Source organism: Mixophyes fleayi, chromosome 1 (assembly GCF_038048845.1).
Source record: "Mixophyes fleayi isolate aMixFle1 chromosome 1, aMixFle1.hap1, whole genome shotgun sequence".
In the NCBI taxonomy this organism is placed as follows: Eukaryota; Metazoa; Chordata; class Amphibia; order Anura; family Limnodynastidae; genus Mixophyes; species Mixophyes fleayi.
The window spans coordinates 323,053,675-323,125,763 of NC_134402.1; the positions used below are offsets into that span (position 1 = coordinate 323,053,675).

The 72,089-nt window shown below is 38.4% G+C and overlaps 1 protein-coding gene across 1 annotated transcript; it reads left to right on the forward strand.

The window, feature by feature from the left end:
- The first annotated feature begins 31,620 nt into the window (after positions 1–31,620).
- On the forward strand, positions 31,621–58,252 carry LHX5 (LIM homeobox 5). The gene is made up of 5 exons (XM_075213910.1): positions 31,621–32,118; positions 34,826–35,049; positions 39,285–39,562; positions 49,641–49,806; positions 56,539–58,252. Exons 1-5 carry the CDS (start codon positions 31,943–31,945, stop codon positions 56,904–56,906), a joined length of 1,212 nt encoding a protein of 403 aa, XP_075070011.1. The 5' UTR covers positions 31,621–31,942; the 3' UTR covers positions 56,907–58,252.
- The last annotated feature ends 13,837 nt before the right edge of the window (positions 58,253–72,089 follow it).

The window sequence follows — 72,089 nt, forward strand, 5'->3', positions numbered from 1 at the left end:
GTCTGGAAATGCTTTTGCAACAGTTCTAGATGGATTAGCAGCAACAACTAACTCACAGAAATTATTGCAGATTTTTTTTTCCTTCTTGGCATAGAGGCACCACAAACTTGAATGCTTAAGACCGACCTGTCAAAGATAATGCTTTTATAGAGGTAACCGCACTTCCCGATGATCAAATTACCTTCTTTTTTATTTACAAGCAGTAAGAGTATACTGTACTTAGTGTTTCATACATACCTTTATTTTTTGTTGAATAAATAAGGACTACGTAAAGTCTGATGTGTTGTCGCATGAGATCAGATTTATCAAATGTTAAGACTCGAGAACTAGGGGCCTGATTCATTAAGGATCTTAACTTAAGAAACTTATTATTTAAGTCTCCTGGGCAAAACCATGTTACAATGCAAGGGGTGCAAATGAGTATTCTGTTTTGCACATAAGTTAAATACTGACTGTTTTTTCATGTAGCACACAAATACTTGATAGCTTATTTGTACACTGAAATTTAAAGTTGATATTTGTGTGCTACATGAAAAAACAGTCAGTATTTAACTTATGTGCAAAACAGAATACTAATTTGCACCCCTTGCATTGTAACATGGTTTTGTCCAGGAGGCTTAAATAAGAAGTTTCTTAAGTTAACGATCTAGGGCCTGATTCATTAAGGATCTTATATTCACATATGTGAAAAAACAAAAACAAAACACAGATTTTAAAGAAAACACATTATCCTTGTATTGTGTACATAGACAGCTTAATCTGATGATTTTTTCAGTTGGATACATTCTGTGAGGATCTAACTCATGGTGAAAATTAGAATATATATGTCAATATTTTTGCACATTATTTTTACGGAACTTCAGAAGTTTTGGTTTGTGTGCATTGCCATCGCTACCTAAAATAACAAAGATTCCTGATGGGTTTTCAACACTTATGTTTCATTTACAGACCATTCGTTTTGGTAGTCACAACCACTTATATTAATAGCTGTTTTAAATGGCTGTGACCTCTGAATATGATACCACTATTGCTATTTAACCTTCCAAGTGGTTAGCTATGTGGTACATTATATTTCTTTTCTTGCCTTTTTTTTCCCCTCTTACCTTACAGTTTATCTGCTAATATTATTGCATTTATCCTAGAGTTATGGGAAGGAAGGGTTCAAATCTTACACACATCCAGACTATGAGCAGTGGGAGGCTCATCTCTGATTATGACTCTATAATGGTCTGACTATTTATTAGAGATTAAATTCCCATTCCTGACTGCGGGAGCAAACCAATGAAAAGACAAATCTGCAAAAACTAGTGAGACAGAAGCACCGATGGAAGGAAAAAGCGAAACAAAGAATAACAATATGTCTTTAAGAAAATTATAAAAAGATAAATAAAAACAAAAAAAATAAAAAACACAAACACTATGGAAGGTTAAATTAAACTCGAAAGAAAAAAAAAAGAAAGAAAAGACAGCCAGCAAGAGCGGAACAAGGGAAATAGAATGAAGAAACATATGAAATAAAGGAGAGGAGAAACTGGATATAAAGCAGATGGATGGCAGAGAGGTACACACTGTTAGTTTTTCTTCTACAAATATTTATCTTTGATTTTCACATTAGGAATATGTCACCATAGGGGGTTCTCTGTTACTCCCTCTCTCCCTTCCTCTATCACTCCTGCCCCCACCTTCTTTTTCTACCATGTCAGCTGTCAGCTTTCTCAACCACACAAGTCAGCAATCCAAAGAATCATCAATAGCTCTGTCTGTCAGTCAGTAACCACTTGTCAATAGCTATCGCACATCTTGTCCAGTTCTACACATATAATTTTATTAACCCCTTACCAACAGAAGCACTTGCATAAAGAAGTTTTGCAAAAGCAATGTTACACCTACTCACTTAGGGACAGTATTAAAGCAGTCAATATTTTGCTGAAATGAAAAAAAAAATATACTACTCATTTTGTCATTTTCAATAAATAATTTGATATTTAATAAAAAAAAGGTTGTAGAATAGGCAAGCACACCTATTGTAAATTTTTACTAACAGGGTTTTCGCCCTAGCTGAAGCCCCAGGGGCTGCTATATGTAGCCATTTTTCCTGGGACTTCTCTGTTCTCACAGGCAAGGCCGAAATCACAGGCTGTAATTCCCTATCTGTGTCGAAAATTTTAGATAGCAAAAATAATTACATTTGCAGGTTCCGTATTACCAGGAACCACAGAATTCTTATTATTATTGGCATCATCATCGATTTGCAAGAGGCCACAGTGTTCTGCAAACCAGACAGTATCAGAAACATACATAAAACAGGGACATACAAGCTAGAAAGAAAAAAAAATGCATACATGAAAATAATTGTTAGGGAGGGTACTGCTATTGAGCTTACATACTGATTGGAAGAGGGAAAAGCTGAAACAAGAGGAACAAGTGTGGCTGAGAGTGGAGGTTGGGACAGTTTTGAGGGTGCTTTAGTATGAATAGTGTAGGTGGGAGTAAGGGAAGGTCTAATAAAGAGATGGGTTTGATTTGATGGATTTGAAGGCTGTGGGAGAGCGATTGGATGTGGTAGGAAATGTCATAAATGGGAAGCAGCACGTGAGAAGTCTTGTAGGTGGGAGTGAAAGTTGGTTACCAGAGAGGCAAACCTAAGAGGGCAAAAGGGAGAGTATTTTGAGAATAAATTTGAGATGCATAAAGGGGTGGAGCTGTTGAAAGCTTTGTTGGTAAGGGTGAGTAATTTGAATTGGATTCTGGAGGACATGGTAAGCCAGTGTAGGGATTTGCAAAGTGCTGTGACAGATGGTGGAGCTATGAGAGAGGTATATCAGTCTTGCTGCAGCATTTAAGTTGGATTTAAGTGGGGATAGATGGGTGAGAGGAATGCCAGATAGGAGAAGATAACAGTAGTCAAGGAGAAAGAAGAGGACAGTGGATAAGAGTTTTGGTAGCATCTAAGGTAATAAAAGGGTTTATTCCAGCAATATTTCTAAGGTGGAGGTGACAGGACTGGGAGAGAAATTGGAGGTGAGGAATAAATCAGAGGAAGGAATCAAGTGTGACACCAAGGTAGCAGGGTTGGGAAACTTATTAACGGTGAGGTAAATTGGATGAGAGGTGGGGAGAGATGAGCACTGTTTTTGGCATGCTGAGCATAAGGAGATTTTTGGTTACATGGATAGTACAGAATGGGAATGATTAGAGGAGGAGTGGTAGATTTGGGTATCTTCAGTGTAGAGGTTGTACTGAAGCTCAAATGAGCGAATGTAAGAATGAAAATAAAGGGAGGGGCTGATCATGAGAGAGTTTACAGTTTAAATGGAAGAGGACACAGCTGAATCAAAAAGAGCGAATATGGCCAACAGTGAATGTTGGGACAGTTGTGAGGTTGTACCAGTGGGAATAGAATAGGTGGGAGCTGGGTAAGCTCTAATAAAGGGATAGGTTTTCAGAGAGCATTTACAATATTTTAAGGCTCTATGGAGTATATTTGGAGTAATAGGGAATTCTATTAGTGGGCAAGAGCATGGGAGAAATCTTGTAGGCGGGGTAAGATATAGTTTCCGGAGATGAGCAAGGGTCCAGGTCAAGGGCAAGAGGGAGTGTATTTTGAAATGCGATTTGACACAGGGAGCCAGTGTAGAGATTTGCAGAGTGGGGTGGTGTTAGGAACCCCTCCAGCCGGCACAACACAACCCGGAGTCTACTCTGCCAATCAGGTGTTCACTGGAGCCCCTGATGGTGGGGACAGACTGGGCTGCAGACTGACAGAGGGTTGTGAGGTGTGTACCGGCTGGGGAGAACCCAGGCAAGTGGAGTGAGGTCCACGCAGAGGTCAAGGGCCGGCAGCAGGTAGCAAGTCCAGTTTAACAGGCCGGGGTCAAGGGTCACAGGCAAACACGAAAAACAGTAGACAGGCCAAAGGTCAGGGTCACGGGATACACAAGCGAAGTCCAAATCCAAAGCCAAGGATCATACACGAGAGGTCAGCAGAATACAATAGACAGGAACAGGAACAAGAACAAGCAGGTCAGCAGACTGTGGGACAGAAGCTATAACCGGCAATGAGGCAGCAGACCTCATTGCCCTAAATACTGGAGCAGACCAATGAGAGCCCAGCTCTCTAATTACATTAACTGGCCAAATTAGCCCGCAGGCTTGCCCCGCTGTTGCGCACACGCCCGGCTGCCCTGCAACGCCGGGACGCGGCGCTGGAGAGAGGAGCGTCTATCCGTTGCCAAGGCAACGGCAGGCAAGCCCCCGGAAGTGACGTCCCGGTCGCCATAGCGACGGCCAGGATGGAGGCAGGAGAGTCGCGGCGGCTGGGCACCGCCGCAGCTCGTAACAGGTGGCAGATGTGAAGTAACAAGAGAGGAAGATCTGTCTGTGTGTGTATGTTAAAGATTTTAAACTGTAAGCTCCTATGGGGCAGGGAATGATGTGAGTGAGTTCTATGTACAGCGCTGCGGAATTAGTGGCGCTATAAAAATAATGATTATGATGATGATGATCAGTATTGCTGCAATTAAAATGGATTGAAGTGGAGAAAGTACTGCCAGGTAGGATGAGATTGCAGTAGTCAAGGAGGAAAACGAGGAGAGATTGGATAAGAATTTTGGTAGCATTTTGGGTAAGAAAAAGGCATATTCTGTCTTTTTATCTTTTTAAGGTGGAGACAACAGAATCAGGAGAGAGACTGGACGTGAGGAATAAAGAAGAGGGCAGATTCAGACAGCAGGCTTTGGAGACTGAGGAAATTGTGGCGTTATTAATGGCAGGTAGTGACAGGCAACAAAGTTGTCAAGGAAATGGAAAACTGGACCTAAGCACTGATAAATGACAGCAACACAAACGTGGAGAGGAGAAGGAAAAAAAAGACAGTGTGGACTTCATAAGGAAGAGGAAGAGAGAGGGCTCTGGGGCATGACTTGGAGACAGTAGAATACCTACTCCACCACCTTGTCTGTTTCTGGGTCTGGGAGTGTGTCTGACGGAAAGTCTCCCATAGGCAAGAACTGCAGGGGATATAGTATCAGAAGATGTAAACCAGGTTTCTGTAATGGCAAGGAAGTTGAGGGATTTTGAAATTAATAGATCATGGAGAGATGCAAGCTTGTTACAGACAGATCTCATGTTTCAAAGTGCACAGGAAAAGGAAGGATGGTAATGGAGATATGTGGATAAGGGTGAGGGTACGTGGTTGATGGAAACCTTTGGTGTCGAATTATAAGCGTGAGCAGACATGAATTGCACAGAGTCAGGGTTGGGTGAGATGTTGCCTACAGCCTTGAGGAGGAGCAGGGCAAGAAAGTGGAAATACAAGGATGATTTGTGGGTGGGAGGTTTGTTTCTACTTCTGAATGCCAGTGATTGTGGTGGATGCAGGAAAGAAAACAATTCATAGGTGCAGAGTAACTAGGAGAGAAGTAGTGAATGGAAAATAGTAAAATGGGAAGGAGAAATAGGATGTTGTAGAGAGAGAAGGCATTTGGAGAGAAGCATGGTGAAAGTGAGTAGGAGAAAAAGAGAAGATAAATTTAGTAGGTGCATAGTGGAGTGATGTGAAGGCTGTGGATTAATGTGAATGAACTAGGGTAGGTAATGAGAGTGTGTCGAGCAACCATTTATTCAAGTTGTGTAGGGCAATGGAGAAGATGAAGGCCCCTAGCTGGGGTTAATAGAGTAGGTTTGCCTCTGTAGCTTTGAGATGTGATCCAGGATGCTAAGTTGATCCAGCAGTCAAACACAGTTGAGCTCAGTGTGACCAACAGCCATGTGGAGATGGCAACAGCAGTGACAATTAAAGTCTGTGGGACCAGCAGCCAAAAACATATGACAACAGCTATGACGTAAATCCAGCAGCTGAATAGTCCAGGAAAAACAAACAACCTTGTTTTTGGTGTGATGACCATCCTCAGCACCATCGTGTTTACCTAATAGTGGGAGGTACCTGACATGTGCATTTCTTTGATGCACATGATGGAGAGTTGCAACACAGGAATGCCCGCCCAACAGGATTTTGTTCAATCGATTACAAAAGTAGAGTATGTACAATGAATATTAGATCATTTTTTATAGCAATTTTTTTGCTGAAGCTATTTGCCAATTACTTGCTATTGCTGACCCGCTATAGCATTTACTGTGACACAGCAATGTAGTTGCAAGTTGCAGACAAACTCAACTCACACCTTCTCACTGCCATTCAATCCTGCCTCTTATTTGCTTTCCATCCATTGAAGCTGCACATTGCTCATTCTCTTATTTTTCATCTCTGTTTCTCTTTCTGCTCTGGCAGTTCCAACTGCCCAAACACAAACATTGGATTCTCATTCCTCCATTGTTCACGCTTCTTATTGGCTTTGTCCTGCACAGGATTTTCTTGCTTGAGTATTTTCATAAAGCTGAAGGCATCAAGTCATTAGTAAACATATGTACATGTACAAATATAGCAGACCTACAATAATAAATCCCTATTATGTATTGAATTGGTCCATGCTTTTAATATTTTTCTTTGTGTGCATTAAAATCTACTGGCTCCTGGAAGGCATTCCATTGCATAAAGCCTGACTTGGGTTTATTGCCTCTATTACATAGTGAATGAGGAGTAAAATTCAGATATTAAAATACACGCTTAACTGTTTTATTCTAATGGTCCATGATAAGTCTTGAATGTTTGTTTATTTAACAAACAACTGTAAGGCCTTTACCTTAATTACAGTGGTGCACGCAGGGGGGGTTTCTCCCCTCCGCTAACAAAGTGCTCCTACATACGGCACTGTACTATACAGCAGCCGCGGCGTTGTCAAAGAAGCGTCCGGGGCGGTGCTGTATTGAATACGCTTCTTTGACAGCGCCGCGGCATAGTACAGTACTGCTGAAACGGAGCTGCTGTGCATGTGTGGGCGCATGCGCAGCAGCTCTCTCGCTTTTTTTTTTTTTCCGGTGGGGGGGAACTTTTATCAAATGGGTGTAAATGTTTTATTTACCCCTCAAATCAAGTTCCAAACAAACTCCCATTTATCTCTACTCCAGTGGCTTCTTAACTTTCTCAGTTCAGGGCACCTGTCACAGAACTAGGAGTGCGTAGCTTACTGGGTTCAGCACAACTCACCAAAGAGGCGCATAGTCTAACGTGTCCCAGGTCTTCGCCAAGGACCCCCGCAAGGGAGTTTGGACTTCGGGAGTTTGGACTTCGCTGCGAGAGACACGCAGGTCGCGGTCCTCAGAGGGAGCACCCAGTGAAGCGTGCAAGATGGAAGAGGAGTCAGGCAGTCCGGAACAAGCTGTGCGTATCTAAGGAACTGTAGGGTAATCTGAATCATGGTCAAACAAGCCGGGTCAGGTACCAGGAACACGGAGGATGGAGAGTGGTCAAACGTAGCCGGGTCAATACACAGGAATCCACAACAGGGGTAGTCAGGAACGTAGCCGGGTCAATACACAGGAAGGCACAGGAAATATACAAGTAACGCTCGAGCACAGGAGACCTAATACTCTGGCACTCATTAGGTGCCAGAGTCTGGAATTTATAGGAGAAGGGGGCAGGGCTACCTACGGCGGTGGTGACGCTGAACACCACCGCCGGAGACTGTGGATCGTGTCCCATTGCTGTGGATCGTGTCCCGTTGCTGTGGATCGTGACCCGGAAGTCTATGGGCAGGCGTCCGTCCCTGTGTGGAGGACGCGGCACAGGGACGGCGCCTGACAGCACCCTTAGCATCTCCATAATTGCTTTTCCAAAACGCCCCTAGGCCAAAATAATTAGCAAGTAGTCCCCCACCTCGCTTAACTAGTTTACCATCGGCACTGGATGTCGCACCCCTGTGTGAGTGCCACAGCTCACAGTTTGGGAACTGCTGCTTTACTCTATTTCCCATCCAGGGGCACTTGCCAAGACTGTCCAAGTTCTTCCTTAGTATTTCGCTACTGCTTTTGAACCTTTTATATTAGGTGAAGTCATAGTAAAAATGGTAGTGTCATTCCAGTCTAGTAATCATAAAGAGCATATCTCCATACTCATTCAGATTTACTTAACTCTTCATTTATAGACAATAGTTTTATTCTTGAGAGGAGGTCTGATTTTTACATATCTCCTTAGTGGAATTACTTCCTTCAAGAATTTGAGTACCCAGATTTATCCATGTGCGAAACAATTTTGCCGCCTTTTGAATTCAGTTTGATTAATCCATCCCCTTATTCTGCTCGGACATATTCATATTTTTAATATTTACTTTCAGAAATATATTTCCCTGTATTTTATAACATTCCCTTTTAGCTTTTCTCTAATGGTCAACCTTCTCTTAACAGTTTCTTAACCTCCTTGTCACAAAGCTGTGTCCTGTTGGAGATGCCTGGACCGCAAATTTACTGTTCTCAGGAGAAAACACATTGGGCCTGATTCATTAAGGAAAGTAAAGAAAAAAAAAAAATGGAGTAACTTTGCACCTTGGCAAAACCATGTTTCATTGGAGGGGGAGGTAAACTTAAAATGTGGGGACAGATTTGTATTTGTGGTAGGGCATGTCCTAGATCAACTTTAGATTTCAGTGTAAGCTATCAAGTATTTGTGTGCTACATGAAAAAACAGCCAGTAGTTAACTTGTGCAAAATAATAAACTAATTTGCAACTCTTGCATTGAAACATGGTTTTGTCTAGGATAAAATTTACTCCTTTTTGTGCTTTGCTCTTCTTAATGAACCAGGCCCATTGGCGGGGGCAGCAGGCAGAAACACTTCTCTTGACCAAGGAGCTTTTCCCAGGAGTATGAATATAGATGGACATTTGGTATCAGGATTGAAGACTGTAGAATAGTTTGAGGAAAAGAAGAGCTAAAAAAAACAACTAAAAACAATATATATATATATATATATATATATATATATATATATATATATACATACATACATATATATATATACATATATCTATAGCTATATACACACAATACTAATCTCTGAGAATGGCTGTACTATAATGCAAACTTTGCTCCTGCAAAGCTAGGTTGAAGTGAAATATATATAATCAGCGGTAAGCAGGTGTTGCTGTTGCCCAGCAGAGGTGCTGAGTTTTGCTTTGCAATAAGGTGTTCACCCTCAGTCCGGATTGCTGGGATGTGCCTTGAAATCAGGCGTTGCTCTTCTGCTCGTATTGCTGTTACCACTAGAAGCGCCAAGATGTCCTTTGCAATGTGTTAGGACATCCCAGTATGCCAGAAGTGGTTGATGCTTGCATTTTTCTTTTGTGCAGCACGCTACTTGTTGAGATAGCAGTACGGTGTCGATCCTTTACACTCTTCCATTGTTATGTACTAGTGTATTAAAAACTCTCTCTCCAATCTGACATAAGGACAGTTATTCTGGACTCTAGACTTCAATCATTTCTTTGTAAGACTGACCTCTGGTTGCTATGAAAAGTTTCTGAACCAATTTTGTCTGCCACAATCTTGATGAAACATGGACCAGAATTCCTGCCTTATTCCTCAATATAGCAAGTTGCTGCCTATTAAGGATATTTCTTGGGGCTGTGACTTCCCCACAGCAAACCCCATCACTCCCTTAAAGAAGACCCTGATAAAAACCAGGTTTCCCTTGGACCTTTCATCTCAGATACTACTACATCTCAGACAGGTACCATTATACAATACAAATCCAGACCAAGAATTGGGCTTGAAAAATTACACTTTTTTATTAATCTCTTTGTGGCAAGTCTTTTAGAATTGATGAAGTATTCCTGACAATGGCCTTATCTGTATGAAGTTTATATGTTTTCCATGTATTTGCTTGGGTTTATATAAATGATGATGATGATATAGGATGAGTTGGAATCTCCAGCTCTTCCAGCCCCTCGTCATGATTTTATAACCTTATGTAACAAGGTGGATCTCTGCTTCAGAGAACATAAACAAGATAACAACTGCATCTGGACATTTTTTTATGGGTACCTGATTCCAAAATATCTTTAAAAGTTAAGCAGGACTGCAGCAAAAGTTTGCAGTGGAACAGGCCATTTCACAGAGTATTTCTGGCAATACAATCTTTGGGGGGTATTCAATTGTTGCTCCGGACCGCAAAAAAACGAGCGTGTTAAAACTATTACCGGTTATACGGTAAACTTGCGCGTAAAAACCATTATTACGGTAGTTTACTCGCTGAATTTCATCTCTCAGCTCAGGGAGCTGCGAGATGAAATTCAGCGACTAATTACCGTATAAACGGTAATAGTTTTAACGCGCTCGTTCTTCCGGCGGCCGGAGCAACAATTGAATACCCCCCTTTGAGTGCAATGTTTGCTTTACCATTCCATGGAATGCTGCTCTGAACTCTATTTTATTTTTTATTTATTTTTTATTTTTTTTACACAAATTGCAAATTGCTTCAAGTCAATAAATAGAGCTGGGATGATAATTAATTCTGCTGTATAGTATAGTATAGTAGGGCAACACTTAAAGCAGATTACTGTTGGCTAAATGTGAGAAATTTCACAGCCAACTGCAGGACAACCTGAATATTTTGTGAAACAGTTTTCAAAACTGAGCTCATCTTTGCCTTTCCTCATTCCAAAAAGCTTATGGAAATTGGTCGTTCCTGTCTATCTGATGAGGTGCATGTCAATAGAAGAAATTTGTGCCTATCTTTATATTGAGGAACGAAGGGTCTTTATCAATCAATGCACTAGAGTCGCCAGGAGTGTACTAGAGTGTACTTCTCGACAAAGAATTAAAAAAAAAAATTGATCATTATAGTGAATCTCTTTACGTTATCTACTCCCTCTGCCTTCCTGGAAACCGTATTGAATAGACACTACTTAAAAATGTTAGAATCCCAACAGTACCACTGAAAAAAATGCTTTTAGTGCTATTAATGTGTTTTGCATAAAGAAAATATATATATTTATTTTATGATTCCACATCATTTCTGGTTTCAGATGTACACTCCTGCCCTGGAAAATTTTTTTTATAGAGGTCCTCTTGCCTGAAGAAAGATGTTGACCAATACTCTCTGCCTGGGCCATCTATGTAAATCCTCTTAGCATTGAGCTTATAAAATATATCAAGGTACAGAGAATGAGCTGGAGAGCAGAGACATTATTACGCCATTGTTTGTACATGTGTGCCAATAGTCTCATACCAAATATATAGAAACCTCTTATTCTAAATCATTTTTCTGATTTGCAACAAGCATTCCAAAGCTCTATCTATGGAGAAACAAAAATTTGAGATCAGTTACATCCTTGATTTTAAAATCTTCAGCACAAATCCCACCACTCCTTTGCAGAGGCCTCATTAAACAACTCCGTCCTAGCCAGTGTCAATCATTAGCAGAGTAATTTGGCTCATACTCAGGACAATTTGTTACAACAACTTGTTCTATTTTAGGTCTGTCCAGGACAGTGAGTATACACACACACACAGCTTTATTTGCCTAAAAGATAAAAAGGTGTCCTTTGCGGGGGAAAAAAGAAAATTGTTCTAGTCATGAAGGGGCAAATCACATCAAGTTTTAAATTGGGTAGAGTATAGCAAACTGCTTCAATATCAAGGAATAGCAAATATATGCACCAGCAGTCTCAATAACTGAAGAATTTAAAGGTCTTTTCAGTTTTGTAATGCTCCTTTTATATAGCCTTCACTCACCCATACAGCAAATATGAGGAGGCCCCCACACAGAATTAAATATGGTTGAGATAAACTTAGGTCTTTCCTGAAACTTAAGCATTAGTAAGTAAAACATGCAGACTAGGGGCCTGATTCATTAAGGTTCTTAAATGTAGAGGATTCTCATTTCAGTCTCCTGGACAAACCCATGTTACAATGGAAGGGGTGCAAATAAGTGTTCTGTTTTACACATAAGTTAAATACTGACTGTTTTTTCATGTAACACACAAATATCAACTTTAAATTTCAGTGTACAAATAAGCTATCAAATATTTGTGTGTTACATGAAAAAACAGGCAGTATTTAACTTATGTGTAAAACAGAACACTTATTTGCACCCCTTCCATTGTAACATGGTTTTGTCCAGGAGACTGAAATGAGAATCCTCTTCATTTGAGATCCTTAATGAATCAGGCCCTAGATCATTACTCTATCAGCTATCAATATTGAATGTTTCTAAGTCAGATTTAATCTCCATTACAAGTAATCACAGAGCTAGAGATTTACATGGTTGGTCTTGAAGGAATAAACCCCAAAGTGTAGTCAGTCTCCAATGTTGAGAGCTCAACTTCAATGCTCTGGCTCCAGGGGGTCCTTCATTACTGTGACATAATTGCTGCAGCAAATTATTTATAATGCAGTAGCCACAGCTTAGTTATTAGTAGACAGCAATGAAGATAAACCTGATGCAAGTCTCACGGTGACCAAGCATGCAATACTTTTCTCATGACATAAGAGATGGTTACATGTTCCTTATCCCTTCGTTCAAGAGTGTAACTACCATAGGTGTATGGGGGCACCTCTCCTGTGACAGCCCATATGTATAGGAGTTTTTCATTATTTTAGGGCCCTTACAAATATTGCTATGGAGCTCATATATGTCTATCCCCACCTCTGCCTTGGGACATTTGTGTTGCTTAACCATTACTACATTTTTTCACAATTGATTTTGTAGACAAAAGTGTAAAAGTAATAAAGTAAGACATATTTTTGGACCTCACATAGATACTTTTGTTATGCCTTCAATTTGTACATGAAAGAAAAATGTAAAGTCTATACAGAACTAAAAAGTGTTATACTAAGGAAAAGCCACAGTAGATGCTCCTATTAGAAGTCATTTTTGTGACTGTATTCATTTAATTTTAGTATTACAACTTGCTAAAAATGATTGCCCAGTGTTTATAAAAGTGCAAATTATCTTGTAGAATTGGTGTTCAGTCCTTCAGGCTTTTCTGTAGACAGGCTTCATTCTGTTAATTAATTTTTTAGAGATCTGATTGGCCTGGACATTTTCCCCATATGAATACTGATCCATCAGTAAATAGTAGGTTATACAACAATATGTTATGTTTGTATCCTTCCATAATTGTGTTGTGAACAAAAATCCTTGTCTTTATGCTCCAATATTGGTGTATGCTGCTCAGTTTAGTTTGCAAAAGGTATTTTGTCCACCCACTGTAAAGCTCAGGATTCAGCAAAACATTCAGATCAACCTATGAAATACTGACCCATAGCCAGCATTCTTGTTCTATGTTGATATGCAATTCCCCTGAATCACGCTGATTCACAGAAAGTAAACATGGTCTTGGGGTATCACAGTGGTGTTAATAAGGCCTGATTTTACTTTGTGCACAACAGAATGTAAATGGAGTACAAGGGGTTTTCAATCACACAGTACATTTGAATTGCAGAGCATAGTTCTAGGGTTTAATGGAGCGGATTTGTGGCACTCATTGGATTTTCAATATGTAAATGGTGAAAAAGTAACTAAAAGACAGATCATTAACCCTTACCCTGCTTTTTATTTAATATACACAGTTGTGATGAGGTAACACAAACTGAGAATATATTTAAATAAATCTTCAGGCCAGTAGTATTACAGTATCTGATGTTGTTAGGAAAGACCTGCTTCAGGGGATGCATGAACACTTGGGGTTTATGCATAGCGGGACTCCAGTTTGTGTAGCGTATCTTGCAAGAAATCACTCTGCACATGATCAGAAGTGGAAGCACACCATTTGTGCCTATGCAGACTTGCACGATTCTGGCCCTTATGCCTGCCTGCGTCTATAAAAGCTGGACATGAGTATTTAAGAAAATACGGCTCATGCATACCTGCCAAAACACGCATAGACACCTCTCAGGAAGCATAACTTTGGTAGATACAAATACTCGCTGATGACTTTTCGTAAACCAGGACCATACGCTGCTAATGCAGAGGCGGATGCATCTCCAGAAAAAGAGTGTCAGTTACTCCTATTTTGCCACAAACTTTGCATTAGCCCCATAGTGTGTACTCAAGATAGTCAAATGGCACAACCACTAGTTTCTAGTTTTGATTGGCTGTTTTATACAGTTTACAACAACAGTGGATTGGTGCTTGTGTCACTCTCTCTATAGTACAAACAGAAAGATGGTATGCAGGAGGAAGGGAAAAATGTTTACTTAAATAATTAGTTATGACAATAATAAAACAATGACAACAGAATTGGATTCACTGTTCTTAACCTCAAGTGCGGTCCATACCAGACCCTTTCCTTCTTACCATTCTATGGCACTGTAAAGTTGGGTACACACACTACAGAATATTACTGTTGTTGCAATTTCTGTAATGACTACCAACTTAAAGTCCCAATGAGCATGTAGAGTTACATGTACACACCTACACGATTTACCTTCAGATCTGTGCTTTTCATCTCTCATAATCTTTTGCTGCAAAGATCATGCACACTCTTTAGAGATCTGCCCACACTGCTGGCCGTGAATGCGTATTGAATTCCACATTTGCCCGACATGGTTCCATCATTGACCGTGATTTTTAGGAAGTTTATAAAATCAAATTATACCATGTGCTTTGGTACAGTAAAACATGATCATGGGAGCTTACACACTAATGCAATATCTTACCAATGGGTTGTTTATCGTGTGATCAGCACAATAATTGGACATCTGTAGTGTGTGTAAAGCTTAACAGTAGAACTTTATTCAATATCCATCTGACTAGACCCAATTAGACTTTATTCACTCTAGTTTGCTTTTCTAGACTAAACCTACTCCACTTGCTGATTTAATTTAGCAATGATGAACTTGTACAGGGTACTGTTCCTATAAATGTTGCACATTCCTTCACACAGGCTACTGACAGTAGGAAAAATATGTAATCTCTGCTTCACTATGTGATATTTTTACTACATACTTTATTGTTGTTTTTTTCTAAAGCCAAAACTTTTGAGAAACTGGGCAATTAGTCCAAGGACCCAGAACCAGTTGAACTACCATAAATTGCAAACCATGCTGAATCTATTCCTGCATTTTTTTTGTGTTTTAACCGTTGCCTCATGGTGAGATTCCTGACTCTTTGTGGAAAATATTTCAGAGCTTTTAATGTATTGTGTTATTTGCATTCTTACTACTTAGGATAAGGGTAGGAGGTGGACCGGCCATCAGTTTCGGCAATGATGACATTGAAATCATGTAGAATGAGAGAAGTTGGAATGTGAACAGCAAGTATAAATATATATTCTAATGCAAATTATGCAGATTCAAAGCACCTATAAATCTAAAAAAAAAAAATCTTTACAGTGTATTCTTGTATTTCCATGAAATAACAATGGATGTCTGTTGAGGGGTTCTGTTCTTGACTAAAAGTTATTCATGAATAGGTATATGATTCTAGGTTTGATTACAAATTTTAGGGGGCCATTTTTAAAGGAACAAAAAAATATTTTTTACTTCTGATTATATTTGCTTTTTACTGCACACAAAAAAACTACCTGCTTCATTTTGCGCATTTATTAGTCATTAGGGGCTGATTCATTAAGGAGAGTAAGGCAAAAAAAGGAATACATTTTCTCCTGGACAAACCATGTTACAATGCAAGGGTTGCGCATTAGTTTATTATATTGCACATAAGTTAAATACTGGCTGTTTTTTCATCTAGAACACAAATACTTGATGGCTTTATTTTTACACTGACATTTTCAAGGGGATCTAGGACATACCCTATCCCAAATATAAATCTGTGACCACATTTTAAATTTACCTCCCCCTCCAATACAACATGGTTTTGCCCAGGTGCAAACTTACTCCTTTTTTATGCTTTACTTCCCTTAATGAATCAGGCCCTAAAAGTGTATACAGCCAAGTAGAATGAAATTGCAAAGAAATAATCAACAGAAACCTGCATAGAGAGACTGCATCTTCCCCCATGGTGTAAAGTCAGTTTGCAACAATAGACTTTATATATTGACTGCAGTTACATCTTTCTCCAATGTCCATTACATTATCTGGGGAAACTGTTAACACTGAGCAACTTAATTTTTTCCAGGAAATAAAGTGGTAAGAATGACTTTAAAGACAAGTTGATGGTTTATAAGTAGATCGAAATGGACAAATTATATGTAAAAAAAAAAAGGTCAGCCAAGTGTCTGGCTACCATAGTCTTTATTAGATTAAAAATTATATAGAGTATCAAGATTGGGGCTTAGAGTATTTTCTTATTTTATGCTTTCCTTTCTTTAGGATCCATCACTTTGAAAACATGATACAGATGAATGAAGTAGTATAAACTTTATACTCCAAATCTCTCCCCCCCAACCCAGGTCTGTATTGCTTTTCGAAATAAAGCAAGGAGCAGTACTGGAAACTATAGATTACCTCTGTGGAAAGGTTGCTAGGAAACAGTTACCACCCCTACCCCACCCCCAGAATCACAAGCTCCACGCCACTTCCAAAACCCAACACCAGATTAGCATATTAATGAGGCTCTAATTGTCTGCGGGCAGCACAGGGACCCAGGAGCTCGCTATACAAACACACAGCGTTTCCAGTCTGCGGGTTCATTAGCTCATCAAGATCATCACTTAACGCAAAAGGCAGAGAAAATGCACAGTAATGAACCTGTGTGCTCTCTCTCCCTGTGCCTGCGTCTGTCACTTCCACTGGTTCCGCTGCCATCTCTTGCCTTACAGCAAGCTATACTATTTTATTTTCCCGGTCCTATCCTCCTGTATTTTGAGGTGTATATATTTCATGCCTATCGCCTTCAATCGGCTACTGGTTTTTTTTTATCTCGACGTTTTGCTTCTTCAGAGTGTTCATGCACACATGTGTCTTTCTTCCTCCACTGTGTTTATTATTCACTAATTCGTCCCCGAGCACTTTATCATATAGTCCATTTTTCATATCAGTGTTTTCCCTTTATCTCATCGTCTTGTCTCATTCATTCATCTTCTCTACTTGTGCACTAGCTTGGAAGTTGATATTAAAATTGTAAAGAAGTTTTCTCAATCCGAGCATGTGATTGTGGACATACAAGAATGTGAATGGAATCTAAAATAAGAATGGTCATTAGTTTGTGTTTAACCTGGGAGAGTCTCTCTCTCTTGTGCGCTAGAGTTTAAGAAGCAAGTCACAATCATCTTACCAGATACTATATATTAATAGTGTACAAATAAATACATGTGTATTTTGTATATGGCATAACTGCAGCTTTATACTGAATCATAACATGCTGTTGTCTTTGCACTTGATAAATATATTATTAGGTTTCATTAAAAAAAAAAAAAGAAACTATCCATTCGGCTGGCTGATTGTTGCACCTTGTCTCTCATTTCCATCTTCCTTCTATGCCTCTCTCTACTTTTCCTACTTATAGCTCCTCTTTTTCTCACTATCACATCACTCCACTCCGTCATCCTCCTTTATCGCTGTCACACTTCTGTGTATTCTTTTCCCTTTCAATTTTGCCTCAATTTTCTCATACTAAGCTCATCTCAGTCCTTCCACTTTTTGGGCTAGCGGTTTCTCATTATAAATCCCTAACTTCCCCTCATTCAGTGCAGATAGAAATCTCCAGCATTACCTGAATGTCCTTAATACTCAGGCAATTTAATAGCATCTGCACCGACCTCTATTTGCAAGTAGTGTCCTGCTAACTCAGTTTAACAATACACATCTTGACAATAGGTAGGAGAGATAAACTATACCAGATTCTAAGCCGGAAGCCATCTCTCTGAAGACGTGATTTCGGTAGGGAATATATATATATATATATATATATATATATATATATATTTATATTTATATATACATAGTGATGGGCTTACATTTTTCGGAAATATAAATTAAAAAGTCCATTAGATAGGTACATAGACACAACATCAGAAGAAACACAGTATAGGGCAATTAAATTTTTTCTAAAAATGGAGCAAGCAGAGGAGGGGGTGAGAAGAGAGAAAAATAGGACAGCACAGTAATAAGTAGGTATCTTGTCCTGTAGTGAAGAGACTTGTCATAATACGGACAGGATGGAAAACAATGCCTTCTTGCCGCAGCGCCAAGATCAGCAGAGACACGAGGTTTCAGCACCAAGGACAGCTCATAGTGCTGAAGGTTCCTCTCCATGACCTTGTGTCACAATGACTCCTGCTCCAGTGCCCCACTGCTTACATTACCGGCTGGAACACAATCTCCTAACTATTTATTTCTATATCAGGCCTCCAAACCCACGGTATTTGCAGTAAATCTTAAGGGGTAGACATTTTCTAGAGGAAATCCCACTAAAAGGTGCCGTATCCACCTTGCTAACATTCAACTCAGAGTGGTCACCTAGACATAATGATCCAGATTGCTGGAACCAGTAGCGAAAAGAAAGATCATTGAGAGTTAAAAAATGTCACCTATCATCTCGGAAATCGTGGGGGATGTCAGTGGATTTCGAATGGGAATTTAGACGTACTTGCTAAGAAAAAAAAAATTATTACAAAAATATAACCCCTGCGGGGAGATACAAATGATTTTACAAAACACGCCTTCAGACAGACAGAAAATAAATACCTACTATTTGAACATTTAAATATTACACAGTAATTGTTTGTCATGTTCTAGCAAACAATTCAAATCTCTGAAGCTTTTGGCAATGTAGGCAATGAGAGAGTTAACAGACGCATCAGTAAGTCATTGATTAGATAGGCTTGAAGTAATGATATATAAGGGTGTGGGATAAATAATGAGCAAGCAGGATGCTGCTGCTGCCTCTGTCCTGTGTTATTATAAAGACAGTATGTGTCGCTAGTTACTTCATTCTGCTTCTGGATGTAGGGCTCCCTTTAACACCTTCTAAACAAAGGCAAATGGGGGCACTGCATTGCCATATCAACAATATTCACCCAGAGGGGAAAAGAGGGACTCGGAGAGAATTGTAATATGCAAATTAAACAGCGTCTAAATCACGCCAAGATGAGCGATGCTTATACCCAAACCATTTTAGCAGGAAAAAAACATGTATGTGTATATGTATAATATATTATATATGCATACATACACGTACATATACACACATATACCTGCACCTTAAATATTGAGAAAACGTTCTCTGTTCAGCACATTTCTTTTACCTGGGACCCAGTGATACATCGTGTTACATGCCTTAGTCTTAAGAAATACTTTCTTTTTATTTTATAGATTATAAACTCCAGACTGAAAAATAATTTTACAACTATTAAATTATCGTCGGTAATCGTTTTATGTGCAAAAATATATAGTTCGCTATGTATTATAAAAATTGACCCATTGCGGCTATTCCGCTTTCCGCATTTCCTATATTGTTATTTTGGACTGTGCGTTTACTGTATGCGATACGCAATAATATACCGTAGTTCTATTTATCCACCGTCTAGTGCAGATGCTAAAACGCGGCAGCTTATGGAGCACAAACTGCAGTATCTACCCATCATTGCACATATCGGTTGTGATTGGATTACAGAACTGTGCTACGTCTGGCTCCAGGTGCGAACGTTTTGTTAAAGTTAATATTAAATGTTCCTGATCTTTTAGTCCTCAGGATAAAAAATGCCCCATTAATGAGATAATTAATTCACTAGTTTAATGGACTGGCAGCTACCTTCTCCCCTCCCTCTCACTCTGAATATATTTCTTCCAATACAGGACACTCCTTAGAAGACAGGGGAACTCACACCTTCCACAGGGTTACACAGGGGAGGAAGCACATACGTACTTCACAGATCCGCTAGACAGATATCTTTATTGTACAACATGACGTTTAAGACAAGGTGATTCGTATACTATTGTAGAACTCCGTTTACCAGAGGTTACAATCTACATATCCAAGTCGAATATACATTGTACATATACACTGCACGAATAAATTAAATACCAATGTGATATGGTATTTTCATTGTAAAGGCAAAGGGAATTGTTTTTTTTAGGGTTAATATGTGCAAAGATTGTAAATATAATCCCATCCCAGTGTTAACCAATTTCTATATACACTCTCTAATAGAGTGTATATAACACTTACCTGCCTTGATATTCTTGTCATCTTCAAGGGACCGAACACACAATATTGGTGGTGTTATCGGATTAAAACAAAAAATATACTTGGGCTATTCAGTGCAAACCTGATGACACCGAGTTTGTGACATGGGGACAGTTTGCTAGAGTGCATATAGAAAATGGTTCTATATATATATATATATATATATATATATATATATATATATATATATATATATATATATATACATATATACACACATACACACTATCTCCACAAAAATGACATTATCCTTTAATAACAGCTGTTTGTAAAATCAAACTCTCTAAATAATCCTGAATGTAATCCCTTTAATCCATATGGAATGTAATACAATAGAGGGAGATTTGTTAATTTGTAGTTATATTTCTTTAGCAAGAGGTATGGAATAAATAAGTAAATGGATCTGGCTATATAACTTACAACAAAAAGAAATCATATTGAAAAATGAAATTAGAAAGTATAGAGATAGAATATGTGTATAGACAAATGTACTATTTAACTTGCACACCACACACACACACACACACACACACACACACGTTTATCAATCCTCTCGTTCTCTCTTTCTCCCTCCTCACTCTCACTGTTTTCATCTCTCTGTGCTTCACCAGTGCAATATTTTCCGCATGGCTGGAATCAGAGAGGAGAAGGTAATGAATCCTGCCAGCAATTTAAATGTACAATTTGTAACGCAAGCCATGAGGAAGAGGAGGGGGTTGAGAGAAGGATCTTGCTGTGTTTGTTTAATGTTAAAATACAACTATCAGAGTATCTTTGGGCTGAGGAGGAGGAATGTTAACCAATATATTACTAGATATGTATGTAAATTTAATTCCATGGACATATAGAGTTTATAGGCCCAGTTGTAGTGGCCTATGTAGCTAAACCAGACAACTATACAAAAAAAAGTAAATATTTTAATTTTAAAAAAAAACCACCACCACAAAACAATATCATGTACCTCCAGCACTCACTCTGGTATGAGTGATTTTGTACACCAGAGCAGGAATGAGCCATATGCTTCATCTATTTTTGCAGAATTTGGTCAGAACATGTACCGTATATTTCTAAACATTGGCTCCATTGTGACAGATACAATTTGATCTGATTGGATTGGATTTGAGTCAGCATCAGCAGTGAACAGAAGCAAAGTGTCTTGTGCTATCAACCCCTGACACTAAAGCTCGGTAGAAGTAGTTGCAAGCAGGTAGTATTGGGTATGGCATGAAACCTGTACAAACAATGGCATGAATTACCATGTGTTTTAGGACATTGTTCCACCAGAAATGCTTACAGTTGGTGACACTGCAATCTGGATATTCAGTCCGGCACCTGAACAATTCGATCACTGAAACTGTATCCAATCACACGTGATCAAATTGCTCCCATGTCCCATCATTTGGCTACAGTGCTGAATGGCCAGATCACAATATAATTACTACCTACAGGTCCCTGTCATTTTCTGAAGCCCAATGAGGATACAGTGGTGGCACAAGCCCCCCCCCCCCCCCGCACCCCCCACCTACCAGTTGTCTTGCATCAGCCATGTGACAGCAGCCTTGAGATGGGAGCAAACTTATTCTCTGGAAGGATTGGGAAAGATGACTATTTGTACAGATTACAATTTATTCACAAGTTTATGACCATCTAATGTCTAAATATATTGTCTGAAAATATACGTAGAGCACGCTACGGCGTGGAAGGGCGTACCCAGCCACAACACGTGGCAATAACAGTTTTTACACTTTTATATACATTCGCACGAACACTCACATTTGTAAATAGTACACATTAATTGTAGTTGCAACACATAGTTATTTATGTCGAAATATAGTAGTGTTTATGTGTAATATTATAAGTTATATGCATATTAGTAAAACATATGGTTCAGGTTAAAGGAAATGTGTCTTGTCTGGTATCATAATAATCCCCTATTCATCAGCAGCTGTCCGGTTCATTCGGCGAAGAGATCTCACATTGCATACTCTAGTTATTGATGTTTGGGAATAAACCTTTAATGTGATACTGACTATAAAATGCTAATGGACTAGTTGAAACTGGAGTCTTGGCGGGAAAATCGGAGCACATCCCCTAGAGAGAACACCCCAACCTTTGGATATTTTGGTTTGAACTAGCCTATGATCTGCAACACCCTGGACCCTCCTGAAACCTGGACCAATAGAAGCAAGCCACACCATCTGCATTGTTTTACTGTATTTGTGTCTGCATATAAGCAGGAGCTTTGTATCTAGTGAACAGTCATCTTGACTACAGACCTGAATGACTGTTCACTGAATCCAGAGCGCCTGCAATAAGTAACGGCTGTACTTATTATTATTTCGCTTGAATTATTCTGCAACTTTTTGAGAATAAATATTTGTGCGTTGGAAACACAAATCGAGATTTGATCATCGTTATTGGATAGCGACAAAACGTGCATAACAATTGGTTACCTCTACTTTAAAGTATTCCGTTCCCAACATTTACCTCTTGAATTTGCTCTAAACTTATTTCATGTATCTTTAAACTAACAAAATCAGCAGTTATGTTCTTGATTTGTATTATAAACCTTTGTGTTTTGTGATATTTATGATTCTCTGTTGCAATCTGTGTTTTAGCATCTGATATGGTATCAATTGTGTATGTGTTTATGTATAAATTTTGCACCCAATCAAAATGTGTCTATTTGTGAAGTGGGAGTAGTGACTGACATTTTTGAAGAAACTTTTGTTTCTGGAACCTGGGCAAATCAATAGGATCTTCTGAAGCTGGCAGGGGTGAACAAAACCACATTGAAGGGAAATACAGTTGAGTTTTGTCATTTATTTTTTAATTTTATTTATTATTCTGAGGTAAGAAGTACCGAATCTACTTAGACTGCTGATATATTTTGTATATTTTGTGGAAATAGTGTTTATTGTATATCATAGTATGGAAGCCCAAACAATTGGACAAAAGAAGTTTGCCTTTCCTTTCAGTGTCCACACCCAACAAACACTGATTGCCATGTACAGTCATGGCCTAAAGTTTTGAGAATGACACAAATATTGGTTTTCACAAAGTTTGCGGCTTTAGTGTTTTTAGACCTTTTTGTCAAATGTTGCTATGGTATACTGAAGTACAACCATTTCATAAGTGTCAAAGGCTTTTATTGACAATTACATTAAGTTTATTCAAAGAGTCAATATTTGCAGTGTTGACCCTTCTTTTTGAAGACCTCTGCAATTCGCCCAGGCATACTGTCAATCAACTTCTGGGCCACATACTGACTGATGTCCACCCATTCTTGCCTAGTCAATGCTTGCAGTTTCTCAGAATTTATGGGTTTGTTTGTCCACCAACCTCTTGAGGCTTGACCACAAGTTCTCAATGGGATTAAGGTCTGGGGAGTTTCCTGGCCATGGACCCAAAATTTCAATGTTTTGATCCTGAGCCACTTAGTTATCACTTTTGCTTTATGGCAAGGTGCTCCATCATGCTGGAAAAGGCATTGTTCATCACCAAACTGTTCTTGGATGATTGAGATAAATTGCTCTTGGAGGATGTTTTGGTACCATTCTTTATTCATAGCTGTGTTCTTAAGCAAAATTGTGAGTGAGCCCACTCCCTTTTCTGAGAAGCAACCCCACACATGAATGGTCTCAGAGAAGTTGAATTTTAAGCAAAACAAAACTGTCAATTTCACCAACTCTTGAGTACTTACTAATTTTTAGTTATTTTAAAAGATATTTAAAGTGTATAAAAGTCTATTGCCTTAGCAAAATTTAACCTAACATAAAAAGGGGCAGACAAAAAGTCGCGGTAGACCTAGCTAAGTGGTATATTTATTAAGACCCTTCTAATGACAAGATTTCCTGTCGCTGCATATCACAGAAATAGAAAATCTTTTATTAGGCAGTTTATTAAGAAAACGTCACCGGGGCAGGTGAGCAATGTCAGCTCCCTGGTTATTGGTAAGAAGAGGCTTACCACTTGCCATGCCAGTCATAAGACCAGGTGCCCTGCCAGGCTGGCCCATGTTCCTTCTCCGTTAATCTCTGAGTCTGATGCTCAGTGCTGGGAAGCGGAACATGTGCAGCGAAGGCCTAAATAGGGCTTTGTTGCACACTGGACATACCAGCGCCAGCCCTGCCTATGACCCTCTGCGAATGAGCCGACATGCTGACCTGGGCAGATTCTAATATAATATATATATTAGTGATGTTTATTTTAAGAAATGTTTTTCTTTATGTGGGCACCCTTGGCTAATGTCATCCTGAGATGATGCTAGCAACCAGAGGACAGCAGTGGTGACTGCACTCTCTTGGAAAATGGATTACACCATGCTTGCATAGAGAAGTATCGCAGGAGGTTCCATAGGATTGGTAAATAGGGAGAAGCGCTAGTGTATAGTAGGGTGATGCAAAGTCCAAACAAGGTTTAAAATACAAGTTAAAGTACATTTTCTTGCCATTTCCAGATTACACAAATCGGTAATGCAATAGGTTAGAACTAACCTAATGTTAAATCCTCTGTATAAATACATAATTTTGTAAACCATTACAACTTTATTATTTAGGGATCAAATGTAAATAACATTGTAATGCTGGCATTAGCTTGTATGTTGTCTGTACACATCCCTAAATTGGATAGAAAAAAAAGAACATTTTACCAAATGTGCGCTAAATAAATTAAATATAGCATTTAAATATTAGCTTTTAGGATACATCTATTCGCAATAATTTTGGTAATTTGTCTATACAATACTTCAATATTTCATGTAACAAAAATACATGGTACAGGACAGACTTTCCTCTCCATGATATGATATACAAAACTTTACCTAATGCAGTTGCCTTTAAAAGAGCAAGTGTATTTACACATATACTGCATTTCCCACCAGCCAAATAACACATTTTATATCATGCATGATTCGCAAAACAAACATCCTCTGCTGGTCCTAGAGGAATGCATTAATCCGTTCTCACTGTAGCTATTTTTCATCAGCAACTATACCAGATAGTGACAGATTGGGAATTAATTAGAAAGCTAATGGCATGATAGAGTTCTATGACATAGAGATGAGTTTCAATAAATATTTTTAGATCAAATCCTACCCAGGCCATCTCTGTTCTTTTCATGGTCATCATTAACACTTTATAAACCATAGATCGCTCCTGGTTTTGAGAAGAAAGATCATTATAAGTGGTAGAAGAGATTTAATTCCAAATATATTACAATACAAAACAACAGAAACTATTCTAACAAAAATAAATTGTGTGCGTCATAATTTATTGCATCACATTGGATACGATTTGGAAACTTGCTGTTAAGAGCATTATTATAACTCATGTATTATCATCATCATCATCTATTTATAAGGCGCCACAAAAATCTGCAGCATCTTACAGTGGGGAAGTAGAGCATATAACAAGACATAGAGGACCAACAGGCAAAATACTTGACATACAGGATACAGTGGATAAGACAGAATAGGCCGGGCATATAACAGGTTGTATTGAACATGTAGGAGACCAGAGACAGGTGGACAAGGTGGGAACAGACATGACGATGTGAGGAGAATAACCACCTTAGGATGTAGATTACTTGGATGTTTATCACTCTGAGTTTCATTAAAACAAAGTTGTCAGCCTGAGATGTGCCATTACACTGATCATGGAACCCCTCAGTGGCTTCATCCATATTAACTAAATTAGAAGATGCTATACAGAGGTGGAACGGTGCAATCCCAGGCCCCACAGCAAAACTTGGGTAGATACCACTGTAGCCTCCCAGGAGCCCTGTTCTGCTCTAAAAAGAGACAAGATTGGGCCTCTTGAGCCTGCGCAATCCTGCATATGAAGCAGCTCTGATGGGGACCCTGCTCTTTTCAGACCAGAGAGGGGGCATTTGGGATTGCTGTGGGAGCCTCAGAGAGCCCAATAGCTGCCTTACCCCGTCTACTGGTACTATACATACTCACCCACAGAGTAATTTAATGGAAGTTAAAGTCACCTATTGCAGGCTGTCAATATAAAATGAGTCTGAAAAAAGCACACAATGATGGCCTTGATGTAAGGAGCCAACCATTAAAATTAATATATGTACACAAATACAAATATATACTTTGATAGATGTGGCTTTTTTGAACAAGCAGAAACCCTTAAATATGTTGGTAAATGGTCTAAAATCTTCCTAATTCCTATGGAATCCAACCAGGGAAGGGCAACCTGGGGGGCAAGACTCAACCCAGCTGCCTATTAGGAACATTTAAAAGGTAAAAATGCAGGTGGCCCAGCCCAAGGTAGCCTAAAATAGGACTGGCCCAGGGGGCAGATGCCCCCCTGCCCCTCAGCCCAGCTTGCCTCTTAATCCAACTTATTACCAATACAATCTAAATGGGAAATAGACTGGCAGCTTTCCATGTCTGATGGACAATGGGTAAAAAAAAAATTGTACAATCTAAAATTTCTAAATGCACCAATCATGCCGAGATGTTAGTAAAGATTATTTATAGATTATACCTCATGTCGGTCACTCTCCATAAGATCTGGCATACGATCTCTAAGTTCTGCAGGAAACGGACATGAGACACCAACCACTTCCTGAAATTGCTCTTCATCAGCACCACACCCCAACCCCCCCAGTCCTACACCACAAAAGTTACAGTATGTAACAGGTTGTATACTTATTGCAACAAGAGCCAAAATAGCTTAATATTGGAAAAATCCCGCTCCCCCCACTTTTTTCTAAAATAACCAAAATTCAAAGAACTTATGACATTGAAACTATTGGGTTCAAATATTCAACATCCACATCTTCCCCACGTGATTAGGTGGATCTCATGGTATGTCTTCTATACAGACCATCTGGCTTTACCATGCTCCCTCACACCAGCTTAATGAAACCTAATGCATTGTTACTTGTCGGTCTCTTTTGCTAATTTTTGTCACCTCCACAAGGTTCCCATTACATTTAATATGCTTCCCCCCACCCCTCAACATTGCCTTGTTTAGTCAATCCCTTTCCCTTTGCAGTCTTGATAACTTGGATTCACCCAATAGCTTCAATAAATGCAACCCTAAGAGTGCTCTTTTATGTTGCAACAAGAGAATAAAGCAGGACAAGTTCTACTGTATAGTCTTTTAGTGATTTATACTCTCTAAACTTGTCCTTTTATACCAGAACATTATCTCAACAAGGGTTATCCAATCATTAGGTCCGCTTCTGCAAGTTACTAGTATATATATATATATATATATATATATATATATATATATATATATATATATATATATATATACACATACACACACATACATACACACACTTACAGTTACTGACATACATTAATATTTAGCCATCCTGAGGTTGTTGTTCGAGTCAATTGCTATTATCCTTTATAAAATGTCAGCATATTACACAGGGCCATACATTGATCAAACTGTGTACAAAGTAAAGATGGCCGTGTCCAAATAAGCTTACAGTCTAAGAGGTGTTGGGAAGAGGCAGCTTTCCCTCCTGCACATTAACACTGCAGGGAAATCAGGATGTGGAATTGGCTGTCATATATAGATAGCTAGATCACGAGTTAGTACTTGGACTGACACTTGTGATATAGTCTGGAAGCCTGTGTGTGATAGTAGTTGCCAGAGTATGATAGTGAACGTACTGTGTAGGACATAGTGACTTTTGGATGGACATCCACTGTAAATTGAAATTCCAAATGATGTGTCTGGTTCTGCAGTGTTTAAAATCTTATTTGGTTTATTTATATTTTTTAAAACTGAGGCCCCAAGAATTAGGTTGCCATTGTAGCATTATATATGGTTTACAGTATAAAATAATTACTGACAATTACAGGACTCTAAAAAGTATTTCTGGAACCCAATTTGGGGACCCTGCTTGAGCCTAAGTGGTCTCATTAAGGGTGTTGAACATAGAAAAGTACATTTCTGCCCTCACACCCCAAATCAGTTATCCCAACATGTTGAGAGATAATGTAAATTCATGTAAGCTCAGTACCATGACCACTGACCATGTGCTGCTCATAGCAGTCTCTTTCTGGGTTTTGTACGTTTTATTGCCATTCCAGTGTACATAGCAGAAGGGTAATGAACTACTGTGCACCCTAATTATAGGCAAAGGAGTGGGTTCTACTTTGAAAATTAAGTGTTGCTTTTCAATGATAAACAATTGTGTGTGGACTGATCCAGAGCAGTGGCAGAACTACCAACGGTGCAGTGTACCAGAGTTCATGGAGATAATGGGGCCCGCTTCATGGCAGATGCAGAGGGTTGGGGGTACCCGGTTCCCTCCTCCCTGCAGAAGGACCCTACAGCTCGCTAGTTCTGCCTCTGATCCAGAGAAATGGCTACTGAACACTTACCATATACCATCACCCATCCTAAATAAAAGCACTTTATTTACAAAGCTCCCCTTAACTTAAAACCAATTGAACTCATGACCACTTAGCCACTGTGCTACCCACATGTACAATGATGGGATTTCAAATCACATCCTGCCCTCTAGAAACTATTAGGAAGTAGAGACATCATCCACCAATGGTCAGTTGTATGCTCATATAACAAGACATGGCATCCACTGATCTTAGTGCATACAATTCTCATAGTCACCTGCAGTATAACACATGTGAACATGTATAGCTACTTCATAACAGGACTCCACATCTTGGATGACAATCCCTGTCCAATTCAGTGTTACTCCCCCCATGCCATATTTTAAGGACATCATAGACTGAGCAATTGCACAAATGATTGAAGCACTTGTGCATCAATATAAACTTGTTGATGGATGGATGTATTTTGCTAGAGAGGGTCACTTACTTCAAGTCCTCCTCAAAGTACAGTCTATATAAGCTTATATGGAACCAAATATCCCAAAATCGTGTCTCTCAGTGGTTGTTAAGTCTACCAGGATACAACTGCCCTCACTCACTCAGAATGACAGATCCAGTTACTGAAACTCCATAACTAGACAACCTCCGTGCTACACGAGTAATGAGAGGAGAAGCAACATCTGAAATGTAAATACAGCCCCGTCCCCCCTAACACGCTGCGTTTTCACTCTCACCACTGAATGGCAGTCTACCCCGCTAAAACCAGACTGTCACTTTACAAATGCTCGGATCCCCATCCTAAAACCATCTACTCTCAAGGATGAAGAGTAGGTCACTGGCTGGACAGTCTCACTCACTAGAACCAAGTCAGTGCCCAGCAATCTCGCAGTCACTTTTGGGTAGTGTCATATAAAAGGCATTATCTGTCGGGTATGATCACAGTCACCCACCTTGTCCGTGACTGTGAGCGCACAGCTCCCAGTATCGGCAGTGAACGGGTTAGCAGAAGGCAGAGCTGCCGGTGTTATCAGCAGCCTGCAGATCCCCATTACCCACTCAAGGGTGACTACAGATGTATTTCCCACATTACCAGTCAAAATAAATAATGTGTGACATAAAGCCAATCCAACCAGGGCAGGCCTGTGATAAAATGATTGGATGCAGAGAGGAGCTGCATCTTAGAGCGGGGTAAACTGGGGAATTATAGGTGAAAATTACACGCTATATATACACACACACGGCCTTGGTTTATTTAAATGTATACGATCTACTCATATATGCCCTTATAGACAAATATGTATGCTGCCATGGCCTTAAAATTGGCATCAAAGCCATGACAGTGTGTGTGTGATATATATATATATATATATATATATATATATATATATATATATATATATATATAATCACACATATATAACATTTTATAGTATACAGGTTTTATTCGCGTAGAAACATTGAATAGTACGAATTATCCTGATATAGGTTTCTGACACACAAACAGCACTGCTGTGTATGGATACTTTGGATGATTATCCGTAATGCTACCAAATTAAAGCAAAGTGCATTGTATTTTATAAATAATCGTATATATATATATATATATATATATATATATATATATATATATATATATATATATATATATATATATATATATATATATATACATACACACATACATACACAAAACCATTGAAGAGATTTAATATTTTCTACAGACATTAGATTATTTGGGAAGTGATGTGTCCAATATAATACGGTATATAACAACACAACATTGTCGATGGAATATCATTTACAAATTGGAAAGTTAGACCAGTTATTCCAAACGCTGTTTCCATGTAACAACACGTGCATTCATAATGATTGCTCTGACTTACATTTATATATTATAAAAGTCATATATGGGAATCTCCAGCACCATTTGAAGGTCTACTTAATGCCGGGCATATTACAGTTTAAACAAGCTCCACCAAGAGCCTATTAAACGCATCATCCATTGCTCATTTTAATAGCATATCGTTTTAACTACTTAAATACCATCAATCTAGAAATGAAAGGGTTACTGACAAGGTCTAGCAGTGTCCAAAGAATACAGGGGGCCTGGAATTTTTCTAATCCAGATTTTGCAAGTCAAAAGGACAGTAGGAGGGGATTCACTGCAGGAACCATTCACCATCCAAAACACCAATGTAAATAAACTCCGTATTAGCCGAACAATTAATAGACTCTTCCCATGTATAACTCAATTAAAAAGCGTTTTCTCCACCCAATGAGCCCTCCCAGTTTCATCCTTTCAAATTTAATTACCAGGCGGTTTAAAGTTTGTTCAAACGAATAAACAATAGCAAAATACCCCACAAATCTGTCGCATTAGGAAAATAACAGAGGTTTAGTTCCCGAGATTGCCAAATATACTCAAAACAAGCGATTATCTTAATCATTGTATACCCTGAACACCTATTTAATGCACCTGAAAATCCGTCCAACCTTTGAAAGACTAGAAATTCACCTGGATATCATTGCTAATCATACAACGAATTGAAGCTGGGAGAAGATTTTTAAACGCAATATTTGCACATATTATAGATATAAACACATATTACAGGAATGTTATCTCTGCAACAACAGGGCTAAAGTTTTTTTTCTGAACTTGAGGAGGCTGAAGGTGAAATAAAACTGGTAATTCTTCTAGTCTGCATGACAAAGCGGAGGCTTTACCGAGAGGCGACTCCCTGCAGCAGAAAAGCACAGTGATCCCTGTACATAGAGGCATTATAACAAGTATATCGCTTAAGGCTACGCCTTTCTCTTCTTGCGACGTAAGAAGAATGTTCCCAGTTGCTGACTTAAATTCCATATACTCCTTTAATTCAGGTTGTATTATCAAACAAATGAGTTTAAAACTTAGCTTAAAAATGCAAAACAGTGTTTTGTCTTTTTAATGGAAGCTTGGCTGACACTGAATCAGCTCGTGTTGCAGATGTAGCCCTGCCTCTGCCTCTCATTTACTTTATACCGTGTATGTCCATTTGTAACAATCATCATAATGTATGTAAAGATCATTAATAAATAGCCAAAACGCAGAATCCTACTTGATAGCAGTGTGAACTCCTAGCAGTGCCTCTGCTATCCCACCCTTCCCAGTGCCAAGGACCATTTTCCAGCCAATGTAGTCAGGATATAAATTAAATGGTAACCATGGCTACTGCTTTCTGATTGGCTGTTGGGCTCCAAACGTGCAAGTACACGTCACCAAATCTGAATAAGGATGCGCGAATTGTCAAGCTTGGCACACAAAGCTGATTATGGGGCATAGAGGTGGAGTTGGAAAAAGTGTCATCTAGGATATTTCTATACATCCAGGGAGGAAGTTGCTGTTTTGCATTGATGGTCCTGTGTGAATCTGAGATTTGGAAGAATATTGTCTACAACAAATGAGGAAATAAAGCGACCACTTTTACTTTGGTCACTGATTCATTCTGGGAGAGTTCTCTCAGATTGTCTACTACACACCGGACAGCAGAGCTGAGAGTGAGGGAGCACGGCTGGTGTTGCTGAGTCGGGTATATGTGGATTTCTTTGGAGAGATCCAGGTGTAGGTGCTCTGGTTAAATGATGATGGTCCATTGCGCTGGCTGCGAGAGGCCCATCTTGGATCGCTTTCTTCTCAATGTCCTGGACCGGGCTTGGCATGTGAAATGTGTCCAATGTTGTGACTGCAAATGTAACCTCACAGAGAAGTGTTTCTCCAGAGAAGGCAAGCTATACTGCAAGACTGACTTCTTCAGGTACGCACATATTATTGGAGCTTGGTAAGGTTACTCTTAAAACTTGCCAGGTAAATCGATTCGTTGGTATTTTACACCATATTCACATTGGAATTTATGACTCAGTTGCCTAATCTATGCTTCACGTTGTCCTGCGTATACACTTTCAAAAACAAAATAGACTTTTTTTTAAGTATAGGTTATTTTTACAAATTGTAGGTGACACACACCTATTTGGACTGAAACGGTTACGAGATGTGTTATTTGTAATGAAATAATTTGTATATATTACTAAATAATAATAATACTATTAATTATAATAATAATAATAATAATAATAATACCTGCGCACTAACTTTGTTGGAATCGAGAGATCTGCATGTGAGGTGACATATTGTCCATTCATATTAACATATCCAACGTGTCTTGTTTCCCAGAAAAAATTGGGAATAATGCTTTATTTATTTGTTGTGACTTAAACACACGCATATAATGCCCTTGTGTCATTTAAATGTACTTAAAATATTTGGCTTACTGATTCATAAAAAATCAATTGAGTACAGTTTATATACATCTCGTTTTCAAAACAAAGCGCAAACATTGTATTAAGTTCCTATGCTATAAGTTTAACAATAGAAGGTCCTATCTTTTATAATGCAGAATTCACCAACCCTGCCGAAGGGGCTAGGCCAGTGCTTTGAGACTGTAAACCTCACTTTGGAGTAGATTAGGAAAAAAACATTCTGCTTTTTACAAATGGAATGTTTCTTTGTCATGTTAAACACTGAAGTCTATTTCTTTGCGTGATATGCAATGTAATGTAATTGAGCTAAATCTGTTAATTTAAATAGGGATTTCACTACGACCACCTCTATTCACCTGTGAGGGCTTACTTGCTTTTCAACATTTGATTGACGGATAGTTTTGCAAGCCAGGTGAGGAAAAGGTTAATTAGGTCATTTTTCCGCTATGAAACAAATGAGTACTTAGTTTTAACTCGCTGGTCACTGAAAGTCCCCTCCCAACTAATGTGAAAACTATTTAGGGGTATTTAATGATTTTTGATAAGGTGCAGGTGAGCTAATTATTTTTCTGGATAAGGCAACCATGACTTATGACCTGTATTACAGTCACTATATCAAAGTCAGAGCTCGCCTGAGGTGAACTGTACTAGCTGGTGTTTGACAGCTGAGATTATATATATATATATATATATATATATATATATATATATATATATATATATATATATATATATATATATATATATGATAAATTAATACAATGCGGACTTGTGTTTGGAAATAATTTCAAAAAGCGTGCATACTTGGTGCGTTTTGTTTAAATGTGTGCGCTGGAAACTGTATACAATCAGAATACATTTCTGAGAGGCGCTTTCTTCATTCCTCCAGAACCCGCGAATGGGTTTCACATACGACATTTATGTCCTGAAAATGACATACATATATGTCCTATAGGACTGTCCTGGCTTAAATGTACTGATCAATATGTACAGCGCAGCGTAATATGATTGAAGCTATATATAAATATATCGAGATATTCTAATAATTTCCCAACAACAGTTTGTTTCTTTATTCGTTTTGTCTAATTCCTTCATCACAGTTTTAGAAAGTGAAGAACCAATGCATGCAAAATATTAATGTACATCTAAAACATATCCAAGGTACACATAGACATGCAGAATTTGAAGTGACATTTTTTATTGACGCTCTTCTCTGACCTAAGAAAGATGCGCAAGAATAGTTAAATCTGCAAACGAAATTGCAGGGGCATTTAAATATCATGATCTTTTCCTAGAATTGTGCTCCTTTTACAGTTCCAAAGAAGGATGCGTAATTGTGCGTGTGTAATAAATATAAATATGTATGTGTGTGTGTGTACATAATATATATATATATATATATATATATATATATATATATATATATATATATATATATATATATATATATATATATATAATGTGTGCGTGTGATTTGTACATTTTAACGAAGTTTTATACTTTTTGGGCTATAATTCTTTTTTTGTTTTGTATTTATATAGGACGGACTAAAAATATTGGCTTAATATCAATAACTACAAGCGCACGCTTGTGAATATTTTAGGCTGGCGTCGTAGTCGTAAAATGGAAAAAAAAAATTAAAGCTGGAGGTTTTTGTTTTTTTGTCGCTTTCTGTTTTTAATTTTTTTACATGCTGTTCAAAGTGTAGTATTGATATTCTATTTGAGCGAATAATAATGACCTATTTGATTCAATGCTCATTAATATCACAGGCATGTATTCAGTTTATATAGGTCCATGTGTATAAATATCAAGCAAAATGTCCAAATAGGGGGATTTAATGTTACACGGACAGGCTCTACCAACTGGCCCTTTGGTCGGGGGTCTCACTGGGCATTTGCTCTCTCCCACCTAGGCCATCACCTCCAGGATTTAGCAAATATTTCCGTGTACTGTTCTATAAATCCTTGTACAGTACTATAAATGCGTGAAAATTAGCCGAGGAATGTTCCGAAGATGCACGAATTTCAGCGAAAATATCTGTACTGAAAATCGCATCGGTTGTTTGTGTTTGTTTGTTATTTTGTTGCAGTGTTTTTTTTTGTTTTGTTTTGCAATTTGTCATAACTAATCAATTTTTTCACAATTTTGATAATACAGTAGACCTTTCATTTCCCATTCTGAACTTCTCATTTGTCTTTGCAGGAAATTTGGTACAAAATGTGCTGGGTGCTCCCTGGGCATCTCGCCCAGTGATCTAGTGAGGAAAGCCAGAAACAAAGTGTTCCACTTGAATTGTTTTACCTGTATGGTCTGCAACAAGCAGCTTTCAACTGGCGAGGAACTGTACATCATAGATGAGAACAAATTTGTCTGCAAAGAGGATTATGTGAGCACAAGCAGCCTGAAGGAGGGAAGCCTCAACTCAGGTGGGTTTTTATTATTCAGCGGCAATTTTTCTGTAGGTGTGAGGTTGACGTTATTGCCTTTTCCTTTTGTCATACAGTACAAGTGAGGAGGGTACCGTCCTGTGTATATTTTTTAAAATTAACTGAGAAATCAATATTGCCTTTTGTGTATCTTGTATGTGTCATGACGAATATGGTTTCATTATATAGTCAATTATATTTACATACATAAATTTATCTTTTAGGTTGAATGTATGTAACATATAAAACTCATTCTCTCTTGCACATATAATTTTACTCACTCTTCTCTGTGCATCTCTATGCGCCCCCTCCTCCTTTTCCTCTCCCCCCTATCTATCCGCACCTCGGTTCTAACGCTTCTACATGAGCCCTTAATAGAGGTCATGATTTGCTAATCTCAGACAGAGCTTAGAGATACACAAACACCCCCTCCCATCTCCTGCATGCCAGCCTGTGGGTTGAACTGAAAGCAGGAGCAGCCTTATAGTCTGAACATTACCACAAGTGCCAGACACACCTGCTTTTGTTAACCAGCCAGCATCACAGTACACGCTTTCCACATATTACTACCACTCGGAAGAGATTGTCATCCAGTTTTTTAATGTACAGTGCATTAGGCAGTACACCCCAGATATTCAACAATTAATCACCTGCCTGAAGCTAGTGCATATCAGGTCAGCATTCAAAATAATAGATGTATTTCTTTCTCAATGTATCTCAGTAGTGGATCTACTAACATTGAGCTAAGCCCCCCTGTACATGGTACATTCGTGAAAAACGAAGTGAGCCAAAGTGAGAGGACAACCTGCCATTGTCCTGCATCCTCAACACATTCATCTATAGATCAGATGCAATACCTTTGCATTGTGTCAGTATTTTGGTTACATTTGACATTTCTGATATGTCCCTGCTCTTATACTTTCCATCTAAATTCTGATCTTGTACATTCTAATTGCATTCCTTAAGAAAGTCATTATGTTTTCTGTAATATGAAAACCCTTCCTACAGATTATCATCCTCATCTATTTTTTTTTATAGCGCCACTAATTCCGCAGCGCTGTACAGAGAGTATATTGGAGCTTACAGTCTAAATTCCCTAACATACACACAGACAGACAGACAGAGGGAGAGACTAAGGTCAATTTTTGATAGCAGGAAATTAACCTACTAGTATGTTTTTGGATTGTGGGTGGAAACCGAAGCACCCAGAGGAAACCCACGCAAACACAAGGGTTTCCTGTAATATTGGGCCACCTTCATTTTTCTTCCTTTTAAAATGTTCCTAATAGGCTGTTGAGTGGAGTCTTGCCCCCCTGGGCTGAAATGGGCCAACCCTCCTCTGGCCACCGCCGTGGTAATGGAAGCAGTACCTGCAGGGTAGCATTGCTTTGGCAATGTAGAACATGTGAAGAGAAGGGCGTCTGAGAATGTTAGTCCCTGGCTTGAGTTCTCCAGTTTAGGGTCAGATGGTGGCGGCTCAGCGACCCTTCTGCTCCTTGTTTCACTGTAGTTCATTTATTAAGGTAAAGGTTAAAGCAGTAATTAGAAAATTAAACTGGCATTAAACCCACAGAAAGTAAATTGTAAGAGGGTGAAAATATGTGAAGCAAAGCATTCCATTGGAAACCGTTAACTATGTCTGGTCAGACCTGAGCAAAGTTTCTGGAAATAGTTTAACTTTTTTCTTTTTGATCTGACCTGGAATGTAGTGAAAATGCTACGATGATATCATCACCCTAAAAGTTCACTAGATATCACTGTATAATATTTATAGCGACATAGACAGAGATAGATGTTAGATCAGATGTTAAATATGTTATTGGTATGTTGTAAGTAAAAAATCTCAATAAAAATATTTTATTAAAAAAAAAAAAGCTTAAATTTATCTCTTTAAAAAAAATAAAAAGCAAATTCTATTCTGACAATAGACTAGGGGAATAATAAAGCAAAATGGAATATATATAAATATATTATAAATTTTCTGTACTATAGTGGAAGTACTTCATTAAAAAGGCAGGTTTAGGGGAAATATTGGCTTCATTATTTGATAAATAGGCCCCACAGTCACGCTCGGTATATATGGGAAATTGTTATTTTATCTACATTTCAATTGTCGAGAATTGGTAGATACACATCTGGCTTAACTAATTTGATTTGGTTCCTTCCATGTTCTTGTTGGAGCTGGCAAATGAATGCATTTAAGTCCCATCTTTACTATTGTGCATTGATCCATCATACAAGCAAACCCTTTACAATGATCCATACGATCAAGTGGTCACGATTTGTTTTGTACTTGTTTGCATTTTATTTCCCAATATAACCGTATTATTTAAAACAATATCTTAGTGGGTACATTTTAAATATTTGTGAATTATTATTGTGATTTAAAATGATAATTGTGTCCTCCATTAAAAATGCATAAAAATATTTTGCTTTATAAAACTATTTTTTATATAACATGGCAATGCTGTATGGACGGACAGCATGTGTTCCAAAGTGAACACAATCCATCATTGGCCCTGGTTTATTTGCTACCTGTTGAACAGTGTTATAAATACTGACAGTTTGGGCTAAAATGACTCTTACTTGCGTTAGGCCCTTGGTAGAGACTTGAAATGTAGCTGGGGCAGGTATTATAAGGTAAAAGAGGTCGAAAATTGTGCTGTAGCATACTATGCTTTTAATTGGGCAGTTTGTTTACTCCTAGATTTTATATATTGTACTGCCTAATCAATTTGTAGGAACAGCAAAGATTTAAATTATATATGTTCTATAATTCTGCATCTTGTCAGCATCCTAGTTATCCTTGGAGTGCTCATCTGGAACTTTCATTTCTTATTTTGACAGCACTCTAATTTGATGGCTCTGGCTTTGTAGTGGGAATAGATAATGCATAGATAAAAGAGAGGGATGGGCGAGAAGGGCAACGACCCTATCAACTCTGGCTCACAGAGATTAGTTCATACTATATTTAATACAAAATTTTACTAACTATTCACTATATGCGTTACACATCATGGATTATGACATAGTCTTGGGTTTACTGCATTTTATGGCTTTCCCAAACAAAAAGTAACTACCATGTAAATTAGTTTAAAAAGGTGATTGTAGATGCTAGTATGAAATAAGTAATCCTTGTGGTTACTGTTGTCCATTTCAGTCAGTTAATGGACATACAAATTGCAGTATTTGAGCGTTTCGGGAAAAGCACAGAACCTTACACCTTCTGGACTGTCAGGTTGTCCAAACATTTTTTTATACATTTGGAATAAAAATACCAGTGGTTCCCAAATCCAGTCCTGAAGGCCCCCTAACATTTCAGGTTTGAGGATATCCATGCTTGGGTCAAAGGTGGGTAAATTAAAATGATTTAAGGCACTAATTAAATCACCTGTATAAAAATATGTTTATCTTTAAGACCTGGACTCTTAGGGGGGGAATTCAATTAGTCGCCAAGTGTCTCTGAAACTTCTGTGAGACAGTTTGCGGCAGATATTTGACAGAAATCTCGTCTCATTTATCCTTGCACCCCATAAAGGTGGCAGGAACTATGAGCATAGATTTCTTCCGTAATTGGCAGCAATGTGTGCGGCACGATGTCCGCTAGCCACAACGCCAGCAATTGAATTCCCCTCTTAGAGGGGTTTAAGGACTAGACTTGGGAAGCATTGCCGTAGACAAACCAACAGAATTTCATGTAGTGCAGAACGTGTTGTAAGACACAAATATCCTTTATTCAGGATTATATCCACCATCAGGGGGAAAACATACTCCCAAACCATCTACAGAGCAAATTATGTGCATTATTATTTTTAAAATAGTTATCTGTACTTTGCTGCCCGCAAAGCATGGTCCATGAGACCACCTTCTCAGTCTGCCTCACTGACTCGCTCTTTACCACTATGACTGTATGAAACTATTGTTTTAACAGTAGCCATGTGGTGTGATTATGCTGATATTGGCCTTGCTTCAGACTTTAACTCTGAAACATAACAGAACAGTGGTAAAACCCGCAGCTAATGTAATGCAGATGGGCATTATTATTCTTTATTTTCAGCTGCAATTTATATAAATCAATTACTAATTTCATTTTTTTTATTTATGTATAGAAATAGTATTAGATAGGGAGGTTATCTTTAAACCTATTTTTTTTTTTTAAATCTTATATACTCTATACAGTTAATGACTAGTTTGCAATACATAAGTTTTATAACACTATTTCTTGCTTCTCATAGTGTCCTCTTGTACAGACCGAAGTTTGTCTCCAGATCACGAAGACCCCATAAAAGATGAAAGCAAAGAGACAGATCATTCCACATCATCAGATAAAGAGACCGCCAACAATGAGAATGAGGAGCAGAACTCTGGTACCAAAAGAAGAGGACCTAGGACCACCATTAAAGCCAAGCAGCTAGAGACCCTCAAGGCAGCTTTTGCAGCTACTCCAAAACCCACAAGACATATTCGAGAACAGTTAGCCCAAGAGACAGGGCTCAACATGCGGGTGATTCAGGTAAAATGACGCTCAATTATTTGTCCTCTATTATTTTCTTTTATTAGTATTTATATATTTTTGTTTTGCAGCCATGTGCACTACTATGACATAATTTATTTGTTTGTTATTTATTGTTTACTGTTTTTTTTCCAAGTTTGCTTTTTCCTGTTCTACAAATTAATAATTATTTATAGGCAAGAGCTAAATGTTCTGAAAAGGGATTACCAGTGCGCTGGATTCTTCTCCAGTTCAGAGACTGGAGTGTGCTATATACAACTCAATCATTTGGTGAAAGGCAAAGGTGAAACACACCCCTTTGTAAAAAGCCTGCACTTGCTCCAAACCCCTTTAATTCTCAAAGCTGATCTGTCAAGACACATTTTGTCCTAAGCGGGCCACTCAGGCGGAGATTTAATCTACCGAGTCGGGCAATTTAGATCAAATGGGGTCAAACTGGCACTGTGTGCTCAGCACCGGTGTCCAGCAAAGATCAGCAGGATTGATTCCAATCTCTTCTCTACCCTATTTGACACAGGTTTAAACATTGTACAATTAGACTGACCATGTGGATCTTAACATGTGTGGTCAGCTTTACAATCAAATCTGTATTCTATGGCCAGTTGCCAAAGAACCAATCCCAGCACATAATGTACATTGTTTATAACACAGATGACCAACTTCACAGACCTCTAAGATAAACAAAAATGACTGGTTTTATGTATATTACTTCAGCAGCACATATGTACTTTTTTCTTTTTTTTTTTTTACTATACCTGAGTTAAACCACCAACACCCTATAAATCTGGCTATCTGCAGTCATAAAGGACAGGAGCTTATCAGATTCTTCCCACCGACAATCTGCATTTAGTGTCATGTGATGAGTAAGCTGTAATACCCATTGATGTCTCTTTCCTGCGTTAGTATCTGCTCACTCACACAGTGGCGTTATTATATGCTGTTAATATTCCCACTGGCTATGAATTGTGTGCAAAATACTGTATTTACCATCTGGTTATGCAAAAAGTAATCGCCGTGCGGCAATATGACTCCATGACCCAGTCCAGCTTTAGGAGATGGGGGAGATGCGAATAAACTACAGGTTTAATAATCAGAATAGACTTGTCAGTCATGAAGACCATATTTGTAATTGTCCTACAAATTGTCCTCTGAGGATGGCAAAATGAGACATGGATTTGTTGGATCCATTAGGATGCAATTAAAAAGCACCGCCCTATCTAATATCAAGATGATTGTAAACGTGTATCTAATGTAATAAGATATATTTTAATAACATAATTTACATTCACCCCACTATAAATTTAAATTGATTATTATGATCTTTAAAACTCAAGTACGTATTCCAAAGCTGGCTCCCAGACAGTATGAGCGTTGGACCAAAATAACGTCCATAACCTGTGTCTCAGGTAAATCAAATACATATGTTGATCTATGCAATATACATCATTTAAAACTTTAATATTGTTTTCATATGAATCGGAGATGAAATGCAAAATAAAAAAAAGTTCACTGTAAAAAATGCCCTTGTGTATGAAGTGTGATTATATGAAACATATAGGTTTTTGCTGTGTTCAGAATATTGTACATTTCATGTTGCCTTTTAACCTTTGCTTTCTACTGTGTATAATGTCTGTGTCTCATTACTGATATTCCTTTTAATTAAAGGATTAGTAGAACTTTAAAAAATGAAACCTTTCAATACATTACATAGAAATCAAAAGCGTGCTACTTAAAGTATTGTGACGACTCGAGTGAAAGCTGATGACTGGGGAGATTGCTTGGAAATAGTAAGCTGTTCGGATGTTGCAATAGCCCACAACCAGGGGAATCCCACAGTCGACTATTACATTTGTTTACAGTCGGCTTGGACTAGTATTGTTGTTTTTCTAATTAAAAAAAAAAAAAATTACCTCCGGAGATTGATCTTTCTAAAGTGCTTCTATGGAAAGTAATCATACTAATATTTTAAGAGCTAAAAACAGTCTGTGTAAATGCCTAGAACAAGGTGATTGATAATTTCAGGAAACTTAAGCACTAGAAAAAAATTCAAAATAAATGAAGCCACAATGTTGATTAGTTTTATCTTGTTTAGTTGTTGAAACCAGGTGTAAATCTTTATGAAATGGCAAAGCTTTATCTTTCTTAGTTACATGTTTTTTGTTTTTTTTGTTGTCGAGCCATTCAGCTTTTCTATAGCCTTTTTTTTTTTTTACCCTCAATACTTTTTTTTGCTTTTTTAAGTCCTTGCCTATTATTCAGTTTGCAAAAGATTGGTGTTTTTTAATCCTCATTTCTGCGGCAAAAGAGTGAGGTCCTTGCCTTGTCTCTCAGACGGGGGTCCCCATTCATCCCCCTTAAAGAGTTGTAATCCGGATCCTATAAGCCCTTTAGAGGGGCTTGTACAGGATATGATGCTTTTGATAAAGTGGTTTTCATGTTTGATGGTTTTCATGTTCCTTCTCTTGCGGCTTATCCCAGTAAGAATTCCTCCAAAGTTCTCAGTAATCCCTCATCTTAGGGGTGGGACGCCATGACAGAACCCAACTCAAGAGAAGAACTGTAGACCTGCGGTTTTAAAATGCCATCACATTTTCACAATGCTAAGACTATCTCTGGGTTCGTAATTACCTCTTCCTTCACAATAACTTGTTGCTAGGTATTTCATAAATCTTTCCTGTCATTGACTACTAAAAAAAAAGTAAAGTTGCATTTAAACCCCCCCCCAAAATAAACACTATAGACAAAATACACTTTGAATTCAATCAGATCTCTATATGTTTGGGATGACCTGTGCTTTGGGGCACAATATACCTTGGCCAAGTTGTGTTTGTATTGTTTTCCTATATAGAACATGCTATTCAGATAGGCATAAACAAGGTCCTACTGAAGAGCTCCTGCTGTGCTTCCATTCACATGTTGTAATATGTTCCTTTGTGGGCTTTTTTGTATTTATATATTTTTAGATCAGACTATTTTGGCATGAAAGTGTAGCACTTTGTCTGTGAAACTTTTTTTTTTTTTTTTCTTTTGTACATTCTTTAAATGGACACCAGATCATGTTCATGTGAAGCTGTGCTACACTGGCACTTTTTACTCCACTTGGATAATGAGTTTTATGTTTAATTATCTTTTACTAGTACCTCTATGAGAATTTAATGCATTTATGTTTCACATTAATATTACATTTTTACTTTTTAAAATAATAAATTATGTAATTGGTGATGTGTTTTTGAGACCTGTGCTGGAAGTGGGGGTGTACACAGCGGTATGTCATACCGCCACTTCTCCTACTGCCTTCATTGTAACACTATCACATTCCATTCATTTACATTGCCATTATATTTTCCATACTGCCACTTCTAAATTTCCACTTCAACCACTGCCTGAGACCATATTTGATAAGTCTGAAAAAATAAGGAATAATTCTACATTACAAACTCAGAACTATGCTAGTAGTTGTATGGTGACTCTATACAGGGGGTACCTCTAGCAGTTTAAAGCAGCTTAGTTAGCTGCTACTAATTGTAATCGTCTCAATTTTGCATCATATTTATGTAGTTTGCTACTCAAACCTGGCAATTCTAATCTTGTTTCAATCCTGTTTTTGAAAGTTTACATTATGAGTGGGGGACAAAGTCCTCCTTAGAGTAATGTCAGTGTGACTGCAAAGTTTCATATCTCTTCATATCTCTCTCTCCCAGTGCTTTTTATGTAGTTCTACTCTATGGCAAGACCTTACTTTCATGGTTTGTACTGTAACATACTCACACATTCCTTGTTAAAGTGTTCTTTTCCAATTCACTTCATTAACATATGAAAGGCAGTAAGTTCATTTTGTCCCAACAAGTATGCTTTTAAATGACAAAGAAGGCTTAAAAGAGATAATGATGTACAGCTCTATGGAAATGACCATAAATTCTACAGCTTGAGTTGTCTTTGTGAGATCTCTTATTTACTTTTCGGATTTCGGAGTATGGCCACCACTGTCTAGAACAACAAACAACTGCTGGATCTACTATGTGAAGCAATGCTTCTGTATGCACCTCTAGCTTGTCTAGGACTTTTCTTGGCATAATTGTAATACAGGGAGCCCCTAAACATAGGGGGAACCAAGTAAGAATTCACTGACGTGGCCATTGCATTGGCTCCCGTGTCCTGCATTTCATATACAGTCATGGGTACATAATTGCATATATCCTGACATTGCCTTTACTTAAGGCAAGTTTTTTATATAATTATTGATCTCTATTCTAGTTTGCCTTTGAGCTTGAGGTGGCGGTACAAATAGACCACCTTTTATATTTATCTATTTTTTTTTTGTTTTCTGCTCTCTTGCTATGTCATGGACTCCTAGCTATGAAGTGCCAGATTTATTTTGTTGGGTTCTAATTTAATGGGGACAGTAGTCAGACGGTTAGTTTCTCCATGTCAAACACTGAAATTGACAACATAGAGCATTGAATAAAGCAACTATAGATTGGGATTTTGGCTACTCCTCTAAGGAAGGAGGACCTTTCTCAAACCCAGAGTGAGAACAGCTGTGGCTCTTTCTTAAAAATAGTTCTACGATAAAGTATAACTGGGTGTGAGCCTACATCGTTTACATCAATCTAACTCACTTAGACATTAATGCTGGCTACATAATTTCATCTGATGACTTTAATGCCTGTTAGTGATTCGATCAAAATCCATAAGATTATTATTGAGTGTGTTGGTAAATGTAGTAGGAAGATGACTCCAATTTTGGCCTATTCCATAATTTGTTTCTTAATTTTTTTTTACAATAATTACATAAAGTTGTTTTTAATGTTTACTGTATATACAATGCGTTTCTATAGTGTACCTTACATACAGATGTTGTGTACTTTTTAAATCAAAGACTATTCCGTGACACTCCTCACTATTAGTCGGCATTTCTACCTGCTCTGTATTGGGTGCAAATGAAAAGGCTGAAAACAAGCGTACTTACCCAGGACTTCAATCCGTGGCATTTGTGTAGGAGTACAGTAAGTACATGGCCTACGGAGCTGTAATCAGGGGAGTACGAGGGGGGTACTAGCGCATGGGGCCTGAGCTCATCAGGGGGCCCGGGCCTGTGCTGCGCACCACTGATTTATTTATTTTGCTTCTTTATGCCTGGTGGTCCAGTGGGAATGCTGTGCAAACTGTGCATGGGCTGTCACATCACATACTACTCACTGTGCCGCATCATTCATTCATAGAATACTGTACTACAGCTTGTAATACAGTATTCTATGAAAGGATTGTGCGGCTGCAGTGAGTAGTATGCGTTGTGACAGCCTGTGCATACGCTGCGCTGGCTGTCTGCATAGAATCACTGTAGGGAGTAGCTAGATCCTCTTCACAGTCATATGGTACACAGTGCAGGAGCTGCTGGAAATCTCTGCTCCTGTGCTGTCACTGGGGGAGAAAAGTTAATAGGAGGGGTAATGTGATGGGGAGGGGGCATGTGTATGTGTAAAGCTGCTGGGCAGAGGGGACATGTGCATACTTGCCTACTTTTGAAGGCAGCTGTTCAAGAGGGGGTCCGTTGAGGGGGGGGCGTGGCCTCATGTGGTGCGCCGTTAGGCTCAGCCCCTGTCAATCTTAGGCAATTTTAGCCAATCGCATCTGGGTGCGGGGCCACCCCCACCATCTTCAACAATGGCAACAGCAGGATCCGGGATTTTTGCCTGCTTTCTTGGGAGTCCGGGAGAACTCCCAAAAATTCATGAGTCTCCCGGACATTCCGGAAGAGTAGGCAACTATGGGCATGTGTATGTGTAAAGCTGCTGAGCAGAGGGGGCATTTGTGTGCAAAACGTGCTAATTATTTAAAGTGCAACTCAGCACGGACATACCTGTTATATGGACACTTAATCTGCAATACAAGTTAGTTTATTTAGATAAATATATATTTGTGAATATTATTAGCAGAGGTGTGTCAGGTGTGTACCAGACCAGAAGATATTTGGGATAGTTGTGATAGTAGGAGGAAATGCTTTTCATAGACATGTCAAATTTCCTGTCAATAATCTGACTGAAGGACTCTGCAGTCATCTTCTTTCTCTGAAATGTCTGATAACAGATAACAATAGCTTGTACTGTGCTGCATAGAAAATGTAAATACAATGTGAAATATTGCAAGTTCTGTCAAGGTCTGATCATTTTACTCCTAGATTAGTAGCTCTTTTATATAAAGAACTTGTATTGTTAGGGATTGTGATCTTTTACAGTTAGATTCCTCTTGAAATCCGCTACCTGACATGATTACCTCACTCTGGCTGGAGTGGATCACAAGCAGAATTTTATTTTCCTCAACTAGTTAACATGGTCTTCACCTCTTAAATGTCCTTTTTGTCTAAATCTTGTTTTCAGCAACATATTTTTTTAAGTGTATACAGAAAACCAAAACGTGTCAAATAATGCTTTCAATATACTACCATTTAATATTCCAATTCACAATATTTGAGAGTTTATAGAAAGTGACTCTTAATCACTTCCTGACTGTTCATTGTGTTTCTACATTGTCTTAGAGCATTAGTTCCACAATGACAATCAGGGCCTTATTATCCAATAGGCTGACTAGGCTGCAGCCTAGGGCGCTGGGCTTTAGGGAGGGGGGGGGTACAAATAATTTTTGGGTTAGAAAACTGTAACAGGGAGAGGTATAAAATCATTTTAAAAACCGAATACAAGATTTTATATCCAGTAAAGTGAGAAGATGGTCAACTAATCTGTAAAAGAATCTTAAACCTTTTTCTCTTTCATCCTATGAGGGACACTGGATATGCTATAGCGTGAGGTGACAGGAGTTTGGGCACTTTTTCCAAAAATACAAGCTACCCACTGGAATGGGAGGCAGTGGGGGGGCGGTCGGTGAGGGGGGGGGGGAAGGCCGTGATGGGGGTGCCATGCCTGTTTCCTTTGTACTGGGCCCAGGCGCGGGCTGGGAGAGTGATGGCCGGGGGGCACACAGACGGCCGCATCGCATAAAACGGGATGCGGCCGCGTCATTGATGACGCGGCCACATCCCCTGTCATGTGATGTAATCAGATGCGGCCGCCGGTGAAAATTTTCTATATTGCACCCGGGGGGCGGCCGGCCGGCCTACCCCCCGGCCCTAATAGCGGTCTGACCGAGCGGCCTGGGAGGGCGCTGCCCCCTGGGCCAGCCCGCCCCTGACAGGGCCCCACAATTTCTGATGGCCTATGTTTGTCTTCTCCTTCCCTCCCCTGTTTTGCCTCAAGTCCGAGGCAGTGATACGTGACACTTGCATTCGGACATGAATTGCATGCAATTGCGTTCATTGGTTGCATGAGGTAACATAGAGATCACTATTGAGTTTGCTGCAAAGCAGAGGTTTCATATTTAATAAATAATGGTGTACATGGTATTAAAGTATAACTGAATCTTTTTTTTTTTTTTTTTCTTTTTAAATATATAAATCTAAAATACACTTTTTAATCTTATCCTGGCTTTTCACTGTAGTTCTGTCAATGCATATAGCTTAATTATTTCCAACCACTCACATCAGCAATAGGTATAACCAACCACACGGCTCTAATACACTGCTTAGAGTGGTGAGGACATAGGACAAAAAGCACAAATGGTAAAACATGACATGTCAAATTATATTGTTTGTTGCCTCTCTGCATCGCAAAACAATATGGTGTATCTACTGAGCATTTTTGTTACCTAGGAAACTAACAAGCCAATGACACAAGCCATGGTTATTAAGTGTCCGAATAATGTATGCCTATATACTGTATAGTATAGCATGCTGTTTTTTCAGTCATACAATTACTTATGCATAGCTATGTATATATGATATATAATTTATTAGCTGATTAATATAATTATAACATATTGCAATAATAATTGTATAAAATGTTATAATATTTGATTTTCAATTTGGAAAAAACTATTTTTTTTTAAGAAAACAAACCCGTTCATTTTGCGTGGTAAAATATATAGAAAGCAAATGATAAGATGCTGAACGTATACTTTTCACAGCAACTGTGAAGCCATTTCTGAAGCTTGCTGCACATCGAGATATAGAAGTTTTTGGATGATTAATTTTCCTCTGTATTTAGCTGAGTAATTAAAAAAATTGCTATTGTGTTAATCTGTTAAAATATATATATTTAATATAATGACACGTTGATTTAAGGAAATTGGATTGTCCTGAACCTACTGAAAATGTTGTTGTGTAGGTGGCCTTGTTTTAATGTTACATGAGATTATTCCTTTGGTATTCAAATAATCACCTATGATGGTGGTAACTAAGAACCAAATATGACCATCGTTTATGCTAGTGCCTAGTGATATATTGTGACAAAACATACCAGATAATGACCACTGTATCCAATAATAATCTGTGTGTGGCCAGTTTGAGAGATGTAGTCAGTAAGGTATTTGTTCTTCCAGTATGCAAATATGAGTGTTATGTCTGTACAACATTGTGTATTATTTATTAATTCCTAGTTGTCTGTTTAATTAATGAATGGTGCTTGTGAAAAATAAGATATATATTTATCAAAGCACAAAAAAACTCTATTGCTGCAGGAAATCTTGTCACCAGGGATTAGGATTTTTCCGTCTTTATATGTAGGGGGTTACTGACCGTAATATCATCTGTGAATGCTTCACCTTCACAGATGATATAGGGGCTTATTTATCAAGTAGGATGTCAGAAGAGTGGTAATAGAAATATTGGCCTGAAAAAAATTAATTATTGATGAAATAATTTTTTTTTAAAAATTAACAGGTCTATTTTCTGTGGGGCAGTAAATATAATATAACTCAACTGTCTTTTTCCTCTTTAGGTGCGTGTATGTATATGAATGTATATGTGTGTGTTTGTGTATAATAAATAAAAAATAATAAAAATATATATATATATATATATATATATATATATATATATATATATATATATATATATATATATATATATAATCTCAATCAACGAAACCTCAAACGGAGCTTCTAGTTTCACGCATGCACAGGGACCATGCTCAATGGAGCAGGAAGGGGTCCCTAGAGCTACAAGTAACCCTTTTCGCTCTGGATATTTTTTGTTGGTGTAGCTGTCAGAGCTAAAATAATAATAAATCGTGATGAGAAGTAAGGAAAATGATTTGTTATCACTGCAACAAGGTGTAATAAAAAGAATACCTTTTAAGGGGCGTATTCAATTGTCGGCAGAAACGCCGAAAATCCCGCGGTCCGCGCACGATTACCATTATTATGGTAATCGTGCACGGAAAAAGTTAATATGCTAATTTACTTGCTGGATTTCAGCTCGCAGCTCCCTGAGCCGCGAGCTGAAATCCAGCTACAAATTACCATATTAACTGTAATAGTTTTAACGCGGCGGGTCTACTAAAGAATTGAATATGCCCCTAAGAGGGGTATTCAATTGTTAGCGTTAACGGGAAAAAACGAGCGCTCAAAAAATATTACCGTTTATACAGTAATATTGCGCGTGAAAAGCGTTAATACGGTAGTTTACTCGCGGAATTTCAGCTCGCCGCTAAGGGAGCAGCGAGCTGAAATTTCGTGAGTAATTACCGTATTAATGCTAAGATTTTTTGAGCGCTCGTTTTTTTCCGTTAACGCTAACAATTGAATACCCCCCTAAGTGTTAGTTTCATAAATAGGCTCTAAGGGGCATATTCAATTGTCCCAAAGTTCCGCGGCGTTAAAACTATTATAGTTAATACTGTAAAATCTAGCTGGATTTCAGCTCGTGGCTCAGGGAGCTGCGAGCTGAAATCCAGCGAGTAAATTACCGTATTAGCTGTTTTTCCGCGCACGATTACCATTACGGTAATCGTGTGCGAACCGCAGGATTTTTGGCGATCCTGCCGACAATTGAATAAGGCTCTAAGTCGCTATAAAGTTGTTGCATGTTTGCTTGTTTTCTTTTTTTTTTTTTTTTTTTTGTGGGATGTGCCTCTACCTCTAAATGAGGCCCATAATATGTAAAATGATAAGTTTTCCTTGTAAGCGTTTTCCAGTGGCCGCATGTGACTATTCTTTACAAATCTTCCTGTCACTTGTTTTATTATAGGTTTGGTTCCAAAACAGGCGATCCAAGGAGCGGAGAATGAAGCAGCTCAGTGCTTTGGGTGCCAGAAGACATGCTTTCTTCAGGAGCCCGAGACGAATGCGGCCCTTAGGAGGGAGACTCGACGAGTCAGATATTCTTGGAACTGGCCCTTACAGCTACTATGGAGGTAACCTACAGCCTGAATGTGATGTGCCCTTAGACAGGAAATGCTCCGCTGATTGGGACACGGCCTGTGTGATGGAAGGCAGATTCAGTACTGATCCTTACTGGTGAAAACCTAAATTTGGAGTGCAAATTTTCACAAACTGGACCATGAATTATTGTAATCAACAACCAGCGGTGTCACTTTTATGTAATGAATTTGTTCAGCTCTGCTGAATCTTTTTTTTGGCGCTTTTTATAAATAAACAATAACGCGTGTTTTAATTGGGGAATGAGTCCTTGTTCTAGATCCCTTTGACAGGTGTGCACTATTCAAGCAGAGGGATCTGTAATAAATCCATAATCCAGGAAGATAATGCTATATCAGGTCACATTGGGAATTCAGTTCACTTGGAAACTTAATGTACGAACACTGACATCATTACACTCATTTACCATCTTTCTAATTCACACCGTGCTAGGACTTACATCTGTAATCTCACCCCAATACACAGACATCCGGACACACGTCATCGCCTCCTCCTTATACACAGACATCCGGACACACAGCCTCGTCTCCTCCTAATACACAGACATCCGGACACACAGCCTCATCTCCTCCTAATACACAGACATCCGGACACACGTCATCGCCTCCTCCTTATACACAGACATCCGGACACACAGCCTCCTGTCCTCCTAACACACAGACATCCGGACACACAGCCTCGTCTCCTCCTAATACACAGACATCCAGATACATATTTCATCTATTCTAGATATCCAAGTATATACTTCTTACTTCATCCTGTGGTATGTACATATTACCACATCGTACCACTAATATACACACCTCAGAATACATACCTCTGACCTACTACTTTTAAAGATGATGCATTTGGCCACTTTTCAGTGATATTTTTTTTTTTTTATCATATCTGAATAACAATTTTTTTTAGTTATTCTGGCAAATGCATAAGGAACTTTTACCTCTGCTATTCCTAATATATTCTAGGGTCACTCCCACACCCCAGCTTGTGTATGCAGATTTCCTCACATTCTTATTTTTAGGTATTGGCTAACTTGTACTTCTATTGTGACTTTTCCTAGTCAATTATTCAACACCAATCTACAACAACATAAGTCTAATAAAGTGAAAATGCAATGCTGCACCTCTGATACTGTCTTCATTCCACAACTTGGAAAAACTAGATTTAGTATGGGGAGAAAGAAGACCCCTGCCATGTGTACTATGGGGAGGGGTTATGCATGTAGCAGTAAGCGGTGCTGGGACATGGAAAAATAGTAAAAACCTTAGAAACCTCACCCAACACTAGACATGCAAATGTAAATATTTGTATTAAACCCATTTGCTTCGTGTTTGATAATTTTGTTACTACTTAAAACGTTGACTATGTGAGGTATATGTGAATGACGTCCAATTAATGAACGGTTAAGGGAATGCTCTTGTTTAAAACAGTGGTGTATGTACAAGACGCTACATAAAAGCAATTTTGACACAAGTACCATTATTACTATGTCTACTTTTAAAACACATTTTTGGTTTAAAGATTGCAGTAATAGTTAGAATGGTACAGCCAAAAAACAAACAAACAAAAAAAAAAAACCAGGAGCGCTGCAGTAATTACCACTAATTGAGCGCACTATGGGGCTGATTCAATTTACACCCTGACTTAGTATAATGCAGTGTTACCTGGTTTTAACGCTATTTTTGATCGCTGTTATTTAACCCACAATTTAATTCCTGATGTTACGCTCCCTATTTGTTTCCCAAACTTGCACATCGCGGTGGGTTTTGAGCCTCATATTAAAGTAAAGGCAAAAGGTTTAGGGGGCAATTCAATTCTATTTTACCGCAGTATGTCATTGTCAGTATTATCTCGCACCTCTACAGGCCGGGTTAAAAAAGATAAAGCAGAAGAAAAGTATTGCAATCAAAAAGCTATTATTAACAATCAGATAATTGAATGATTTCATTAAAAAAATTGCAAAGATAAGGCAAGCATTGTAAAGCATTAAAAAAAAATGCTAACATTTATTAACAATAATCTATCATTTCAAATTGTATAGATAGGTGTGTGTGTGGTCACCAACTATAATATGCAAAAAAAACCTCTTAACTATGTAAACTAATACTAATTTGTGTGTGTAGATGGCCATGTTAAACCCTCCCCTTCCGTTTCATAAAATTCCCATTCACCTAGGAATAACGCGCAGAGGTGGCGTTTACTGATTTTAAATTGAATACCACACAGCGGAAACTAAAATGGATGTGGCTTTTTCTTATTACCTGTGCAGATATATTTTGTACTTTAACCGCAGCGTTACAAAAAAATTAGATGAATTGAATTGACCCCTAAAAGTCAGCAAATGAACACGCCAGGCCAGTCAATAAACAATGTGGCATACTTTAATAAAAGTAAGGCAACAGATCAACTTGCATAGATGGTATATTCAATCCAATGTTAATGCTATAAAATTGAAAATGTTCGTTCACTGGACGATTCATCCTATATAGAATGCATTTCTCTTTTTTTACATGGTGTCTATGCCTCAAGCTTTTCTTATAACACCCCAGACCCCCTTCTCATGCTAGTTATATGCAGACTGCAACAAAGTAAAGCATTCGCCACTTGAGACAGTGGTGATATTCCTATCTACACTTAAGTCACACCTAAAGCATTGGAAACGGTGCACTTAGCATATCCCTGAGGGGTTCTAAGAATGCCTCTTATTTTTATGTAAACTAATTTTTCCTGCCTCACTGCTGGATATATTTGTGTGTTTTATACCAAGATCAACAAAGTTTGACGTTGACCAACCTTTATAACCTTACCAAAGGTGTCCATAATGCAAATTCCTATTTCAGTTAAGATATATGCCTTTTCTTGTGGTGACCTTCATCAGTGACTGTTTATGGAATAGAAGAGGATTTTGTTTTTCTTTATCCCTAAAATACCTTTGCCGTACCCAGAAACCTCATTTTCAAAGATTAAGTGATTGCAAAGCCTCCAAGAGAAGTATTTTCGCCAGGTTTCTTCCTGAGGTCTCCTTAATCTCCTTTTCCCTCTCAATCCTCTAACCACCACCACTACCTCCTCCTCCTACTGCAGTCATTGCCTCCTTCCTCAAAACTTTTCACAGTGCGGCAAGTAGAAAGTAAGAGAGAGATGTTATTGTGGCGGAGACGTGCCCCCTATTGGTTCTTCCCACATCTAGCTCCCCACCGTCTGGTTCTCCTCCTTCTCCCTCTCTGTCTATCTGTCCTTTCCTTTTCTCTCTCTCGCTCTTTCTCCCTGTGTGTGTGTCTCTCTCTCCGTCTCTCCTTTGTAGGGGACAATAGCACAGCTGCTTTCTTTGTACCTTATTCAGACAACAGTTGTTCCAATTACCTTCACATTCTTGGAACATATGGAGGGTGATTGGGAGAGAGCAGGGTACCCTGCCTTTCTCTGTTTGTTTTCTTCTTCCTCTGATTCACAATTTACTCATTGCAATTATCATTTGTGTCATGTGCCACTGAGTCCCAGACATAAATAATATTCCAAGAGTAGCAAATTGCAGCCGTGTGCTATCTTCTTTCTCTCACTCTCTCTCGCTCTCTTTTTTTTCTCTCGCGCTCTTTTTCTCTCTTTCTTTGGCCTGCTTATCTTTCTTCATTTAGGCTTATGGACACCTTATGCCTAGGTCATGTTAAGAGTTCTACCATATACTAAAGGGACTTTTAGAACTTATATACATTTTGTAACCTAGTTAATCTCTCCCCAGGCTCAGTGTCGTACATAGCCATGTCTTCCACTTCACAAATCTTAATCTTGGGTATTTTATGTTTATTCCATTCTCCCCATTTCCAGCCTTGCTTCTCTGTATACATTTTCTATCCTTGTTGCTAATATATATTCCTCTTTCAATTCCTTCCACATCTCTGCCTCCCTCCCTCCCCCGAATCTCCGGTTCTCCCCTCTCCTCCATACATCACCCCCCTTCCTATGTCTTCCTGATCTGTTACAAGTTGGATGTGTCTTGTTTCTATGAGCTGTATGAATGGGGATGTCTGTTTACCAAGGGCTGTGCATTCTGTGCCCTCAATAGATTTGTATGTCAAGAGATTACAGAATCGCTTCTTTCATTCTGAGCAAAGAGCAAAACAAAAGAATCCAAATACATGGCTTTATTCCTTCTCCTGTAGGTGATTTAGTTGCAAATTCAATTAAAAGGATACTAAATCTGACCTGAACATCCATTCACACCATTCAGTGTCCTTCTTTGCATTTAAATTTAGTGCTATAAAAATAACGAAGCAATCATATTTTTTTTGTTTAATTAATATTGTGCATATTTTTTAACCAATGATTTTTCCTCATTGTATATAATTAATTATAGTTTTACAGACCTGTGTTCTTTGTGTGTGTGTATGATGTATAGCGTTATATCGTTTTTATTCAATCATACTACATTTTTTCATTGTGCAATAAGTAGCCTAAAAAGTAATTATTTCCCCATCTGCTCCCTCCCTGCATCTTTGTATTCTCCGTCTCCTCCTCGCGCAGCCCTGCATACCCTGAACACTTAATGCCCTGCCACACTTAGAAATGGGTTTCAGTTTGCTCGGTCTGTGATTTATTTCTTCTAAGTGTTTGGTTTATTATTTACCATTAATTAGGGTATGAGTGCACTGACCCGACACATTCTATAGGAGGTGTGTATCTCATTGCACTGGAGAATGCAGTGTTGTAAGACATTATACTAGCTACTACTACAAACTTTAACCATGTACACACTTAGGGCTAGATTTACTAAACTGCGGGTTTGCAAAAGTGGGGATGTTGCCTATAGCAACCAATCAGATTCTAGCTTTCATTTATTTAGTGCTTTCTACAAAATGACAGCTAGAATCTGATTGGTTGCTATAGGCAACATCTCCACTTTTGCAAACCCGCAGCTTAGTAAATCTAGCCCTTAGCCTTTTAACTGATAGTCGATAAGCAAAAATTAAAAAATATATGTGAGTATAAGGAGTGTGTGTATGTATTATATATATGTGTGTGTATGTGTGTGTATATGTGTATGTGTGTATATGTATATATATATATATATATATATATATATATATATATATATATATATATATATATATATATATATATATATATATAATTAGTGTGTATGTATATATGATGAATAATCTTTTCCCGTTTATAGATAGTTACCTATAAGTCTGTACTATGCAGAACCTCATGTTTAACTTGCATGGAACAAAGCCAAAGTTTTTTGTACTCATAAGTGTACATGCATATTATATAATAATACATATATAGTAGAGGTGCGGAGAACTCTCAGTGAAAATTGATGGAAGATGCCAGTCTTCCCCCTCAAGCAAAGTCTCTTCTCACCTAAATTGCTGGATTTCTTTCTTCTTCTTCTTTTTTTTTTAATAAAACAGGTTTTTCCGCCTAGGAAGTTGTGAGAAAAAAAAAATGAATTTCTCACCTTTCCCGTCTTGGTCTTAATTAATGCAAAGCAAGTTCTGGTTTCACAGTAGCATCTACTCCTTTTCATTCTTTTTGTCTTTTCTTCTACATGTAGTTTTCATATGCTTGTCATCTGCTCTTTAATCCTATGGCTGGTTTTATCTGTAGCACTCTCCCGCATTGACAGAATAAATTATATATTCACAAAGAAACACACAAAAGAGCTGCTCTCCAGCGCTATCTCATGTACCACAGCCACCAAGATGGGCTTAAAACTCTTTAGGCTAGACACAGTACTATTCCAACATGTGTACAAGGCCAGAGGTAGACCTCCTGGAAGCAAAGTAGGTTAAAAGCAGTGAAGACTGCGGCCGAAAATTATCAAAGTGGGTTTTTCTTGTATTTTGACACCACAATTTATGATTTTATTTTTTTTATTTTGTTTTTATTTTATTTATTTTTTATATTTTTTTTAGTGCGGTAAAAATCTCACATCAAGCAGCATTTTTTGCAAATGACCATGCCTATATTTGACCTGAGATACGCACAACCTGTACAATGTAATGATCTTTGGTTTGCAAAATTTCATTTCAATTTCATTGGCAAAATTGGTTGAAGCGCATGAACTTAGCACTTGTTTTCTAAAATAGGGATATAAAATAAGCACTAAGATACATTTTGGGCACAAATCTTATGATATGTATGACTTATAGCATATGATATAGCAGACAGAGGTGACAGTTATCGCCATCAGCAAGTACACTTGCACCAGTTCTGTGGAACACACAAAGATACGACTCCTAAAAGGCATGTTTTAAAGTTATATATGATAGACTTAAGTAGAAGCATTGTAAAGGGTATAATGAGGAGCGAATGGCTTTGTCTGATGTTTGATTTGCCTGTTCAAAATCACACGAAGTTTAAGCCATTAAAACCACAAATTGGAGTTTGTGGTTGATAAGCGGATACTATTAATGGCGGGGTTAATATTGCATACATAAAAAGCACTTTGATGCACCACGCCACCTACCACCCACCCCCCCCCCGCCCCCTCCAGATCTGCCTCAAGTAGATGACCGTGGCCAATGTTGCCTCTATTTTTCGCACCTAATGCCTTTTTTTTTTTCCCTGACCATAAGCCAAGGTTCTTGAGAATTTAGGTTTGGGAAGTAAAAGAAATAGAGAATTGCTTTTAATCAAGTTGTCTATCTGAATGTTACTTATGTTTTATATCTGTTCTCAGCCTTCTGTTTTTGTTTTTGCAGATTACCAAGGAGATTATTATGGAAGTGGAAACTATGATTTTTTCCCTCATGGTCCTCCATCCTCCCAGACACAATCCCCAGCAGATTCCAGCTACCTACAGAATTCAGGACCTGGGTCAACCCCACTTGGTTCTCTAGAGCCACCATTAGCTGTTCACCACCCCTCAGAAAACCAAAGATATGCGGACATGATATCTCACCCTGATACACCCAGCCCAGAGCCCGGTATGACTGGCTCTCTCCATCCAATATCTGGGGAAGTCTTCAGCGGTGGTCCAAGTCCACCATTTTCTATGTCTAGCAATAGTGGCTTCAGTGGTCCTCTACCCCATCAGAACCCTGACATTAATGAGGCCACAGTATGGTAATAACTAGCGGCTTGGGATATACACTTACCTTGTCTTCATTGATGAACATTCCTTTTGGTTTTCATTTCATCTACTCAAACTGATAGGACAAAGACTTGATCCTGCAAAAGGTATAATTCAAGCTGTCCTGGAGTACCTCCTGCTCTACAATATAACGCCCATTGCTGAGCTGAAAATAGATATATTTGGACAAAGGGGGGCACAAGGTACAAAACCAAAATCAAGAAGTAAAAACTGAACCAAATTCCACCTCCCTGACAGTTAAAGATAGACCTCTAGCCTGTCTCCTTTCCATTCATTCCGAAGTACTGGACCATTCATCCATCTAGATGAGGGACATCATTGGGACCAACATGGCACTGAAACCAAAATTCCCCTCCATGGCTGTTCAAGAATAATCTGCCTCCTCCCCTCTTGTGACTGAAAGTCGGTGAAACAACTAGTCTACCACATGGAATGGGACCAAATTTCCTACCCTAACTTTCTTTTACTTGGTATTTGTGTCTTCTGAGCTTGGTCCAAAAGATGATCAAAAGAAGGAATCATTTAGTACTCAGAGCATCATCAAATAGCTTGTATCCCAAATAATATATTTTGTTTTGTTTTTCAGAATTCTTTGTAGAATTTTCTATTAAAACACAGGAAACAATTATGTAATGAGCCTCAAAAGGTCATGTCACCAGTAGGCCAATGGCCTTCTAAATATGTTTTGTTTCAGTGATAAAAATATATATATCTCATGCATTAACTGTCATGATGGGCAGTTTTTTGAAGCAATAAGAAGTGTTAGTCTAAATGTAGATGCTAATGAGAAGTACTGGATTTAGCTATTGCTCCCACTCCAAGTTTTTTGCATTGATTAAATTCTTAGCTGGCGTTAACCCAGCCTGCTTAAGAAATGGGTGTCAAATACATGACCCTTATGTTCTTACAATTGGATGATAAAATGCAATGGTAATGAAAAAAAATCTTAAAATATTTTTAGAGGCTTAAATTGATCTGATTGATGTATACCAGCAATATGGTGTTAGGGTGCCCTCTGGTGGCAACTTTGTAGGATAAGTCTTGCATTCACTGATTTTTAAAGATAGGCAAGAAATCATTGACATCTGACAACCCTCACGGAAGATGTGCAAAATGTGGCAGGTCGTTTTTTTCTGTTTTGATTTCCCAGCCCCCAGTAAATTAAAATATTTTATTGGGGAGATAAGAGGAGGGGGCAGTATGATGAGCCCCATTTGCTGTACTATACTTTGAAGAAGCTTCTAAGCTTCACATTTACTTATTTTGTATAAAGAAATTGAAAAAAATAAAGTACGTTTTGTGTTTCCTTATTATTTATTGTACATTGTTTACCTGTCTTTATTTCTGACAAATATGTTTGGTTGCATTTGTAACATATGTACTTTGACATTGCACTTTCAAGGAGTGTGAGATTTTTTTATATGTAGAGAATTTGGGGAGACGAGATCAAGCCTATATATTGGACCATTTGTAGAGCTTGAACAAAATCTACAACTAGGAGTTAGCCTTAATTTAGTTATGAATCTGAAGCTACCCATACCCTAGATATAACAGTTGGCCATGCTCTAATTAAAGCCTCATACTTTCTTTTACTTGACACAGATCTTCAGATTACCCTGATCAAGGAAGCACTGACTTGAAATCAGTAACTTCTCTAAGCAATGGGTTGCTCCGCTTCCTAGAGTACTAGAGATTCAATACAGAAACTGTTTTATTGTCTATTCTATTTCTGGAAAATCTAATGGTGTGTCACATGTCAAGGTGGAATCCTTGATGAGTAATGAATAAACAGGAGTCGTTAAAGATCTGTCCATGTATATGATACTCCCCCATAAATGGAGGCTGAAGAAGTGGCCAATACTTATAGTAACAGCAAACTCCCCCAATTTTGTTTCTCTGCTGATACAATTAATATAACTGAGGTAGATGACACACAAGAGACTAATGTCTAATATATGTATGACTTTTTTCTTTTTTTCATCGATAGAGCAAATTACATCTTGTGGCCCCTGTTATATCTCAGTCAACTTTCCACTCTGATTCCTGCAGTACTTAGTTTTCACTAAACCACATCTCTGTTTCTCTGTGCAAAATCAAGCAACAAAGTTTTCTCTTACATTGATACTATGTGACACGTTAAGTGGACACTACGCTGAGCAATAGTTTGTATTAAGTCTGTGTATGCCATTAGATTTGCAATTCAGTTGTATGCAATAAATGCAAAGCAACTTTTTTTTTTTTTCTTGAGCATTTTTGCTGTGTATCACACAAGAATGCTTCAGAACAGTCCACATTTCCAGTTGCCCATTGCCTATTGTGGCATTAGAAGTCCTTAACCTTAATGTCAATTTGCAATCGGAATATAATGGGGAATTTTATGCTAGTGGATTGCGAGGTGGGGGAACAGGTGTTCACATCACACTATGTACTTCTGAAATGACCGTGCTAGAAAAATAATACTAGCTGGGCATGGTCAAGTTAGTCTTGATGCCCAGTACAAAATAATGGCATGATTCCAGTTCCATTACATGAAATTGCATAATTTCAATGTCCTGGGATGTGGATGATGCTGGTATCAAGGGCTGTAATGGTAGACATGGCATAGTGACGGGGGGAAAATAAAGGGTATGGAGGGATCTGCTCATGAGAGAGATTAAAGTCTATAGAGAAATGGGAACAGCGTATCTATACAATCTCTGTAAAATTTGTCTTCATCCTTTTTATGTCCACACAAAACATCCTTCTGTTATTTATTTATTTTCGTTTCCCTCACTTGTTTTAGAATATAGACCAAAGAAATCTTGCTACACCTAAAATCAGAGGAGGTATCTCAAGGCAATAAATGCAGCCTTATCACTTTATCCCAAAATATAACTTAGTTCTCCCATTGCTTGCGATATGTGCACATCATATTATGTGTTGCCATAGATTTGACCATATTTATGGCTACAGAAAGTGTGGGGGTTTTACACTTTTTTGCTTTATTGTAATTCATGTATTTTATTTATTCATTATAAACCAAAGGTCCTAAAAGGTATGAACTCTGTAAAGTATTTGACAAGCCAGGAATCTAATAGAACAGCTCCTTCCGCTCATGTCAGAACCCCATGCTGTCATTTTCACCTGGGTCACAGATGTTTATAAATGTCCAATAAGAGATGTGCATCTCCTCCTGGGGATGTCTATATATGTCCATTTGGTGGTGTAATGAACTTTACACCTCCACGCGCCAGCGCTGCCTCTCTGTGCCCGCGCAGCACTTGCGGGTGGCAGATCCCATGACTCGACTAAGGTGCTCTACTTAAAACTTGCACAGTGTTAGTGCAACTTGTTTGCCGTGCTACTGACTTCTGAGTTGCTCCCTGAGTGTTCCTATTGCCTGATCTCCTGTGGACCGTACTTAGCCTGTCTGACCATCCTCCGCCTGACCCTCCATGTACCTGATCCCGGCCTGTTCACCTCTTCCCTACTACTACTGTGTTCCTGTGTGCGCAGGTACTTCAAGGTACTTCTCTCTTATTTTTTTACCCTGTTGTTACATCCTAGGACAGTACAGGGGGCCTCAACCTACAAGTTCTCGACAGCTAAGCCCATCCTGCCTTGCGGCAGTTCTTGGTGAAAGACTCTACACCCCTGGTCTGCTAGTGCCAATTGGGATTGACCCAGTTTTCTTTAGAATTGTGACAGGTGGATGATGTTACTTATGAGGATGACACAGATCAGAAACCTATTTCTAACTCTGTGCCCATCAAATAACTCTCCCAACTGTTATCCTACTAATAACTTCCTGTCTCTTGCTCATCTTCCTCCTGCAGCAGTACAGTTGGTGGTCAGTGTAGATTTTGAGCAAAGTAATCCTCCATTCTTCTGTACAAAGCAAATACAAAGTGGGACTGTTGATGATGACACAGAGACAGCACAGTCCCCTGTCAATCGCTAGATCAGTTTTAGGCTGGGTACACACTGAAGAATTTTCCGACCGACATGTTATCTCAAACGATTGTACCTAGGACTGAAGGTCTGATCAGTTTGGTGATTCATGCGTACACACTGACACGATTTACCTTCAGATCTGGTCCTCTAGTCTTCAGAGAATGATAGCACAATATTCATTCATTCATTCATTATCGTCACACTGATTAAAACTGCCTTGTTATAGCTATACACTTGTCCTAACAAATTTCCTTAGCTTCTGTGACTCTGAAACAAAACATTCTGTCTCAGAACTTACAAATTAATTATTCATTCTACAGCACTCTAGATCTGTGTTTGTTCCTTTTAGGATAACCCCACCCTTTCATGCACCTGATATAGCCTATAAATTGATTTGAGCAACTTCCATTTTCTTTATTTGTCTGAGAGGCATGTTGATGTCAGTAGCTGAGGGGGAGTGCTGACATTGGATTACTATTTGGAGGCTTCTGGGGTACCTCTTTGGTAAGTTAGCTCTCAATTTAAAAACACATATGTATGGCCCAAATATATGGGACTCTCATTGTTTAGAGTAGTACCACCCTATTAGCAAAAGCACTGTGGAGTGGTGGGTGGCTTCAACATACATTTGCAAATGTGTGCAACTAAGACTTTTGCATTTTTATCTACAGTAGAAATAGCAGATCTGTTGCTGGCTATAGCAGTGTGCTGGGGGATTTGTCTGTGTTTGTTCCTCTACATTTATTCACCAGGACATTTATTGCTGGTATCGGCTGAAAAGAACACGACTCTGTAAACTCTGGAGATCGTGAGCACGAGTGTATACACACTACATGATTGGTTGGTGGTTGGGAGAAAAATATTTAACAGTATGACCAACCATAAGAGCTGACAATCAACACTTTGGGTATGACATTCGACCATCGTGTCATTATACACACTAACCTGACTTCCAACCGAACTGTCATATGTCAGTTCATTGGCTCGATGATTAGGAGAAAAAGTTCCAGTATATACCTAGCCTTAGTCAATGAAAAAGAAAGTGTACCAAGCTCACAATCCTTCCCTCTGCTAATTGTTCTCTCACCTTGCACTCACAAACTGTTAGTTGTAAATATCAGTAATAGTGCTTATAATAATAATGTAGCACTATAGATACTATAGTCTGCATTGAAATTGCAAAAAATAAAAAATGCCCTTGCAACAAAACTGTATACTAGTAGTCACAGCCTTGATAGTAAATAATGACTCCTAAAATAGTTTTTTATCATGTACATTAAATTAATTCAAATGTTTGTCAATTTGTATATGCATAAGGAAAGCACTATTTCAGTTGCCAGCTCATGCATAAGGATGACTAAACCCAGTTCTGATAAGAGATAATGGCATAAATTTAGCCATAGTATGCATGTGACTTCATCAGAGCTCCCTCTAATAACACTGAGTTTTGAAGTGGAGTTTTACTTTGCCATTGTGTTTGTATAACATAAATATTAGAGGGTAACTGTATTAAAAATGTAATTATTTTCTGAGGGTGTCCCACAACTCCCTACATTCCTGATATTCCAGGCAATTGGCCCAATATCACAGCATTTGACCGCAAAAATGACCGTGATAGCCTATAACAGTGTTTCCCAAACCCAGTCCTCAGGCCCCATAACAGTGCAGGTTTTCCACATCTCCTTGCTTTAGCACAGGTGTACTCATTACTGGCTGACACATTTTGAAAAATCCACAGGTGGTATGATTATTTCACTTGTGACCTGGAAAACCTGCACTGTTAGGAGACCATGAGCAGTGGGTTTGGGAAACATTGCCCTATAAAAGTTCTATTGAAATCGATAAGATTATTGTCTTGCATGTAAAAAAAAACGTGGTCAGAGAATGTCAAGGTCATCTTCCAACCAGACTGAAAGGCTGCAGTGAAGCTGAGATTTATCTGGCCAATTGCACAGCTAGATCTCATCTGATTTGTGCCCCACATATGTGGAAACACTGAATGATATCAACCCGAACAGCCACATCATCAGCCCATGTGGACACCTTAAATTTGTTTAAAGAATGCACTGATCAATCGTTTTTGATTGTTATTGTTTGTTATCACTTCCCCACAATCCCTTTATCTTTTCATTGAGCCTTTCTGTCATTCTTATTCAAGTGTGATGTCTTATCACAATACAATAGCCTAGATGGGTGCCATAGAGGCACAATATAGGTATTCTATCATCGAGGGAAGGATTGGCAGTCAGAGGTCAAATAGCAAATCAACCAGAGAAAATAGGCAAAGAACTGGTAGACACATATAAAAATCAGTAAGGGGTAAGCCTAGAATGTGACACTCTTATCTGAGTGTAAGTTGTGTGTTCACTGACTTTATATGTGCACTGAAAGAAGAGGGTCTAGGAAACTAGAAAATGCATCTCTTATCAAAATATCATCTACCTGACATCTCTAAGAATAACCAAATAACATGTGTAACTACAGTCATGGCCAAAAGTTTTGAGAATTACACAAGTATTGGTTTTCACAAAGTTTGCTGCTTCAGTGTTTTTAGACCTTTTTGTCAGATGTTGCTATAGTATACTAAAGTACAAGCATTTCATAAGTGTCAAAGGCTTTTATTGACAATGACATTAAGTTTATGCAAACAATCAATATTTGCAATGTTGACCCTTCTTTTTGAAGAACTCTGCAATTTGCCCTGGCATGCTGTCAATCAACTTCTGGACCACATAGTGACTGAACGGCTGCCCATTCTTGCCTAATCAATGCTTGGAGTTCATCAGAATTGGTGAGTTTTTGTTTGTCCACCGGCCTCTTGAGGCTTGACCACAAGTTCTTAATGGGATTAAGGTCTGGGGAGTTTCCTGGCCATGGACCCAAAATTTTGATGTTTTGATCTCGAGCAACTTAGCTATCACTCTTGCCTTATGGAAAGCTGCTCCATCATGCTGGAAAAGGCATTGTTCATCACCAAACTGTTCTTGGATCTTGGATGGTTGAGAGAAGTTGCTCTTGGAGAATGGTTTGGTGCCATTCTTTATTCATGGCTGTGTTGAATGTGATGAATGGTCTCAGGATGCTTTACTGTTGGCATTACACAGGACTGATGGTAGCGCTCACCTTTCCTTTTCAGGACAAGTGTTTTTCCAGATGCCACAAACAATCTGAAAGGGGATTCATCAAAGAAAATGACTTTACCCCAGTCCTCAGCAGTCCAATCAATGTACCTTTTGCAGAATATCAGTGTGTCCCTGATGTTTTTCCTGGAGAGAAGTGGCTTATTTGCTGGCCTTCTTGACAACTGGCCATCCTCCAAAAGTCTTTGCCTCACTGTATGTTCAGATGCACTCACACCTGCCTGCTGCCATTCCTGAGCAAACTCTGCACTGGTGGTGACCTGATCCCGCAGCTGAATCAACTTGAGGAGACGGTCCTGGTGCTTCCCGGTTGTTCTTGGGCGCCCTGAAGCCTTCTTCACAACTATTGAACCTCTCTCCTTGAAGTTCTTGATGATCCGATAAATGGTAGATTTAGGTGCAATCTTACTAGCAGCAATATCCTTGCCTGTGAAGCCCTTTTTGTGCAAAGCAATGATGACTGCACGTGTTTCCTTACAGGTAACCGTGGTTAATAGAGGAAGAACAATGATTTCAAGCACCACCCTCCTTTTAAAGCTTCCAGTCTGTTATTCTTACTCAATCAGCATGACAGAGTGATCTCCAGCCTTGTGCTCGTCAACACCCTCATCTGTGTTAACGAGAGAATCACTGACCTGATGTCAGCTGGTCCTTTTGTGGCAGGGCTGAAATGCAGTGGAAATGTTGTTTTTTTGGATAAAGTTCATTGTCGCTCTGCATGTGACCGCCGCCTCACTACTGCACTGATCACCTGCTCTCACTCTCATCTTCAGGACTTTGCCCGGGCTGCTCCCCTGCTGTGGAACGATCTTCCACGTTCCATCAGATTAGCATCTACTCTCAAAGGCTTCAAGTGTGCCCTTAAGACTCATTTCTTTATTCAAGTCTATCAGTCCTCCTCCTAACTTCCTTGTCCTGGCTCTCTCCCCCAGTTAGTACCACCCTATTTGTGTCACCCCCCTTCCCTTTAGGATGTAAGCTCTCATGAGCAGGGCCCTTTTTCCTTGTGTGCTCCTTCTACTGTTCCTTTACCCTCTGTACTTCTTGGCCTGCTTCCCTAGCCCTGTTTTCTTAAGCTTTGGCCTTCTTCTCGCTGATTTCTACCATCCCTTTCACTATCTGTCCCAGAGTTAATCTGATTTGTGTCATTCTCAAAATGTTTGGCCATGACTGTACTGTAGTGTTAAGACCTTTAAAAATTAACAAACATATCCATGCACAGTGACCAATGACACCTTATTATAGGATGATTCTAAAACAATATAAGACTAACAAATGTGATAGGTTAATCATGTGTACCTTCAATTAAAGGATGTCGGAAAAAGAGGGAAAAAGCACATTTTTAACAGGAACACGGGGGGATAGGCCTACTTGGGGGCCATATTAAACTAGCCATTGAGATTATTTTAAAGCACATCAGCTGTGGTAGCCTTATGCATTTAATTAAATGTTGTTTCAGAAAAATATGGGGAAACTCCAGTATACACTGTATGGACAAAAGTATATGGCCACACCTGTTAATTATTGAATTGAGGTGTTTCAATCAGACCCATTGCCAGAGGTGTACAAAATCAGGCACCTAGTCATGCAGTCTTCATTTGCAAACATTTGTGATACAAAATGGTTCATTCTGAAGAGCTCAGTGACTTCAAAAGTGGTAGTGTGATAGGATGCTACCTTTGCAATAAGACGGTTCGTGAAAGTTCATCCCTGCTGGATATTCCACGGTCAACTGTAAGTGATATTATTAGAAAATGGAAGAGTTTAGGAACAACAGCAACTCAGCAATGAAGTGGAAGACCACGTAAAATCACAGAGTGTGATCAACGACTACTAAGGCACATGGTGCGTAAAAGTCGCCCCCACACTTTCCAGATTCTATAGCTGGAGAGTTCAGAACTTCCACTGGCATTAATGTAAGCACAAAAACTGTGCAGCGGGAGCTTAATGGAATGGGTTTCCATGGCCGGGCAGCTGCATGCAAGCCTGACATCACCAAGACAAATACCAAGCGTCGGATGTAAAGCACACAGGCACTGGACTGTGGAGCAGTGGAAACGTGGAAACGTGTTCTGTGCAGTGACGAATAATGTTTCTCTGTTTGGCAGTCAGATGGGCGAGTCTGGGTTTTGTGGATGCAAGGAGAACGTTACTTGCCTGAATCTATTATGCCAATTGTGAAGTTTGGTGGGGGAGGGATAATTGTATGGTACTGTTTTTCCAGGTTTGGGCTACGGCCCTTATCTCCAGTGAGGAGCAATCTTAATGCTTTGAAAAATGCTATGCTTCCAACTTTATGGCAACAGTTGGGGAAGGCCCTTTTCTATTCCAACATGACTGTGCCCCACTGCACAAAGAAAGGACTACAAAGATATGGTTTGATAAGTTTGGTGTGGAAGAACTTGACTGGCCTGCACAGAACCCTGACCTTAACCCCTCCCAACACCTTTGGGTGAACTGGTACAGAGATTGCGAGCCAGGCCTTCTCTTCTAACATCAGTGCCTGACCTCATACATGCTCTACAGAATGAATGGGCACAAATTCCCACAGACATCTTGTGTAAAGCCTTCCAAGAACAGTGTAAGCTGTTATCGCTGCAAAAGGGGGAACAACTTCATATTAAAGTATATGTATTTGAGTACAATGTCAAGCCAAAAAAAAAAAAAAAAAAAGTTTAAAATTAAATTTCATGAGTAGCATGGATTTAGAAATGTGAATTAGACTTAAATCGAATTGATCTCCATTTGTGGAGTCCATGGTAGCCATTTTGTTGTGGTCCATAGATACATATTTTGAACTTTACCCATATGAGGTAACCATCCTTGGTCCCTAACAAAACCACCATCCCATGTCTGTGAAGAGCCTTTGTTTCCTGAGTACTGTGGCACTGGGATTGTTCCATTTCTTCTTAGAGAAGCCAACTAATTCAATGTAGACTTGTATCTATATATCTATATCTGTATCTCTATACATCTATGTCTATATATATATATATATATATATATATATATATATATAGATATATAGGGGCCCCGGTGCACTGCTTTGCCCGGGGGCTCATAATGTTGTTAAGATGGCCCTGGATTAGGTCAGTTAACACAAAAGTGAGCTTCATCCACTAATGTAAGGTAGGAGATAATGTGATAAAAATGGGGAGCTTCACACATCAACTAAGTAACTAATAGTGTAAAGAATAGTAAAGTCCATGTTGAGGGACAGTAGCTTAGACTTCCTAAGGAAATGGGCTTTGCACAAGTAAATTATTTCATAGTTCTCTGTCTTCTATAGTGAACTTCTGGAAGAAAGTTATACTGTTATTAAGACCATGTATAATCTTTATTTAAACAGCATTAAAGAGAGCATAGGTGTACTCTATTGCCTGGATACAATTTTTCACAAAATTGTATTGTTGGATTCTGCAACTCATTATCATTTTAGTTTCTTGTGCAACTTTAATAACTTAACCCTTACATATGGATAAAACAACCTAAGGGGGCACTACATTTTCAGCAACACAATTAAATAAATTGCATCAGTGAGAAAGAATATAATATTTGACATTTTCCATTTCACACAAAATAATTACAAGAGAGTTGGTTTCTCTCCTCCCCCCACTCTGTATGGCAAGATACAGACATTTGTCTCTATGAGGCCAAGCTCATTAACATATCAAAACAATTGGTGTCAAATTAGGTACATCAGCCCCTCCCAGAGAAGTTCCTGTGAATTAACTTTATTGAAAATATATTTCTTTTGCTTGCTGGACTGTGAAGAAAACAGATATACAGGATTTACACTGTTTATTGTTAGTGTTTTAATGCTAAAACTATAGACTATAGGAGCTATAATAGGTTTTTGAATAGATTTGAAATAGTTGCCTTTACATTGTTTGTGTTTATTGATAAGTGATATTATTGGAAGTTTGCAAAGAAGTTATTGTGGGAGAGAATATATGTGTATCTGTGTTGTAAGCTTTGTTATAGAGTCATACCATCTTGGATAGCCTGAGTAAATCAATTTGGGATCATTAAAGCTCATTCACTACTTGAGTAGAGTAGAAACACAATATGTCACATTAAGTAATACTGTGATTATCAGTATCCTGGTTGTGTCTCACCTATGCAAAAGCTGAAAAAAGAAGCTAAATGGTTTACATTATTTTGAGGGACTGAAATTAATTTGGGGATTCAATTTATTTTCTAATTGCATACTAGTAAGCCAAGTGGGTTTAAATATTACATACATACTATTATTGGAGATTAGCGCTTTTATTGAATACAACAATTCAAGTCAGACTTGGATTTACTTGGAATTTCCAGTTCACCTTGGATTTGAAAGCAAGAAAAAATGTGACTTTCCCATTATGTCAGAATCTCACGAGCTCTGTATTATGCAATATGTATACTGTATAAACTAGAATCTTCTTGTGACAGCTGTCATTTTTCTTGGGAAACAGGTAGGAGAGTCTAGAGCAGAGGTGTCTAAGTTCAGTTCTCAAGGGCTACCAACAGGTCATGTGTTCAGGATTTCTGTCTGTAGAAACAGGTGGGATAATTACTGACCCAGCAAAATAGATTAAATCACCTGTGCATGATTAAAGAAATCCTGAAAACATTAACTTTTGGTAGCCTTTGAGGACTGAACTTGGACACCTCTGGTCTAGATCCTGGAGTGCTCTGAGTCAGCAGTAGGCAGTAGAGGAAGTGAGTGTAGCAGTATAAGCTGGCAAAAATAATATTATTAATATGTATATTTAATTAGCGAGTATTAATTTAATGAATCACATCCCTTTAGTCTGGAAGTGAAAAGTTGTAGATGAAAGATCTAATCCTCTTTCTGCTAGGCAGTGTACGGAAGAGGGGTATTTGGTCTGCTACTATACAATCAAAATGGGTTTTATTTAAGTACACTGTTTATTACGCTGGTATGTTTGACTCTTTTAATCTTTTCCAAACAGCCTAAAATGTTAAGTTTAATAATTAATATAGCATAGTTAATGCAGCAGCAAAACATTAGTTAAGTAAACACTATATAAAATAAAAAAAAGCTACCCATGTCAAGAACACTGATTGAATTAATTGAACTATTTTTGATTATTATTTTATTACTAAGTTGAACAATCTTCTCATACTGTACGAGTGTCGGTGAGAACGCAAAACACTGTTGTTAAAGAACGTTATTGTTGATTTCAATTTGTTTCATCATTGCAAACGTCACATTGATATAATCACTATATGAAACAGATGTGGAAGAGCAATGGCAAAAACAGGTGGGAGGACAAGAACATATAGAGAGAGCGCTCATACAAAACAAGCAAGGACAAAAAAACCCATGTAAAGTACTCTAGGAAGTAATCAGAGAGCAAAAAAAAAAAGCCCAGCTGAACTCATATTAAATATTTTTTGTTTACTAAGTTGAAAATGTTATCACATTATATTAAATAATATTGTAGGTGGGTGTGTTTTTATGTGTATTTGTCAGTGGCAGAGCAAAACACTGTTGAAGACAGTTATTGTTGATTTCAATTAATTGCATTGCAGATGTGTCAAGTTGATCAAATCAATAGTGTGGTGTAGACATGGCAAATGGCAAAAGTGAGAGGGATAACAAGAAAGTGTAGAGCGAGTGCTCAGTGAAGAATTCATATAAAACAAGCAAGTGCAGGAGTAATCAGAGAGCAAAAACAACTATTAAACAATACTGCGTGTCATTGGCTGATTTTTAAAAGGTAGCACAATCATGTAGTCAATTGGTTACCAAAATTACAGCACCGAAATACTAGCACAAAGAAAGATTGACAAACTGACACAAAAGATGTATAGGAAATTTATTTACTTAACTTCAAAAAATAAGGTTGGCACAAATAAAGAATTCCCTGGATCTACAGGTTGAGCCATGAATCCTACAATATTACTGGCACAGCTTTTCTTCACCCATGAGAGCAACCCAAGTGATAGCTTCTTCAATCTCAATTTAAATAATTGATTCCTCTTCCCTTAAGTCACAAAATCCAATACCAACTTTGGACAATAGATGGCAGTAGTTCCCTATCTAAAAATAAAATATGAACTGCATGTACTACTAAATTATATATTTGAAAGATGTATATGTTGTCTATCTATAGTTGAACAAATGACAATGCATAGCCTATTTCAGTCTATTTCTGAGTGGTCTTACATTATTTTTAATCTAATCTATTTCTAGCATCATGGGAATGTGAAAGCATGTCTCCCTGTCTGAGTGTTAACAATCAGCAAGGATTCACACATAAAGTTACAATATATTATCTCATACATGCAGGAACAAGATATCAGTAAATACATACAGGGGCTTATGTAGAGAATATAGCCCCAATTAAAATAATATATAACCAGTATTGCATTCATATTTAGAAGACAGGTTACTTTCTATATTCTGATCCCAGAGTGTGTGATTTTTTTCACAGTGTAAATGTGTGTGTCTTTTTTTAACCATTTTTCCAAGGTCTATTACAGTAGTGCATCATGTACAAATGCTTTTACATCTCTTTATTTTTATTAAAATATAATAAAATATAATAAAATATATTATAATACCACCTCATGGTTGTGGGAATAGCCCCATTTCCTCCTCCTACCATTGCGTCTCTGTCCGTCCTACCCTCCCCTTAAATTGTACGCTCCTTCGAGCAGGGCCTCCTCTCCTCTTGTTCTCCACCACCTTAACTCTGCTCTTCAGTTCCTTGTCTTTTCCGTGAGGTCCTCCTGCCCTTCTACTGCTCTCTCTACCCCGCTGGGGGCTCTCAACTCTTATCTAGCTGTACATTGAGCTTCTGAGTTACTGTGCTTTTTGTTAACTGTACCGTGCTATCGCACCCTGTATCGTGTTTCTGTCTGTTCCTGTACGGCGCTACGGATACCTCGAGGAGGTCCATGTGTGGGGAGGTGGGTTCGGCGCGGACCTGGTCTTTTATGGGCGGTACATTGATGACCTGTTTATCATATGGAGAGGGGGTGAATCACGTGCACTTTCATTTATTTCTGCTTTGAATGACAACGAATACAATTTAAAGTTTGTTGGCCGCTATCATGAATCCAGTATGGATTTTTGGGATATTCAGATGAATGTTGAGAATGGGAAGTTGGTGACTTCCACTTATAAGAAGAAAGTTGATGTTGTGAGTTATTTACACTACAGAAGTTCACATTATAAGAAATGGAGAGACAATATACCAAAGGGTCAGTTAATGCGACTTAAAAGAAATTGTTCTTCAATAGAAACATTTAATCTACAAGCAGAGTCTATGCTGGGGGACTTTAGAAAGAAAGGCTATCCCGATTATATTTTGAATAATGCTTTGAAAGAGGTGTCCTCATTAGAAAGAGATACCCTGTAACAGAAAGATGATTTCTATAGGCCTAAGAATCAAAATGGGGAACAAGCTGATACAAAAGGGCTGGTTGCTTTTAAATCTAAATATAATAATAAGTCGGGGGAAATCAGGAAGATCTTTAGTAGGAATTATCCTATCCTTCAACAAGATGAGTCACTTCGACAAATATTGCCCCAAGATCCTAAGATTATTTTTAAGAGGAACAACAATTTAAAAAATATATTGGCGCCCAGTTTGGTTCAGGATATACTGACTAAAGTGGATATGACATCTGTAGGAGGTGGTTGGTTGCCTAAACAAACAGAAGGCTGCTTCAAATGTGGTTCAAATAGATGTCTAACTTGTTCCTTTATCAGTAATAAGGTGACTGAGATCACCCATTCAGATAGAAACTTTAGAGTGAGGGGATTTATCAACTGTAGCACGAGTTATGTCATTTATTTATTGAAATGTAGTTGTGACCTCATTTATGTTGGAAGAACGACTAGGTCACTGAAATTGAGGTTTTTGGAACACAGGAGAAATATCCTAAATAGGAAGACCAATCATAGTGTTCCACGCCACTTTAATGCGGTTCACAATGGGAGATTAGAGGGTTTATCTATATGTGGTCTAGAGTATATTAAACAGACCACAAGAGGAGGGGATCATTTTAAAAGATTATGTAAACAAGAGGTCTTTTGGATCCATCAATTGGATGCCTTGAGTCCTAG

What these genes read in the sequence shown, in the direction of transcription:
- LHX5 (XM_075213910.1), top strand. Translation starts at nt 31,943, where the DNA reads ATGATGATGGTCCATTGCGCTGGCTGCGAGAGGCCCATCTTGGATCGC. An exon ending in TGCAAGACTGACTTCTTCAG is followed by an intron (nt 32,119 to 34,825) that starts GTACGCACATAT and finishes TTGTCTTTGCAG; the next exon opens with GAAATTTGGTACAAAATGTG. An exon ending in TCAACATGCGGGTGATTCAG is followed by an intron (nt 39,563 to 49,640) that starts GTAAAATGACGC and finishes GTTTTATTATAG; the next exon opens with GTTTGGTTCCAAAACAGGCG.